Source organism: Zea mays, chromosome 4 (assembly GCF_902167145.1).
Source record: "Zea mays cultivar B73 chromosome 4, Zm-B73-REFERENCE-NAM-5.0, whole genome shotgun sequence".
Taxonomy (NCBI): domain Eukaryota; kingdom Viridiplantae; phylum Streptophyta; class Magnoliopsida; order Poales; family Poaceae; genus Zea; species Zea mays.
The window spans coordinates 18637645-18709733 of record NC_050099.1 but is presented as its reverse complement, the minus strand read 5'-3'; the positions used below and the strand labels follow the sequence as shown (position 1 = coordinate 18709733).

The 72089-nt window shown below is 47.1% G+C and overlaps 2 protein-coding genes across 2 annotated transcripts; one reads left to right on the top strand and one right to left on the bottom strand.

Annotated features, from left to right (window-relative positions):
• Positions 1 to 34295: 34295 nt before the first annotated feature.
• LOC100382214 (Galactolipase DONGLE chloroplastic) lies at positions 34296 to 36060 on the bottom strand. The gene has a single exon (NM_001174971.1). The coding sequence runs from the start codon at positions 35926 to 35928 to the stop codon at positions 34543 to 34545; it is 1386 nt and encodes a 461-aa protein (NP_001168442.1). The 5' UTR covers positions 35929 to 36060; the 3' UTR covers positions 34296 to 34542.
• Positions 36061 to 43351: 7291 nt separating this feature from the next.
• On the top strand, positions 43352 to 43942 carry LOC103655139 (probable ribose-5-phosphate isomerase 2). The gene has a single exon (XM_008681940.1). The coding sequence runs from the start codon at positions 43352 to 43354 to the stop codon at positions 43940 to 43942; it is 591 nt and encodes a 196-aa protein (XP_008680162.1).
• The last annotated feature ends 28147 nt before the right edge of the window (positions 43943 to 72089 follow it).

Sequence of the window (72089 nt, the reverse complement as noted above, 5' to 3'; positions counted from 1 at the left end):
AGGTTTCATCAAAATCCAAACCTTTGACTTGTGAATAATCTTTGGCAACAAGTCGGGCTTTGTTCCTTGTCACCACATCGTGCTCATCTTGCTTGTTGCGGAATACCCATTTGGTACCTACAACATTTTGATTAGGACGTGGAACCAAATGCCATACCTCATTCCTTGTGAAGTTGTTGAGCTCCTCTTGCATTGCCACCACCCAATCCGGATCTCTTAGTGCATCCTCTATCCTGTATGGCTCAGTAGAGGACACAAAAGAGTAATGTTCACAGAAATGAGCAACTCGAGATCTAGTGGTTACCCCCCTGTGAATGTCACCAAGTATGGAGTTGACGGGGTGATCTCTTTGAATTGCTTGGTGGACTCTTGGGTGTGGTGGTCTTTGATCCCGAATCTCTTGTTCATATTCCTTGTCTTCATTATCACCATCTCTTCCTTGATCAATGTCCTCCTCTTGAGGTGGCTCATCATCTTGATCTTCATCCTCTTCTTCTTGAGTCTTGTCCACATCTTGAGTTGGTGGATATGCTTGCATGGAAGATGATGGTTGATCTTGTGCTTGTGTGGGCTCCTCGGATTCTTTTGGACACACATCCCCAATGGACATGTTCCTTAGCGCGACGCATGGAGCCTCTTCATCATCTAGTTCATCAAGATCAACTTGCTCCACTTGGAAGCCATTAGTCTCATCAAACACAATGTCACAAGAAACTTCAACTAATCCAGTGGACTTGTTGAAGACTCTATATGCCCTTGTGTTTGAGTCATAACCTAGTAAAAAGCCTTCTACTACTTTAGGAGCAAATTTAGAACGTCTACCTCTCTTAATAAGAATAAAGCATTTGCTCCCAAAGACTCTAAAATAAGAAACATTGGGCTTTTTACCAGTAAGGAGTTCATATGATGTTTTCTTGAGGATTCAGTGAAGGTATAACCGGTTGATGGAGTAGCAAGCGGTGCTAATCGCTTCTGCCCAAAACCGATCCAAAGTTTTGTATTCATCAAGCATGGTTCTTGCCATGTCCAGTAAAGTTCTATTTTTCCTCTCCACTACACCATTTTGTTGAGGTGTGTAAGGAGAAGAGAACTCATGCTTGATGCCCTCCTCCTCAAGGAATCCTTCAATTTGTGAATTCTTGAGCTCTGTTCCATTGTCGCTTCTAATCTTTTTTATTCTCAATCCGAACTCATTTTGAGCTCGTCTCAAGAATCTCTTTAAGGTCTCTTAAGTTTGAGATTTTTCCTGTAAAAAGAATACCCAGGTGAAGCGAGAATAGTCATCCACAATAACAAGACAGTACTTACTCCCGCCGATGCTTCTGTAAGCGATCAGGTCGAATAGGTCCATGTGGAGTAGCTCGAGTGGTCTGTCAGTCATCATGATGTTCTTGTGTGGATGATGGACTCCAACTTGCTTCCCTGCTTGACATGCGCTACAAATCCTGTCTTTCTCAAAATGAATATTTGTTAGTCCTAAAATGTGTTCTCCCTTTAGAAGTTTGTGAAGATTCTTTATCCCAACATCGGCAAGTTGACGATGCCAGAGCCAGCCCATGTTAGTCTTAGCAATTAAGCAAGTGTCTAGTTCAGCTTTGTTATCATTAAAATCAACTAAATATAGCTAACCATCTAACACTCCCTTAAATGCTATTGAATCATCACTTCTTCTAAACACAGTAACACCTATATCAGTAAAAAGACAGTTGTAGCCCGTTTTACATAATTGAGAAACTGAAAGCAAATTGTAGTCTAATGAATCTACAAGGAAAACATGAGAAATGGAATGTTCAGGGGATATAGCAATTTTACCCAAACCTTTTACCAAATCTTGATTTCCATCCCCGAATGTGATAGCTCTTTGGGGATCTTCATTTTTCTCCCCTATCATGTGGTTTGTGCACCCGCTATCGATTATCCAACTTGATCCACCGGATGCATAAACCTACAAAACAAATTTAGGCCTTGTTCTTAGGTATCCAAACGGTCTTGGGTCCTTTGACATTAGAAACAAGCACCTTGGGTACCCAAACACAAGTCTTGGGACTCTTGTGTTTGCCCTCAACATATTTGGCAACTACGTTTGCTGATTTGTTAGTAAGCACATAAGAAGCATCAAAAGTCTTAAACGAAATGTTATGCTCATTTGATGCATTAAGAATTTTATTTTTAGGCATTTTGATATGAGTGGAATGCCTAGAGCTAGAAGCCTCATTTCTATACATAAAAGCATGATGAGAAACATTATAAGGTTTTCCAGCATGAATTTTCCTAATTTTATGCTCAGGATAGTTTGCTGGATATAAAATGTAGCCCTCTCTATCTGAACCATGAGAGCCTTACCCTTAACAAAATTAGATAATTTCTTGGGGCATTAAGTTTGGTGTTGTTTTGGCTCCCTTGTTGGAAACCAATCCCATCCTTAATGCTAGGACGTCTCCCATTATAGAGCATGCTTCTAACAAATTAAATTTTTTCATTTTCTAGCTCATGCTTGGCAATTTTAGCATTTAATGTAGTTATGTGATCATTTTGTTTTTTAATCATGACAAGGTGATCATTAATAGCTTCAACATCCACATCTCTACATCTAGTGCAAATAGTAGCATGTTCAACAGTAGATGTAGAGGGTTTGCAAACATTCAATTCTTCGATCTTAGCAATTAAATTATCATTCTCAATTGTAAGACTAGAAATTGAATCATTGCACATGCTAAGCTCCTTAGACAAATTTTCACACTTTTCTACTTCTAGAGCATAAGCATTTTTCAGTTTAACAAATGTTTTGTTTTCCTTAACGAGCAAGTCCTCTTGGCATTCCAAGAGATCATCCTTCTCGTTAATGGTTTCTATTATTTCATTCAACTTTTTCTTTTGGTCCATTGTAAGGTTGGCAAAGAGAGAAATTAAATCATCTTCAATGTCACTAGAGCTACCCTCATCATCGGATGTAGTATATTTGGGGGTATCTATAGAATGTACCTTCTTCTTGCCGTCCTTAGCCATGAGACACTTGTGGCTGACGTTGGGGAAGAGGAGGTCTTTGTTGACGGCGATGTTGGCGGCGTCCTCGTCGGAGGAGGAGTCGGTGGAGCTCTCGTCAGAGTCTCATTCCTGCCCCATGTGCGCCTCGTCGCCCTTCTTCTTCTCCATCTTCTTCTTCCCCTTCTTGTCTTCGTCCCTGTCACTATCACTAGAATATGGACATTTAGCTATAAAGTGACCAGACTTACCACACCGGTAGCACACCCTCTTGGAGCGGGGTTTGTAGTCCTTCCCCTTCCTTTGCTTGAGGATTTGTCGAAAGCTCTTAATAATAAGATCCATCTCCTCATTGTCAAGCTTGGAGGCGTCGATTGGTAGTCTACTTGGTGTAGACTCTTCCTTGTTCTCCTCTGTTGCTTTGAATGCAACGGGTTGCACCTCGGGTGTAGAGGTGGCACCTTGCTCCAAGTTGACTATATGGTTGGAGTCTTTGATCATAAGTTCAAAGCTCACAAACTTGCCAATTACTTCCTCGGGAGACATCTGTTTATATAAGGTCTCCACTGATTAATTGCACTTGAGTGGGATTACAAAAAACAAGTGATCTCATGGTCATCCCACTTGGTGCTCCCGAGGTTGCGCACTTGATTCACCATTGTTTTGAGCCGATTGTACATGACTTGCGACTCTTCTCCTTTGTTGAGGACGAATCGACCGAGCTCTCCCTCGATCGTTTCTCGCTTGGTGATTTTGGTCACCTTGTCCCCTTTGTGCGCCGTTTTGAGGACGTCCCAAATTTCTTTGACGTTTTTCAATCCTTGTACCTTATTATACTCCTCTTGACACAAGGAGGCGAGGAGTATAGAAGTTGCTTGGGAGTTGAAATGCCTAATTTGGGCGGCCTCGTCCGAGTCATAGTCCTCGTCGCCCACTTGTGGTGCCTGCGCTCCATACTCAACAATATCCCAAATACTTTCGTGGAGTGAGGTTAGATGGTGCCTCATTTTATCACTCCACATGCAATAATCTTCACCATCAAAATATGGTGGTTTGCCTAGGGTTACCAAAAGTAATGGAGTGTGCTTAGAAATACGAGGATAGTGCAGAGGCATCTTACTATACTTCTTGTGCTCGTGGCGCTTCGAAGTTGTGGACTCGGCGTCGGATGTGGAGGGTGATGAAGAGTCGGTCTCGTAGTAGACCACCTTCTTCATTTTCTTCTTCTTCTTGTCACCCCTCCTATGTGACTTGATGGAGGAAGAGGATTTCTCCTTGTACTTATCGCCGGACTCCCTTGACGGAGTTCTTCCCGAGCCTATGGTCTTGTCGCCGGCGATGATCTCCCTCTTGGCGTGATCTCCAAACATCACTTCGAGTTTGTTAGACTCTTAATGTAGCACTGGCTCTGATACCAATTGAAAGTCACCTAGAGGGGGTGAATAGGCGAAACCTAAAATTTATAAACTTAAGCACACACTAAGGCCAGGGTTAGCGTTAGAAATAAATATGAGTGCAGAAGATTGTTTCTCTTTCTATGAGTTGCTCAATTAATGCGGATGACGTTTGGGAGCAAACTCAAATCAATATTAGCAAGGAAACTTTAGAGAGAGGAACGATGGAAAACAAATCAAATGGAAATCAACACAAGTGAACGCTGTGGTTTGTTTTACTGAGGTTTGCTTCCAAAGAACTTAGTCCCCGTTGAGGAGGCCACAAAGGCCGGGTCTATTCCAACCCTTTCCCTCTTTCAAACGGTCACTTAGACCGGATGAACCTTCTATTTAATCAATCGGGTCACTAAGACCCCGCAAGGACCACCACACACTTAGGTGTCTCTTGCTAGCTTTACAAAGCACTTAGAGAATAAGAATGGGGAGGAGAAAGGCAATCCAAGCAACAAAAGCACAAATGAACACAAAAACTCTCTCTCTCAAGTCACTAAGTGGTTGAGTTGATTTTGAGACTTGGAGAGGATTTGATCTTTGGAATGTGTCTTGGAGTGAATGCTATTGCTTTTGTATTGAGTAGGAACTTCAGAAAACTTGGATGTCATTGAAGGAGGTGGTTGGGGGGTATTTATAGCCTCTAACCACTTCCTAGCTGTTGGCTGTTTTTGCTGGCGATGGGCACACCGGACAGTCCGGTGGCGCACCGGACATGTACTGTTCACTGTAGTTGACCGTTGGAGCCTTTGTCCTGTAGTTGCACCGGACAGTCCAGTGCCACACCGGACATGTCCGGTGCGCTCTGACTTCTCTGCTCTGACTCCCACACGCACTGTTCACTTCACTGTTTGCTTTTGCAGTCGACCGTTGCGCGTAGTGACCGTTGCTCCGATGGCTCACCAGACATATCCGATGCACACCGGACAGTCCGGTGAATTATAGCGGAGCGCGCCCAGAGAATTCCCGAGAGTGGCTGGTTCACTTGGTCGCAGGCCTGGTGCACCGGACACTGTCTAGTGCGCCACTTAGCAGCACACTCTCATGTCCTTTGCTCCAAATTTGTTTGTGTCCCCAACTGAATTTCTTTCTTGGTTTGTGTCGAACCTTATGCACCTGAGATAAATCACATCTAGGCAAACTAGTTTGTCCACGTGGTTTGTGATGGACGTCAACCACCAAAATCGGTTATAGGAAATAGTTAAGCCCATTTCCCTTTCATACACTATACAAATGAAAACATTGTAAAAACATGCAATATAAAATAGAAATCGCTTCTACGGTCACGCGAGGAAAAGAAACGCCGAGATCGAAGCTACGGTTGAGAAATTATCGCGTTTACGTTAAACATGTATTAATTAGATCATTTATTTCGATGTAATTATATTAATTAACATTTATCAAATATAAATTAAAACTACTACTTAGTTTTGCCTAACTTACTATTTTAATGGTGGACAATTAAATAAATAATTAATTAACTGACATTAGTGATTTTTAGCGAACAATTTAATATCACGCGTGGACAGCATGTGATGCGCGCGAACGACGCGCGGCAAGGCGCGTGACACACGAAAACGGCGCGCGTGGCACATGCGAACGACGCGCGAACAACATCGCGATACTTTCAACGGTTATGAGGATGAGATTCAGGAGTAATCTCCCATTCCTTCTCCTCTGCCTCGTCATTCCATCTCCAAGAGGGGCCGAGGCTCAGGAAGTATTGAGGGGGAGGGGCCCTCCATGTAACACCCTAAAAAAATAAACCATTTTTATCCAAATATGGTATGTCCTATGGATGATCGGAGGCCGTAGATGTATTGATCTCATCAAGATGATTCCGATCAATCACTAGTTTGCCTTGTTTGGAGTCCGGATGAGTCTTTTTGAGTGTCGGTTGATCTGAGCCATTGGATATTAGGATTGTGGAAGTTTTCTTCTATTTATACCTCCCTAACCCTAGAAGCCACGTCCTCCCACCCCTAGCAGCCGTCACCCTTTTGTGCCTTGCCCCAAGAGAAGAGAGGAAGAAAAAAGAAGAGAAGAGAGGGGAGATGAGGGCATACCGTCGCCCATCATCGTCGTTCCTCTCCAAGAATTGGTTGGATTTCCTTTCCTCTCTCTCTTTTATCCACTTGATGAATGCTTTCCCTTGTTTTGGATGAGTTTTAGGCCCTGCAATTAGTTTTTTTGGTTACATTGGATGGGAGATTAGATTTTAATCTCGAAATTAGTTTCTGCAAAATGGCAGATTCAATAGTTTCTGTTCATGCCAGTTTTCCGTGGTCTTAGTGGCCTCAAAAAAATAAAAAGTCTATCTATGAGTCGTAGATAATTTGTAGATCTTTCCGTGGCCGCGAAGAACACCTCAATCGGATATCAGATCAGAAAGTTATTGCAGTTTGATTATATCAGTTTTTCAGTCTCATAATTCTGTACAGAATCTGTTCTCTTAAGCTTTAGGCAATTTTATCAACAGAATTAAACTTTAGAATTGTAAAAGAAGTTGTAGACAATTTCATAAGCTTTCCATATTGTTAAAGAGCGCATTCATATGAATTATGAAAGTCCAGTTATGTTTGTTTTACTGTGGCTGTTCCTGTTTGCCTGACAAAAATGAGCGGGTCTGTTCACTGGTGGGTTTCATATAGTAAATAGCCAAATTGGCTGTTCCAACTATGGCGACATTTGTAGGGGGATAAAAGTTCTTACTGCCAGCAGAATTTCATAATTTTTGGTTGAGTAGTTTGGTAGATATTGAATTTTGAAGTTAACTATGCTGCTGTCTGAAACAGATTCAGACATTTATCTTATCAGATGTTTTAGAACTTATAGATGGCAGAATTTAATTATCCATTGAATACCAAAGTTATAGAATATTTTGTGTAGACACTCATAGAGTATTTGTTTAATATCACCACTGTTATAATTTTAAAGATACAAAATTAACAAACAGCGCTGCTGCTGTTTGGCATGTGGTTCAGGGTGGGAGTCTTTCCACCGGGATTTGGTTTCAAGTGTACGAGCGATTTGTTGATTGTTAGCAAATGTTTGTGAAATATTTGTACTAATTTTTATGCCCGCTAGCAAGTGGCTACACTCCGGATCATGCCTAGTACATCTTTCTTCTTCGGTGAAGGCAAGTGAATGTAGCAGTGGTTGCTACCGTTTTGACTTGTTGTTTTTTTATCGCCTACGCTCTAATATTCATAATTATGGAATTCTTTCATAATTGAACTCTATGGTGATGCTTTACTTGCTTGTATTATACTGATGCTCAATCATATATTGATGATGATTATGGTTCGAGTATGACCCATGAGATTAATTTACACCCCTGAAGGCAGATAAAGTATTATTTGAGGTTTGTATTGTATCTGAAGGCAGATGAAGTATTATTTGAGGTTTGTTTTGTATCTGAAGGAAGTGAAGTATATTGATAAATGCGGCATGTCATATGCATTATATTATTCATTTGCATCTGAAGTTTGGTCGTGACCTATGGTCCGACCATACCGGTACAACTTAGCATCGTACGTTGCCCGAGGAGGGGTACGATGCGGCTTCATACCCTTAGAGGTATGAAGGCAGAGGACATATGCATTGCATTTATATGCATTCATTGAAGTGATATTAGCAGATGATGTGGTTTTATACTCTCAGAGGTATGAGGGGAGATGACCTACACATTGCATTCCTATGCATATATTGAAGTGATATCTGCAGGTATTGTTGACGCAGGGAAGGGTTATACAACCTATTGTGGTTGTTCGAGGAAATGAGATGGTATTGGTTATATTGGGACTATTGAGTTCTATATCTACAAGTATTTCTGATCTCAATTGGGATTCCTTTAAAATGTTGTTTAATTCAATTTGTGGTTTAAATATCTCGTCAAAATAATTTGCTTGCTGAGATGTATCATCTCACTCTTGCATTACTCAATGCATGTATTTGATTCATGTTGGGAATGAGGGAAGTAGCAGCACGTCCACCTTCACTATTATAATAACGCTGCCCAGTTGCAGCCATGATTTAATTAGAAACTCGATGTCAAATGATGTTTGTTTTTTTCTAGTCGTGTGCACTGGTTAATTCAGTTCATGTTGTTATGTTTAACTTTCCTTTGCTAGCATATTAATAATGCTTAGTATGTTTTTTGTCATGATATATGTTTATACACTGTTGCCCCTCGTTTATGCAATCTTTCAAAGGAGATGCTGCCGAAATTTTATATATGGATGTCAGATGTGTAGTTCAGTAGCATTCCGGGGTGTTTGTGGACTCTGGGGTGTTACAGTTGGTATCAAAGCATAGGCTTTAGATTCTTGGCAATTTGAAGATAAATTTGATACACTTGCACATATAGGAAGGGTATGGGTTCAAATATCTTTGATATATATTAGTGTCTTTGAAGTGCAGATGACAATAATTTCACCCCTCCCTATTCTTTTACGGTGATTTGGTAAGTTGTTTATGACTTAATGCCTAATATGTTTTATCTCTAAATCCTTATATTGTTTTATTAATGAGATTGATATCGCTGGTCTTTGGTAAGATCGAAGTTGTTATTATGCTTGTGATATACAAGTATGCCTATGTTGTTTTCATCATGTTTTTCGTGGTTGAGTTTTATTGCAATAATATTGTTATATATGCTTGATTGTGGATGTTCCTAAGAGGAGTGTGAATTGCGTGTTTTGGGTTACAAGGTAACCATCAGTTTGAATTTAAGTTGTTGAGTGGTTGGTGGATAGTTCCAACTATTTTTGCAAAGAATGATTGTTTATGTCGAGAAACCAGTTCTGAAAGAAATGAATATTGATACTTTTATATGAATTTTGGGGAAGTCTTTACATAGCCAGAATGGCTTACATGTCTCTCTTCTATTGTGTGTTTTAGTAGCCACAAAGCCTAGAGGTGGTTTAAAGTGGTTGCATGTTAGTCATGCTAGTTGTAGAATAAATCTCTGTTTTTCTTGATCCATTGATTATGTATTAATACGTTGAGGATCAGATGGTTCTCTCCCCGATGCATGCTGGTGGAGCCATTGTTGGACCACCTATCTATTGGTTTGAATGAAGTCATTGCCTAGCCTAGAGTTGGTTGTGTGTGGTTAGTCACCTATTCCTAAATGATGTGGTTTTTACAACAACTTGAGATGTTTGTCAAATGTGTGGAGGATTACGGGGTTATTATTGACCTCGTATATCTGGTACTTTGAGTGCATCATATGATAGAATGAAATGTAAGTTTCTGAACTACAGTAGATGAAGACTTATATTATTTGTAGGTTAACCTTACTACTTTGGTTATTTTTCTTAGTTGAGTTGTTGGATGAAGTATAGCGACATTGGTTAAGCAAGTATTGTGTTGTTGTTGTGCTATCAATGCTCTTTGTGGAGTTTTTGGCATTTCTTCGATGAAATGTGTCGCACAGAATGTTATGGGCTTCTTGTCGGCTTTATTGCTCCATTAGTTCTGTAGACTTTCTCCCTTTTGTGGGGTGCAAAGAATGTTAGATTACATGATTATCTTTTCATGATGGCAAGAACGGGGTTTAGGAAGATTAGGAGTTTTGTTTCAATAGAATTACTTGTTTTGTGGTGCTGTGAAGTGAGGTGTTTGATCTTCATATACGTTCATCTGGTGTGGATGTTTTACCATTGAATTAAAATGAATTGTTGAAGTTGGTAAGGGTTGTGCTTAGTGCATATTACCCCTTCATAAAAGAGTGTGGTCTTAAGACATTGATGCTGATGTATGGCTGCATCCAAATTCGATGTTGTGAAATCATAGTGTTGATCGCATCTATGACTTGCTTTGAGCTTCATTGCAGGTTGTTTCATGCTTGTTGTCAGGTTGTGTAGCTTCCTTAGACCATTAGTCCGAGGTAGAAGTTCTTGTGTTGATTAATACCAATAATGGACTCATGTTTTGAATGGTGGTGCTATTTGGGGTACCTTGGATGTTTTGCTTGGAGTGGTCGAATTCGAGGACGAATTCTTTTTAAGGGGGTAGAATGTAACACCCTAAAAAAATAAACCATTTTTATCCAAATATGGTATGTCCTATGGATGATTGGAGGCCGTAGATGTATTGATCTCATCAAGATGATTCCGATCAATCACTAGTTTGCCTTGTTTGGAGTCCGGATGAGTCTTTTTGAGTGTCGGTTGATCTGAGCCATTGGATATTAGGATTGTGGAAGTTTTCTTCTATTTATACCTCCCTAACCCTAGAAGCCACGTCCTCCCACCCCTAGCAGCCGTCACCCTTTTGTGCCTTGCCCCAAGGGAAGAGAGGAAGAAAAAAGAAGAGAAGAGAGGGGAGATGAGGGCATACCGTCGCCCATCATCGTCGTTCCTCTCCAAGAATTGGTTGGATTTCCTTTCCTCTCTCTCTTTTATCCACTTGATGAATGCTTTCCCTTGTTTTGGATGAGTTTTAGGCCCTGCAATTAGTTGTTTTGGTTAGATTGGATGGGAGATTAGATTTTAATCTCGAAATTAGTTTCTGCAGAATGGCAGATTCAATAGTTTCTGTTCATGCCAGTTTTCTGTGGTCTTAGTGGCCTCAAAAAAATAAAAAGTCTATCTATGAGTCGTAGATAATTTGTAGATCTTTCCGTGGCCGCTAAGAACACCTCAATCGGATATCAGATCAGAAAGTTATTGCAGTTTGATTATAGCAGTTTTTCAGTCTCATAATTCTGTACAGAATCTGTTCTCTTAAGCTTTAGGCAATTTTATCAACAGAATTAAACTTTAGGATTGTAAAAGAAGTTGTAGACAATTTTATAAGCTTTCCAGATTGTTAAAGAGCGCATTCATATGAATTATGAAAGTCCAGTTATGTTTGTTTTACTGTGGCTGTTCCTGTTTGCCTGACAAAAATGAGCGGGTCTGTTCACTGGTGGGTTTCATATAGTAAATAGCCAAATTGGCTGTTCCAACTATGGCGACATTTGTAGAGGGATAAAAGTTCTTACTGCCAGCAGAATTTCATAATTTTTGGTTGAGTAGTTTGGTAGATATTGAATTTTGAAGTTAACTATGCTGCTGTCTGAAACAGATTCAGACATTTATCTTATCAGATGTTTTAGAACTTATAGATGGCAGAATTTAATTATCCATTGAATACCAAAGTTATAGAATATTTTGTGTAGACACTCATAGAGTATTTGTTTAATATCACCACTGTTATAATTTTAAAGATACAAAATTAACAAACAGCGCTGCTGCTGTTTGGCATGTGGTTCAGGGTGGGAGTCTTTCCACCGGGATTTGGTTTCAAGTGTACGAGCGATTTGTTGATTGTTAGCAAATGTTTGTGAAATATTTGTACTAATTTTTATGCCCGCTAGCAGGTGGCTACACTCCGGATCATGCCTAGTACACCTTTCTTCTTCGATGAAGGCAAGTGAATGTAGCAGTGGTTGCTACCGTTTTGACTTGTTGTTTTTTTTATCGCCTACGCTCTAATATTCAGAATTATGGAATTCTTTCATAATTGAACTCTATGGTGATGCTTTACTTGCTTGTATTATACTGATGCTCAATCATATATTGATGATGATTATGGTTCGAGTATGACCCATGAGATTAATTTACACCCCTGAAGGCAGATAAAGTATTATTTGAGGTTTGTATTGTATCTGAAGGCAGATGAAGTATTATTTGAGGTTTGTTTTGTATCTGTAGGAAGTGAAGTATATTGATAAATGCAGCATGCCATATGCATTACATTATTCATTTGCATCTGAAGTTTGGTCGTGACCTATGGTCCGACCGTACCGGTACAACTTAGCATCGTACGTTGCCCGAGGAGGGGTACGATGCGGTTTCATACCCTTAGAGGTATGAAGGCAGAGGACATATGCATTGCATTTATATGCATTCATTGAAGTGATATTAGCAGATGATGTGGTTTTATACTCTCAGAGGTATGAGGGGATATGACCTACACATTGCATTCCTATGCATACATTGAAGTGATATCTGCAGGTATTGTTGACGCAGGGAAGGGTTATACAACCTATTGTGGTTGTTCGAGGAAATGAGATGGTATTGGTTATATTGGGACTATTGAGTTCTATATCTACAAGTATTTCTGATCTCAATTGGGATTCCTTTAAAATGTTGTTTAATTCAATTTGTGGTTTAAATATCTCGTCAAAATAATTTGCTTGCTGAGATGTATCATCTCACTCTTGCATTACTCAATGCAGGTATTTGATTCATGTTGGGAATGAGGGAAGTAGCAGCACGTCCACCTTCACTATTATAATAACGCTGCCCAGTTGCAGCCATGATTTAATTAGAAACTTGATGTCAAATGATGTTTGTTTTTTTCTAGTCGTGTGCACTGGTTAATTCAGTTCATGTTGTTATGTTTAACTTTCCTTTGCTAGCATATTAATAATGCTTAGTATGTTTTTTGTCATGATATATGTTTATACACTGTTGCCCCTCGTTTATGCAATCTTTCAAAGGAGATGCTGCCGAAATTTTATATATGGATGTTAGATGTGTAGTTCAGTAGCATTCCGGGGTGTTTGTGGACTCTGGGGTGTTACACTCCATGCCTCTCAGCCCCCTCGTGGGGGAGGCAATATGTGGCTCCTCTCGCTCTAGCCGTAGTGGCTCTTCGACAGGGAACTTTACCTGTCTCTTGATGATGCTCAAGACGATGATGTTGAGCCGCCTTCGTCCGACGCTCCTTTCGTTGGGGGCTCAGCATGCATCAGACCACAGTGTCTCGGAGCCCTTAAGACACTATGGCTGACTTCTCTTTAAAGGGAGTGGACTTCTTTCATAAAATTATGTTTACTAATCCTACCATCTTCCCAGACACCCTGATGTCCATGAACCAAGGTTCTGGAATCCTTTTCAAGCCGATTTTTATAACTCTGTCATCATCTCCAAGAAGCACCTAGTTGTCCGTCACAGGGTGATTGACTGGGAAGGTTGTGAGAGGATGTGTGATGATGACATGACTACTACTATCAGGATTTGTGAGAGTAAGGGGCTAAAGAACATCATGAATTTAGAATACCCCTAGAACAACGAGATAGTGGCTCAATTCTATGCCACTCTCTGGATAAAGAAGGTTGATGAAGAGTCTGATGCGTATGACTACCCAGTCATGTACTTCTACATCTAGGGAGTGTGGCACAAGGTTAGCTACTATCGTTTCGCTCACATCCTGGGTTTCTCGAATGAAGATATTAGATGCAGTAATCTTAAAGTCCATGAAATTAGACTGCCTCGACGGGAAGAACAAGAAATTGTTCACATTTCCAAAGAAAGGGAGTTTTGGGTGACCTACAACATGCACAGGTGCTATCGGTACCTTAATTCACTTTCTAGGATGACCGTTCTTCCCAAGGGCGGAAATCAAATGAACTTCCTTCGGGAGAGTCGAGTTCTCCTTCTTCTCCTTACTCTCAACAGCCCGTCCGCCTTAATGTGTTTGACATAATCTGGGAGGAAATTCATCGGGCATCTTGATCTCCTCTGAAGGGGTGTCTCCATGCACCCTATATATTATGAAGATGATCGAAGTCGTTACCTAGATTCACTTCGACAAGCCCGTCAAGCACTCCCGCTACGTGCCATATTGGGTTGACTCAAATAACCTAGCTGCACATTCCAAGCGGACTCCAATAGGGTCAAGAGGCCCTGCTTCTTCTGATGAGCCAGCTCCTCAGCCTCCGCTTCATGAGACCTCATCTCCTGCTGCCGCTGCCTCACGTTCGATGGACCGTAGCGGTAGAGGTAGAGGTCAGGGCTGGTGAAGGGGACAGGCTCAGGGCCTATTTGTGTGCCTAGCTAAGGGGATCGTCGGGGTCTTCGCAATGTGTAGCAGTCGTGCTATCGAGGAGGCTATGCACAGGCACAAGACTCAGGCGCTGCACGATGACATGCGAGGCTTCGCGACCTCCATGGACTATCCCATGCCATCCATGCCTACCCCGAGACTCTTATTGAATGACACCAACAAGAGTATGGTGTGCCATTCGTTACTCCCGAGGACGAAGCTGAGGAGTTTGACGACTCCTTCTTCCAGTCTGCTCCTGCTGCCGCCCCTAGACCTATTCTCGGTGACCCCAGGCCTTCTGGCTCTTGTCACCCTCCTCCTCCTCCTCCTTCGTTCCAAGGTTCTTCATCTTCGTCAGGTTTTCCTCCGTTTGACGAGCCTCCACGGGACTCGACATATGAGGAAGAGTTGATGCATACTTTCTTTTAGGGCTATCATTCCTATCCTCCTCCTTCAGGTCACTATGGTGGTATTGACCCTGGGGATTATTGAGTCTTGTGCCTCTCTCTATTTTTGGTACTTACTGCTAAAAGGGAGAGAAGATATGAGGTTGTAAGGGTAGTTAGTTTGTAGCAAGAAGCAGGGTCTGGTAGTTTTTTATTGCTTGGCCACTTTGTGGCTTGTATCTTTCATTTATGTAATATTGATGTAATAAACATTTGGTACGTTCTCAATATTTTAACTCTATGGTATATGATGGTCATCCAACCATCATCATTTGTTTTTACTCTCATCTGATCATATGATACTTGTGTTGCTGCTTGATATATGATGAGATTTGTCAAGAAGTAGTCATATGCATCACATTTTTTTAATACATGACACTCTTACACCCCTTGGATAATTGTATTTAGTATGGACTTGGTCACAGTCTCCAAATGTGTTGCTAGCTTGACATATTAAGTCAACATGCTAATTCAAAATTTTATGCACACATTTAGGGGGATCCATCTATATACAATTATCTAAAAGAATTTTACTATTTCAAATATTTATCTGTTTGACCTTATATGTTTTGGCATTAATCACAAAAAAGGGGGAGATTGAAAGTGCAAACAACCCTAACTGAGGGTTTTGGTGATTTAATGACAAAACAAATAAGGGTACTAACAAGTTTGCTCCTAGTGTATGCTCAAAACTATAAAAATTAAAGGAGTTACAACTTTTGTTGAGAATTCAAAAGGGAAGTTTCAAGGAAAAAGCAAAAACATCAGTGGTGCCTTGGAAAGACTCCTTGCGACGAACGTATAAAATTTTATGTATATCTTGAGTCGCAAGATCTAATTCTTCCTTAGTAGTTTTTGCATAGGTAATGGTGTTTGCTATAGCTCAAGCCTCCAAATTAAAAAGCTATTTCAAAAACCAAAATCCCTTGGACACTCTGCGTATGATTGTTATTAGGATTGAGAAACGAAGAGTGTTCCTATTGAAAAGCAGTTGAGCTTTCTTAGCTGAGTTGAACTTCTTCGGATGAGTTGAGCCTTTTCAACTGAGTTGAACTTCTTTAGCTGAGTTGAGCTTTTTTCAGCTGAGTTGAACTTCTTCAGCTGAGTTGAACTTCAACTTCAACTATGAACCTCTCTGACCATACACCAGTTGAACTTGCCTCCGGGCCAGTTGAACTGGGGTTTTCTCTCCTAAACTTTCTGGTCAAAACCAGTTGAACTGGTCCCCAGGGGTAGTTCAACTGGTCTCTGGGACATCTGCCCAGACTGACCAGCAGTCTGGCTGTCAGCTAACACCAGGGCGGTTGAACCGCCCCTAGGGCCGGTTCAACCGGTGTCAGACCTGTTTGACCAGACTGTCTAGCAGTCTGCCAGTCAGACTGGATGATAGTCAGACAGGGGCGGTTGAACCCCCCCCGAAAAATCTAGCCCAACGGCTCTTTTTTAGGAGAGTCTATATATAGCCCCCCACATCTCTCTCCTCATAATTGTTGGTCACCCACACATTCATTGCACACCTAACTTGAGACAAAGGCACACTTCTTCCTCTCACACCCAAACTAGCTCTCGGTTCAAATCGATTGAAGGAGCCCCCTTTGATGTGAGGTTTGTGCTTGTGCTCTCGGATTTGGTTTTCCTCTCCTCTCTCACTCTCATCTCTTGAGCTTGTTGCAAACACCTCTTATGCGATATTGTTGTTCTTGAAACCCTAGGGTTTCAAGACGGATTGAGGTTGCTTGGGAGTCTCAAAATTTGTGGACGACCCTAAGAAGTTTGTATTCCCCGCTCTTGTGAGCAAGTTTGAAAAAAGAATCCCTTGACCTTGGTGGTCAGGTTGTGGAGGATTATGGTTGAAAAAGACCAGGCCCTTTGTGGGCTCCTCAACTGGGAGTAGGACACCTTTGTGGTGTGGCCGAACCTCGAGATAAATCTTGTGTCTTGTGTTTTTGCTCGATATGTGATTGTGATTTTATTTGGCAAGATAGACATATAGGTTTATTCGCCGTGTGGATCTTGTGGTGAATTAAATCCTGTATTTTCACCATCCACACTTAGCTTATCTCTCACGTTTTCCACTATAAGAAATCCATCTTCTATTTCCCGTGTAGTTCATAGTATAGATTTATTCTAGTAGTTGGACTAGTTTAGAGTAGTTCAACTTATCTTTATAGCAGTTGAACTGGCCTGCACTAGTTGAACTGTAGATTTAACATTATCTTGAAGTTCGTGGTGATAATTTTTAGCTATAGCCTATTCACCCCCTCTAGGCTACTTTCAGCCAGAATGGAATTGGGCAGGGACGGTGTGTTTTTATGTCTTTGTACTATGGTCTGTCCGGGTTTTTTGCCTGGACAGTAAGTAGTCCAGGGGCGGACAATCCGACCATGGTTGGTGGATAGTTCGCCCGTGTTGTTCAATATAGTCAGTGCTCTTGCATCTCATGTTGACAAGTCCCGGACCATCTAGCCTCGGCTGGCAGACCGTCCGGGCTTGACTTATTCTAACAGCTCTGATACATTTCAAACGGGCATTATAGCCATTACTGGTAAGGCAGACCATCCGGCCATGGGGCGCGGACCATCCACGTGTGCATAGAACTTGTGCTAGTTGCACATAACGGCTAGCTTTGTGTTGGGGGTATAAATAGAAGTGGAGCTCATGTGTGAGGTCCCTCTTGGCCATTCGTAGAACACATTGAGCTCATTTGTGATCCTCTAATTCACACTCTCACACTTGTTGCTTGAGATCACATTCTAGTGAGTGATTGAGAGCTTCTAGTGCATTTGCATCCATTGTGATCTTTTGAGGCACTAGGTGGTACACCGGGAAAGCGTCATTGTCTTGTTACTCTTGGAGGTTGCCGCCTCCTAGACGGCTCGGGAGTTGTCTCCGTCGAGCTCTCCATGAAGATTGTGGAGGAGTCGCAGTGTTGATTATGAGGGGTTCGCGCCCACCTTGCCGGAGCGGCAAAGGCGACGCTAGTGGAATCGAGGTATTGAGTGAGTTCTTGTCCACTTGGATCAAAGATCAAGTCATGTCTTGATAGAGGAGCAAGTGAGAGCTTGAATTCCACCTCAATGTGGATTAGGGGTGATCGGCAAATCACCGATACCGCGGGATAAATTTCGGTGTCATTCCCTCACTCTTTACTCATTACTTGCAAGTAGTTAGTAATTTGTGTATTGTCTATCATTTGTAGTATTGACATAAATTTCTCATCATATTTTGTTAGCCTATTAAAGCTAGTAAATTTATATCTCTTGTTGTTTTGATTAAATTTCTCTAGTGTCTTTGATTTTAGTTAAAACCGTCTATTCACCCCCTCTAGCCGGTGTCCTAGATCCTACAAGTGGCATCAGAGGTTTGGACTCCATTGTTTGTGGATTTAACCATCGCGGAGTTGGACAAAATGGCTAGTAACAACAATGTGCACATTGGGAAGCCACAACATTTTGATGGGAACAATTATGACTATTGGAAAATAAGAATGTCAATGCATCTTAAAGCTATGGGAGGAAAGATTTGGCCTATTGTTAGAGATGGGTTTGTTGTATTGAAGCAAGATGAACCATCACCTAGTGACAATGAGAATGTTCTAACCAATGATCAAGCCATGAATGTGTTCTATGATGCTCTAGACATAAATGAGTTCAACCATATCAAAAATCTCACAATCGCTCATGAGACTTGGACCAAGCTAATGGAAATTCATGAAGGAACTAAATTGTGAAGAGTGCAAACTGGTATGTATGCAAGGGAAAATTTGAGCAATTTCTCATGAAGGAAGATGAAAGTGTGTCCGACATGTTTTACTGGTTAAATGAGATAGTAAATGAGCTCAAGGGACTTGGTTTTAATGTACCGAATGTGGATTTCACTCACAAGTTTCCCATATCTCTTCCAGAGAAATATGACACTATTGTGGCCATGTTAGTAAGGAGTCATTTGACCACTACTTCCCCAACTGAAGTATTGGGAGAGATTCTTACTCAAAACATATTCAAAAGGTCTCAAGCCGAAGCTATGTGTAACACCCTGAATTTGGGGGTATAAAATTTCTTTCTTATGATCATCCAAATTCAGGTGTTACTCTTCTCTATCTCTCTCTAGTTTTCTCTCTCTCTAGTTTTCTCTCTCTCCTTTTCTTTTAATTAGAGTTAGTTGTATTAGTGAAGGATTATTTAATTTATTTTGCCCAAAACATATGAGTCATGGAATGTTGCATCATATTGAGCCTAAATATTCTTTGAATTGTTAGACATATTTGATTTGGTTTGAATTTGAAACTTGATTTGAATTTGAATTGAAAACCCTAGAGAAAATAAATAGAAAAGGAAATAGAAATTCTAGGAAAAAGGAAAAGGCCATTTCGGCCCAAACCAACCCATTTAGCCTAGCCTGCGCGCGCGCCCGCGCGCCCCCTGTGCCTGACAGGCAGGCCCCGCCTGTCGGCGCAAGCCTGAGCGCTCACTCCCCCTCTCTATCGCTGCATCATGGGCCAGAGCTGTCGGCGCCGTCCTCTCGCATGCGCGCCCGCTTCTCTCTCTGTCCCGTCGTCCCCACCTGTCAGCCGTCCTCAACCTTCCACCCATGATCTCCACGTCGTGGATGCGCCCACGACCGCGCGTTCTCCGGCCATGTCCGTGCGCCCGCGCCCCTTTTGAGCCCCGCGTCCTGCTCGCCCACCCCTCCTCTCTCATTTGCGCCCTCTGCCCAACTCTCTCGCCCTCTCTCTCGCTCTGCCCATGCGAACAGGGAGCTCCGCCACCGCCTGCCGACGACCAGTGCCTGTTCCGTGGCCGCCGTTGCGCTCGTGCCCCGTCCAGCGCCACGGTGAGCTTCGCCTTACTGTCAGCTGCTCGGGACACCCTTCGATGTGCCCTTTCCTTCCCTGTTGCGTCCGATCCATGCTCACCGGAGCAGTTTTTGCGCAGCCAGAGCCCCGCTGCCGTCGACCCGAGGCTCCACCGCACATTTGCCGTCCTCCACGCGCTCCAGAGTTCGCACTTAAGGTGAACAACCCACTCGTGCCCCTAATTTGGTCATCCCCGCTCCGTTGCTCGCGCGATTGCTCGCCGGAGTAATCCAGTGCCGCCGTTAGCCCGCCTTGCCATGATCTGCGCCCTCCGGTGCCCTTGCGCCGGTCTGAAGGCCATGGCTGAACCCGCCAGACTGCCCTGATCGCGCCTAGGCTAAACCCCGAGCCTCTGGTGCCCCGCCGTGGCCAGCTTGCTCGTCTCCGGTGAACTCTCGCCGTGGAACCGAGCGGCGCCACCGCGTTTAGGTCCGGCCCCAGTCATTAGATCTCGGGCGTCCGTCCGAGATCGGACGGTTTAGGTTTCATCCGTGCGGATCTGGTCGCAACCCTTCGATCTAGATCCGACCGCTCTCCCCTCTCCCCCTCACCCGCGCCCCTGCCCCTGGGCCTGGCTAGTCAGCCCGTCCTGGCTCGCTGGTGCCCTGCCCCGCTTGTTAGCCGCGTCCACGCCCCCCCACGCGCCCGCGCGATCTAATCTGGGACGTTGATCTCTGATCCGATGGCAGAGGTTACCCCGTACCCCTTCACGTGTGAGTTTTGCTTAAGAGCCCCCCTGGTTTTAGGAAATCAACCCGTCGTCCTCTGTTTTAGCGCATAGGTCCCTAGTTTCTTTAGAATAGCCCCCTGGACTTTTATTTAATCACATATTTAGCCTTAATTTCGTATTTGAAACTTCAAAACTTGTTTATTTCATATCTTTTTCATATGAACTCCAAATTTAGTGGTTCAAATTGTAAAATGTTCACAGGATTATTCCCTGTTCAAATAAAATATGACCAACTGTAATCTGTATACTTTAATTTGTACACTTATAATATAAAATTAAAATATATGTCGATTTATTTATTTAATGAAATAAAGAAAAGGAGAATCCTAGGAGTAAAGTACATTTAATCTTGTGAGATTAGTGTTATGCATTTCATGGATTCATTTTTTGGTTTAACCTTTATGCCTTAATGAGATAAATAGAATTAGGGGTGTAATTATGGATAATATTTAAAGGGTAATCAAATTCCTAAATGAGAGTAGTTCATCTTATAATTTTAGCTTTTCTTTGTTTAATCACTACATAACCTTTTTGAGCTATGTTTCCAACACTTAGAGAGTAATTAATCCCCAACTAGGATTAGTCCATTTTATAACTTGACCTCATTCCCCTGTACTTAATACTATACCTTTTTGAGTTGTGTGCCAATCTTTGTACATGTTTGATGTGATGTTCATTTTTACCTTCCAAATATGTATTGAATGCATGCTCACTTTACTTAGACAACGAGCAGCTCATGGTTTCTGAGTGTGTTGCCGAAGATCCCTCTGAGCAACAACCTGGTGAAGGCAAGTGTCCTCAGACCTATCATGTCCTACTTTACTTTATGATTCACTGTCCCGCATTACATTTTTGAAAACTTAAGGAGTGACTAGTCTGTATTTACCTTACCCTTGTTTACCTTTTTGGGTTAATCAAGGTTAGCTTATGCTACTGCTTCAACTTAATCAATGAACATGATTTGATCTTTTATGATACGATGATGTTATCCCGATGAGGTTCTTGTGATTACTTTAGGGGCTCAGGCTATTTCCTGAGTGCCTCTCCGTAAGGACCTATTTGGGGAGTGACAACCCGGGATAATAGTGCAACCATGAGGGTGGAATGGGACGCCCTTAGCTGATTAATTAGAGGAACAAGAGGAGTAGTTGGCTTCGCCGTAGGGCCGTCAATGGGGTCCGGGCACAATACTTGCTCTGCCGAGGCTGGTTGCAGAGGTTCTTTGATTTGGTTTTGTTAGTCACCCTTCCTTTGGGAGATGTACTGTGTTTATTGTGGCGGAACCGTCCGAATTATTCCAGCTTAAGTGCCTAAGTCACGCCTCAGGGGCCGTAACACACTTAAATCGGAATAACCCGTCAGTCCCTTAGATCTAGTCTGATGGAGCCACTTAACCAGGATCAAATTCCACAATCTCACTCGAAGGTGAGTCACAGAAGAAATACAATAAAACATGAAACCTCAAATTAAGTGCTGAGTTATTACATAAATCGGAGTTTTTTAGTAGCAAATAAGAGTTCACAAAATAAAATGCAGCGGATAATCGATGTCGTCGGTATCGAGGAAATGGGCAAGGCCTAACCCACTACTCCTCGTGCTCCTCTCCTGCCGGAGCAACATCCCACTCGACCGTCCAACCCGGTGGCAGGGTGGTAGGCCAAGTCACACCACCAACCATTTCCTGAATGGTACCTGCAAAAATTATGCCACAAGCAAGGCTGAGTATACTAATACTCAGCTAGACTTACCCGGTGTGAGGAGTCTACTCCTCTACCTCTAGACTATGCAGCTGTTTGGCTGAGGGGTTTGGTTTGCCAAAAGCACTAGCTGTTTCTAAAATCAATTTTTAGCTTTTCAAATTCTATCATCATTAACTTAGCTACATGTGCTCCTTCTAAGCATACATAGTAACAAGCATTTAGTTCAATCAACAAATTATCTCATGTAACCTCATTTCACTTCTTACTCGATGCAGTACAAGGGGTCAAGCAGTCTCATTAGCTGCGAGAAGCAGACGATTCGAATCGAGTTTTAACCTTGCAAGGTAAACCTAAACACACGGCATGTCAGGGTACTCCGACCCTGCACATGACAACCGTCCCCATCGATTCCCCGTTCGCGTCCAGGCCTCACCGCCTTGGCATACAATGCTCCACTGACCCCGGCTGCCACCGTGCAGTGACCGCACTTGTACCCACCATAGCTAGCATGGGAGACCCAATCTCCGGTCGCATGAGGGATAAAGTCCGCGCCCGGCTTCACTCAAGTACTAGGTTTACCGGTTACCATTTTTCCCGGCATGTGCTTAGTACATTCAAAAGCTTGACTCAGGTATCCACACATTAATCCTTAATTCCTTTTCCCGTCTCATGGTCAAGGCATCCTCCCTGGATCCAAGTCCATAGACCAACATAGATCCCGTTATCAAGATGAATACAGTCAATTCCTGACCTCGCGCGAGTGCTAGAAAAATCACTCGACTTCTACCGAGATCCTGATTAGCAAGCAGCTACTCGACCTAGCATACTAGTATTCATCTCAAAAAGGAATCCTAAGTTCATGTAACTAGAGGTTTCAAGCAACTCCTACACTTAAGTGCACATTACAGTCCTACAAGCATTAAGTGTAGTAAAGTAGCATATAATAATACGGTTATGCATATAAACCGGGGCTTGCCTTCAATTGCTGGGGCTGCGGGGAGATCCTCAACAGCAACCTCGGAAGCTTGCTCCTGGTCCTCCTCTTGGACAGATCCTTGCTCGGGGATGAGCACGTACTCTCCGTCGGCAAGATAACAATCTAATGAATGCAATGCGTAAGATATATGCATGATATGATATGTGCTTTTAGAAATTACAACTTTTAACGGTGTATGATCTTCTTGAGTTAGACAAGGTTAACTTCACTTATGTAGACCCTTGGGTGGTATACTTGGTAAATTGGGTCAAACTTTAGCTAAGGTAAGTGGTAGGTTTATTTTTGGGGTTCCACTGAATTCTTTTTAAGCCTTAGTGAGAATTGATAAGTACTCAAGTTGGACTTATTGGGGTGAGGTTTATTTCTTCTTTCTTTTTCTTTTATTCTCTTTAATGTTTTGGAGTGGGTGTGAACTACAAGTTGCTTTAATAAAATTCCAAAAATTCTGCAAAAATTACAGTGGCTTGGTACTGATGTATAATTCTTTGCCTCAGAATTTGGGGGTCAGAAAGTGAATATTTTTCTCTGGACAAAATTACCAAAATTTAGGGCAGAAGGGGTGCTTTGAACTACAACTATTATTTAACAGTAGGTAATTCTCTAAAACTTATTTTTTCTGGCTTTTAGGTGCTATAACAAGACTTGGCACAAAATTTTAGCTATTAATACCTATTAGTTATTTTACTAGGGTTTTCTCAAGTTTCTAGCCAAAAAGGTGCTTTCTACTACCACTATATTTGAAAAATATCAAACAACAGAGTTCTGATTTTTCTTAGCTTTTATTTTGCGCAATAGTAATCATTCTAAAGTTTGACATCTTTTTGCTTAAGGGAAGGGGTGGTATGCATCAAGTGGATTAGTTGGCTTTTCTTATAAGATATTAGCAATAAGTATTATTTTGCATCATTTCTATGGGTTTGCATTTTTCTCTGGTGGCTTATCTCATTATAGACTTAGCAAAATTTTGGTTGCCCATTATTGCATCATTAGGGGTTATTCATGATTTATTTGGAATATGCCTCATTATCATCCTATATTTATTTTCCTTACTTAAAATGTTGGGCTGAGGTGTTCATTATTTTTGCAGTGGGGTTCTGATGGTTATAAGTCCACTGAATTTTTATTATCAATTTTGGGTCTAGCTTTGTAATTCTAATAATTGATTTTCAGTTCAAGTAATGCTAAATAAAACATTTTATTTTAAGACTGATCTAGACTAAAGGTCTCTTTATTTTTCCTAGGTCCTTTGTTACTTAAGTAAACTAGGAAAAATAATTTCACTTACTGCTCATTAATTTCTAATGCCTTTTTGATTTTTCCTAAGTTTTGGGCAAAATAGCTTTAAATGAATATCTACACTATATTCTTCAATACTGTGGTTCCTACTATTTTTAAACAGTGCTTAAGTGAGGTTTGAACATCTACAAATTTTCTTAGGTTCAGCACAGAAGCAAAACTAATTCTCCTTAATTAAACAAGGTTTGGTCAGTTTCTGTTTTTAATTTTAAACTCTAAAATTTAGAACAAAAAGCATAGAGTTTATTATTTTTAAATGAGAGTTCATAATATTTAGGATCTAGCAAAATTAGTTTGACAAATTTTGATTAAGAAATCATCAAGTTATAGATTTTCTAAGTTCTCTGGTTATTTAAAAAGATTAACAGAATTGATTAAATGGAAAACTACTTTGCAGTGGGGTCCCTAGCGGGTGTTTTAAGTTTTTCCTCACGGATCAGTCCCTAGGCTACTATTCAAATGAGTCACTGACATTGCAGAAAACCCCGCGGGTTCTCCTAATCCTAACCCGAGGTCCTTCTCCTAACTTAAACAGTAACCGCGGCGGAAGAAAGGGCGGAGGGGCTTACCGGCGGCGAGATTGCTCCGGTGAGGTGGTCGAGGACGTAGGGGAGGTCTCGGGGATCACAGCGATGTGCGGGTCGCCGTCGGGGATGGTCGGAGTCGGCCGGTCCACGTGCGCAGGCGGAGATGCTCGTCGGCGGCGAGGAGTTCGGCCTGCTCATGGCGCGATAGTTCAATTGAACGGGTCAGAGAGCTTCACCAGGGAACAAGGAAGGTGTGTGCGCGAGGAATTGAAGAATGGCTCACCGGAGAGCTTGGTCCACGCACGCAGGCGGGCGACCGAAGTCCGGTGAAGTCGATCTCGGGCTTCCGGTGAAGTCCTGCCGGGTCCGAGGGCTTGGAAAGCTTCACGGGCCACTGGCGGGGCTAGCCGAAGCACTGGCTCGACTTGGGGATGGCTGGAGTGGGCTGGCCACGGTGGCCGAAGCTCTGGTGGCAGTGGCGGGCGGAAAAGAGCTCGTCGGAGCTAAGGAGGGGTGGCTGGCCGGTGATGGTGAGCGCGAGGTGAAGTGAGGCGCGCCCGGGAGGCTTTATAGGCGCGGGCGGGCACGACCGAGGGCAAGGGCGCGCGGCGGACTTGACCGAACGCCAGGGCGAGCGCGCGCGTGGGTTGGGCGAGCGCCGGCGTGCCGACCAAGGTCGAACACGTGTGCCCGTGCGTTCTGCCCAAGTTCTGGCGCGTGGTCGCCCATCCGAGCCTGCTCTCGCCTTGGTTAGTGCACAAAACCTCTTCTCCTCCCTACAAGCTACCGATCTTGTGTGGGGGGCATAGGATTTTGCCTACTGGTTGGAGAGATATGGAGCCCGGAAATCCGGTCTGTCTCCCTGCTCAAACCCGAGGCAAATCCAGGGTTTTGTCGTGTCTAGGGCTCGCGTCCCAATGGCATCTTCTGGCACACGACAGAGGGTTTAGTTATGCACATTTTTGTTAATGGGGTCATTAGGATTTGAGTTAGGGATCAAGGTGAACACGCTTGATCTTTGGCTCAAGGTCTGAAATTCAGAATTCTGAAATTCAGAATTCCCCATTGAGTCCCCACATGAGAAGCTTGATTTGGGGTTTTATTTGAGTTATTTTGGCCAAGCTTTCTCAACCTTTCTTGTTGCTTAATGAATATACTTCAATGTTTATAATTGGCTCAAGCCATGATTTTAAATTTTTCATACCCCTTTCCCCATTTTCTTGAATTTTGCTCATAGGGCTCACTTAGGGTTTTTATTAGGGTTGCAACATTATTACCTTTTTGAAAGACCCATTTGTTTTGATCATGATACTTTTAAGGGTAGGCTTGGTGGATTCTTTATTCTTAAGCCAATTTGATGCTCATGCTTAATTTGGTTCACATACAATGATGGTCCTTGGTTTGGCATTTTGAGAGAAAAACCCTAGGTGATACTAGGGTGTCACAGCCTTCCCCCCTTAAAGGAATCTCGTCCCGAGATTCAGGCCAGAGTCCTCCCAGGGTGAAGCGAAGGGTGAGACTTATAGGAAATGGGTGATTATTGTTATTATTAGAGCAAAACTGCTCTTCGAATGTCATTCTCTTTGCAACTTCAGAAGGAAGCCCTTTTTAAGTTTTATTTCATGATTACTTCATTCTGAATTAAGATCATATTTTTGAAAATTAGATTCGAAGGGCAGGAGGAGGGGTTGGGTGTGATTACGTACCTGCTTCCTTAGGTAGGCAATCGGGGAAGTTGGATCTCAAGAATTCCTCGGTTTTCGTGAAGATGCAGAAGGATTGGTATGGTTCAAGGATAGGTTGTGTGTTCTCGATATCACATCGATCCGGGAACTGATTCTCAAGGAAGCTCATGAGACAACATATTATATACACCCTGGTAGCGAGAAAATGTACCAAGACTTGAAGAAGAGATTCTGGCGGTACGGTATGAAAAGAGAGATAGCAGAGTATGTGGCCAGATGCGACATTTGTCAGAGGATCAAGGCAGAACATCAAAGACCCACAGGTTTGTTGCAGCCGTTGCAGATTCCGGAGTGGAAATGAGATGAGATTGTGATGGACTTTATAGTTGGTCTGCCCCGCACTCGAGCTGGTTATGACTTCATCTGGGTAGTAGTGGACCATTTAACAAAGGCGGCCCCATTTCATACCAGTCAAGACCACCTATAACAGTGCGGTGTTGGCAGAATTATACATGTCTCGAATTGTGTGCTTGCATGGTATTCCAAAGAAGATAATATCGGATAGAGGCACCCAATTTACCTCTCATTTTTGGCAGCTACATGAAGCTTTGGGTACACACTTGAAATTCAGTTTACCTTATCACCCGCAGACAGATGGTCAGACTGAGAGAACCAACTAGATTCTTGAGGATATGTTGAGAGCTTGTGCTTTGCAAGACAAATTAGGTTGGGACAAGAGGCTACCGTATGCAAAATTCTCCTACAACAACAGTTATCAAGCCAACCTGAAGATGTCACCATTCAAAGCAATTTATGGGAGGAATTGCAGAACTCCATTGCATTGGGACCAACCCGGCGAAAGACAGGTATTCGGCCCGGAGATTTTGCTTGAAGCTGAAGAGAATATCAGGATGGTCCGGGAAAATCTGAAGGCAGCACAGTCTAGACAGCGAAGCTATGCTGACACCAGAAGAAGGGAACTCAGTTTTGAAGTGGGAGACTATGTCTACTTGAAAGTGTCACCCATTAGAGGAACCAAAAGGTTTGGAGTCAAAGGCAAGCTAGCCCCTCGCTATATCGGACCATATCAGATTCAAGCAAGACGTGGAGAAGTGACTTATCAACTCAGCGTGCCAGAGAACTTGTCCGCAGTGCATGATGTGTTTCACGTGTCTCAGTTGAAGAAATGATTGCGAATACCAGAAGAGCAGTTGACAACGGAAGACCTTGAAGTTCAAGAGGATCTGACATACATTGAGAAGCCAACGCAGATTCCAGAGACAACAGATCGAGTCACTTGGAGGAACACCATCAGAATGTGCAAAGTCAAATGGGGCCATCACTTAGAAGAAGAAGCAACCTAGGAAAGAGAAGATGATCTGAGAGCCAAGTACCCTGAACTCTTTGCTAGCCAGCCCTGAATCTCGAGGGCGAGATTCTTTTAAGGGGGATAGGTCTATAACACCCTGAATTTGGGAGTATAATATTTCTTTCTTATGATCATCCAAATTCAGGTGTTACTCTTCTCTATCTCTCTTTAGTTTTCTCTCTCTCTTTTTCTTTTTAATTGGAGTTAGTTGTATTAGTGAAGGATTATTTAATTTATTTTGCCCAAAACATATGAGTCATGGAATGTTGTATCATATTGAGCCTAAATATTCTTTGAATTGTTGCACATATTTGATTTGGTTAGAATTTGAAACTTGATTTGAATTTGAATTGAAAACCCTAGAGAAAATAAATAGAAAAGGCAATAGAAATTCCAAGAAAAAGGAAAAGGCCATTTTGGCCCAAACCAGCCCATTTAGCCCAGCCCCCGCGCGCCCCCTGTGCCTGACAGGCGGGCACCGCCTGTCGGCGCAAGCCTGAGCGCTCACTCCCCCTCTCTCTCACTGCCCCGTGGGCCAAAGCTGTCGGCGCCGTCCTCTCGCACGCGCGCCCGCTTCTCTCTCTGTCCCGCCGTCCCCACCTGTCAGCCGTCCTCAACCTTCTGCCCACGATCTTCCCGCCGTGGACGCACCCACGACCGCGCGTTCTCCGGCCACATCCGTGCGCTCGCGCTCCTTTTGAGCCCCACGCCCTGCTCGCCCACGGCCCACCCCTCCTCTCTCATTTGCGCCCTCTGCCCAACTCTCTCGCTCTGCCCACGCAAACAGGGAGCTCCGCCACTGCCCGCCGACGACCACTGCCTGTTCCGTGGCCGCCGTTGCGCCCGTGCCCCGTCCAGCGCCACGGTGAGCTTTGCCTTACTGTCAGCTGCTTGGGACACCCTTCGGTGTACCCTTTCCTTCCCTGCTACGTCCGATCCACGCTCACCGGAGTAGTTTTTGCGCAGCCAGAGCCCCGCCGCCGTCGACCCGAGGCTCCACCGCACCTTCGCAGTCCTCCACGCGCTCGGAGTTCGCACTCAAGGTGAGCAACCCACCCGTGCCCCTAATTTGGTCATCCCCGCTCCGTTGCTTGCGCGATTGCTCGCCGGAGCAATCCAGCGTCGCCGTTAGCCCGCCTTGCCAAGGTCTGCGCCCTCTGGTGCCCTTGCGCCGGCGTGAGGGCCATGGCTGAACCCGCCAGACTGCCCTAATCGCGCACAGGCTAAACCTCGAGCCTCCGGTCCCCTGTCGTGTCCAGCCTGCTCGTCTCCGGCGAACTCTCGCCGCGGAACTGAGCGGCGCCACCGCGTTTAGGTCCGGCCCCCAGCCGTTAGGTCTCGGGTGTCCGTCCGAGATCGGGCGGTTTAGGTTTCATCCGTGTGGATCTGATCGCAGCCCTCCGATATGGATCCGGTCACTCTCCCCTCTCCCCTCACCTGCGCCCCTGCCCCTGGGCCCGGCTGGTTAGCCCGCCCTGGCTCGCTGGCGCCCTGGCCCCGCTTGTCAGCCGCGTCCGCGCGCCCGCACCCGCGTGATCTAATTTGGGTCGTTGATCTCTGATCTGATGGCTGAGGTTACCCCGTACCCCTTCGCGTGTGAGTTTTGCTTAAGAGCCCCCCTGGTTTTAGGAAATCAACCCGTCGTCCTCTGTTTTAGCGCATAGGTCCCTGGTTTCTTTAGAATAGCCCCCTGGACTTTTATTTAATCATAGATTTAGCCTTACTTTCATATTTCAAACTTCAAAACTTGTTTATTTCATATCTTTTTCATATGTACTCCAAATTTAGTGGTTCAAATTGCAAAATGTTCATAGGATTATTCTCTGTTCAAATAAAATATGACCAACTATAATATGTATACTTTAATTTTTACACTTAGAATATAGAATTAAAATATATGTTGATTTATTTATTTAATGAAATAAATAAAAGGAGAATACTAGGAGTAAAGTACATTTAATCTTGTGAGATTAGTGTTATGCATTTCATGGATTCATTTTTTGGTTTAACCTTTAGGCCTTAATGAGATAAATAGAATTAGGGTTGTAATTATGGATAATATTTAAAGGGTAATCAAATTCCTAAATGAGAGTAGTTCATCTTATAATTTTAGTTTTTCTTTGTTTAATCACTACTTAACCTTTTTGAGCTATGTTTCCAACACTTAGAGAGTAATTAATCCCCAACTAGGATTAGTCCATTTTATAACTTGACCTCATTCCCCTGTACTTAATACTATACCTTTTTGAGTTGTGTGGCAATGTTTGTACATGTTTGATGTGATGTTCATTTTTACCTTCCAAATGTATTGAATGCATGCTTGCTTTACTTAGACAACGAGCAGCTCGTGGTTCCTGAGTGTGTTGCCGAAGATCCCTCTGAGCAACAACTTGGTGAAGGCAAGTGTCCTCAGACCTATCATGTCCTACTTTAATTTATAATTCACTGTCCCGCATTACATTATTGAAAACTTAAGAAGTGACTAGTCTGTATTTACCTTATCCTTGTTTACCTTTTTGGGTTAATCAAGGTTAGCTTATGCTACTGCTTCAACTTAATCAATGAACATGATGTGATCTGTTATGATACGATGATGTTACCTCGATGAGGTTCTTGTGATTACTTTAGGGGGCTCAGGCTGTTTCCTGAGTGCCTCTCCGTAAGGACCTGTTTGGGGAGTGACAACCCGAGATAACAGTGCAACCATGAGGGTGGAATGGGACACCCTTAGCTGATTAATTAGAGGAACCAGATGAATAGTTGGCTTCGCCGTAGGGCCATCAATGGGGTCCAGGCAAAGTACTTGCTCTGCCGAGGCTGGTTGCAGAGGTTCTTTGGTTTGGTTTTGTTAGTCACCCTTACTTTGGGGAGATGTACTGTGTTTATCAAACTGGAGAAACCTAACGGGCGACTATGGCCTCTGGGAAATCTTTGTAAAGGCTACGTGGTGAGACCCTGCTAGGTCACCTTAGTAGTGATCAATGGGGAGGCTAGAACCCCGAGCAGAACGGGAATCACGGCTTGTGGGTAAAGTGTGCAACCTCTGCAGAGTGTTAGAAACTGGTATATTAGCCGTGCTCACGGTTAAGAGCAGCGTTGGGATCCTCTTTGATTAGAAGAACTTTGATTACTTTTATGATGATGATTAGCAATGATGGTTATAAATCTGATTTCTGGTATTTCCTCTTGGAGGGAGTACTTCTGGGTAATAACTAGGTCTATTACTAAAATTTTGCTCTATTTATATAATAAAACTTGACCAAATAAAAGCAACTGCTTAACCTTAACTCCACATACAGCTAGTCCACTTTAGCCAAACAGGACATTTGCTGAGTACGTTGATGTGTACTCACCCTTGCTTTACAAACCACCCCCACCCCAGGTTGTCCCCACTATACTCAGTGCTCAGGAGGTGAAGCTGGTAACATGGAGGACTTTGAGGAGTTCCAGGACTACGATGAGTTCTAGTTTACTTTAGTGGCAAACCCCTAGTCAGCTGCCTGTGTAGGCTTATCGTTACTCCGCACTTTGATATTATTGTTGAACCCTATGACTATGTATTAGACTATATGGATGTCTCAGACATCTTGATGTAATTAAGTACCTTTCCGTTATTTAATTCGAGCATTGTGTGATGATGTCCAATTATGTAAACACTGTGTACATGAGTTCTGATCCTGGCACGTACATGGTTCGTATTCGGTTTACCTTCCAAAACCGGGTGTGACACTATGAGTTTGGCTAAGAAAGTGAAAGGTGAATCAATAGCTCTCAAAGCTAAAGCTTCCAAGGCAATTGAAAAGAAAGAAAGTGAAGATGAAGAAAATGGAAGTGAAAGTGATGAGAGTTGGCTCTCTTTGTGATGAAATTCAACAAATTCATGAGGAAGAAGAAGGGTCAACCTAGAAGGGGCCAAACATCAAGAAGAAATGCTTTTAATGATAGAAAATGTTTTGAGTGCGGGAAACCCGGTCACATTGCCATGAATTGTCCAAGCAAGAAGAACAAGGGCAAGGATGGAGATGATAAAAAAGAAGAAGAAGTTCTATCACAAGAAGGATGGCAAAACCTATCTAGTTGAATGGGATTCGGATGCTAGCTCGGATGATGATGATAATTCCTCATCCAAACTAAATGTCAGAATCGCTATTAAGGAGGCTCCTTCACTTCTCTCATCTCCTCATTGTCTCATGGCAAAAGGTGATGCTAAGGTAAAAATCATAACCAATTTAAATGTTCTAGATGATGATATTGATGATGATGGATATTCATATGATGATCTTGTTAGAATGTTTGGTGAGGCCGATGACTACATGCACAAAGAAAAAGAAAAATTTAGGACCTTGAAGAAATTATACAAAAACCTTCAAGTGTCTTTTGAGTAGCTCAAGACCTCCCACAACAATCTAAAAGAGAGTTGTGAGAAGCTTGTGGAGGCTCAAAACTCATCTCTTGTGCATGAAGTTGTGGTGGTCACCGAGGATGTTGGAATCACTTGTGACTTTCTTGATAGTTCTACAAGTGAACCACAACCTACTAGTTTTATTTGTGATAAATGCAAAATCTCTCTTGTGAATGATAATTTTGGTTTTGATGAATCACAAATAATTGGTTAGAATGAAGCCTTGGCAGGGAAAGTAAATGCTCTAACTCATGACTTAGAAAAGGCCTATGGTGGAAAGGCTAAGTTGGATTTTATATTGGGAAGACAACGGTGCTCACTAATCATGAGGGTCATGGGTATGTTCCTAAGAAAGGAAAGAATGCCTTTGTGAAGCAAAAGACCATGTTTGTGAAAGAATGTGACAAAGTGTGTCACAAGTGTCACAAGAAGGGACATGTCAAGAAGAATTGTCTCAAATCCAATAATGTATCCTCATCTTGTTTTGATCATTGCTATGTTCTTTCACATAATGCAAAAGGTGTTCATGCTAAGTTTGTTGGCACTTCAATTGTTGGTACCAAAAAGAAAGCCATTTGGGTGCCAAAGACCTTGGTCACTAACATCCAAGGACCCAAACAAATTTGGGTACCTAAAAGAGATTGATTTCCTTTTGTAGGTAAATTACAAGGCGGAGGAAATCATTGGGTGTTGGATAGTGGTTGTACTCAACATATGACCGGGGATATGAGGATGTTCACCCAAATGAGTTAGGAAGGTTGTTCAAATTATGATAGCATCACTTTTGGAGATAACCGCAATGGAAAGGTTTAAGGTTTGGGTAAAATTGCTATTTTAAATGACCATTCCATATCAAATGTACTTTTAGTTGAATCTCTAAACTTCAATTTTCTATCTGTAGCTCAACTATGTGTAGACCCAAGAGTTCTAGTATTATGATGAGTTTCTGTGATCAACAAGTCGACTACAGAGAGTCTACTGGTGGATTGACATATGATATCGTGGTTATATAACAAATGCTTGGTTACAATATTAATAAATCATGTGTTTTGGTATAATCTGCTGCATGAAGTAGCTATATATGTGATTCTCGATCCGATTGCATTTACAGTGGACATTCGGTTTTGTCGAAAAAACCAGGTGTGAGATCATATGTGATGTTTTGGCATCATTGATGCAAATGTATTGATCACTCGTAAATATATGATGACTGTAAATTTAGTTTGTAGGTATACAAGTGGCGTCTAACAGAAAAAAATACCTCAATAGAAACTCATGAACATATGCAAGGACATGTGCAGGTTTATCAGGAGAGAAATAATTCACTTTAAAGGAAAATACAATTATAATACCTCTATATTAGCTCAACGAATGTAACGAGATTTTGTAGATTTTTCTTGGCTAGAATTAAATAAAAAATGGTTATTAGATAAGAACTTATGAGTTGAAAACTTTGCTGTATATACTTCGTTTGATGCTTATGGTAGAACGAAGTAAATATTGTTTTTGTCATGCATGGAAACATAATTGCTTGTGATGTATGTTTGGTTTATTCGAATTTTAAATGGAATTGCCTCCTCTGGCGGAAAATATGTGGCAATAATTTTTTTAAAGATAACTATTTAGCGGTTATGCAACTAAATTACCTCTAGAAACCAATTTCCAGAGGCAAACTGCGAACACATTCTTCATCTCGATTGAAGTGAAGCGATCAAATTCAGTTTTTAGCCGCAAAATTTGATTGACTCTCTCACCCCCTCTGATGATCTCACCGGTCCTTTACAAACCTTTAAATAATATGCCAGTGTAAAAGAACTTATATCAGTGGTTGGCTTAAACCAACCACCTCTAAAAATGCTTTTACACTGGCGCTAGTGCAAATATATTTTACCCCTGGTGGCTGGCTTAAACAAGTCCCAAGTGTATAAATAGGTTAACACTGCCACAGTTTAAGAAGGCACCTGTGAAGTTCGTGAATTTCATGATCTTATGCGAGTGAAAATAGGCGTAGTAGGACCAACAGTACAAAGCTTCGTTATACTAGAATGCTGTTTAAACAATTTGTGATGGCTAGAAATTAGCAATTCCGAGTATATGTATTAACTATGATCAGTATTTCTTTTGATTGTTTTTGTTACCTTTCATGTACAATTCCGAGTTTCCCCCCTTAATTTCCACTCTTCTCTACCTCGTTTTACCGACAAGATGAATGAATTTACAAGGGCATCTATGTTTCATATCCCCCACAAAAAATGGGAATGAAATTGGACCCCTGTATCAATCAATCTACAACCCAATGGCTTGCACTAACTCACCAACTTGGATTGCGGCCATTTGCCATCTCCAAGTATCAAAACTGTGTTGAAGCACAAACTTCATTGCCTTGCTCAAAACATGCTCCCCGTCGTTTTTCACCACTGCAACCTTGTTAGGGCACTTGAGCAACCCTATATAGGCCTCTAGGTCATGCACACAAGCAGGATCTCTCGCCTTGAAGAAATCCAGGGCAAGCTCGACACCGACATGCGTGTAACAGGCACAGCTCCATGGAAGCTCCAACCTGCCGGCCCCGAAGAAGTTCTCGTTCAAGAAGATGCCGGGCAACTTGGTGATAGGGTCATTGACATTTACCACCCTTAGCACCTTCACCCCGAGCTCATCACACCGATTCTTGAACCCAGTGTTGCCAACCCTCGGGCCAGCAAAGGAGTAGACGGTGATCGGCACGGTGTCGCCGCAACCGTCGCAGTTGAGACCGAGCTCGGCAAGGTCGTAGCCCAAGAGGAGGGCGAGGGAGCTGCCCATGCTGTGGCCGGCCAGCGTGATGCTCATCTCCTCGTGTTTGTATTTGCTGATGAGGCGAGTGACCTCGGAAAGCAGCTGGTTTCGGCAGCTGCCGTAGGTGAAGCGGCAGGTGGCGTCGTCGGAGGTGTAGACGGAGAGGAAGCCCGACTCGACCTTCACGTCGGGGCGCGGGTCCGCCGGATCGAACCTGGCCTGCTCGAGGGAGCTCATCATGTTGGCCACCCACTCGGAACCGGTGACCGTGCCGCGGAAGGAGACGACGACGTCGCGGCGCCCGAGCCGGCGCGCCGTCTCGTCGGACGCGACCGCCACGTACCCGATCCACCGGCTCGGGCACGGCCCGGCCGCGCCGGGGAGCGCGATGTCCGGCGCGGCGTAGATGTACCTGGTGACGTCGTACCCGGCGCCGGCCATGCCGACGGCCTCGAGCATCCTGGCCTTGCCGTACTTGCAGTTGAGGTAGCGCTTGGAGCACGCGTCGAGGTCGAACGCCTTGTACGTGGCGGCTACGAGCTCGCCGTACCGGACGATCTCGGCGCGGAGGAGCGGGTGCAGCGGCTCCACCAGGCCGGCCCAGTCGCGGGCGCCCTGAATCTCCCGCCACATGCTCGCCAGCGTCGCCGTCGTCTCCTCGTTCTGCTTCTTCGCCACTCTCTCGGTCATGACGACGACCGGCGGCGCTGCCGGCGTCGTCGTGTGTCTGATGTTCAGCGCGATGGTCGGAGCCGACAGCCGTGTGGTCTGCGGAGCGAATGTGGAGGGCGGCGTGGCCACCGCCGCCGCCGCGGTGGAGGCATTGCCCCGCTGCTGCTGGGGTTTCGCGCATAGGCCAGAAGAAGGCTGAGGTACCGGGAGGTGTACCGCCATTGCTAGCTGCTGCTGATCGATCGATAGGGTGCAGCTTCTCTGGTTCTGCAGCAGCTGCACACGGTTGATTTGTTGTGAGCTCTGGGAGAGAGATCCAAATAAGGAGAGACGACGACGTCAGAGAGCGAGGTCGGAGTTTGGCAGTTAGAGCTGGAGGTGAAGGAGGCTCCCGAGCCTTTATATGGGAGAGGAGGGGACCGACAACGGGTGTGTGTGTGTGTATCCGTTTTCTCGCGAGACGTGTTGGCTAATTGGAAAGCGAGAGAACAAAGCACATCTTGCACGTTTGCGCCCGGGGATTTGACCGGAGGTGGAGCAGCGTGGAACTGGTGCCCTCTCCTTTCCTTTTTCACTCTATTTTTTCCTTCAGATTTGCATTTAGGTCCATGAACTCTGACCATTTAAAGCTCAAGCTTTAATGTGTTTTGTTTTCTCAAACAATTGACTTGGAGCAGTACTATTGTTCGTAAGGAATAAAATTGTAGCGAAATGCACATTTTCTAGATTTTGCCAACGCGTACAAACTTGCTTCATTTTTATTCAATTCACGAACGCTCCTCCTTATTCCCGTTTTCCAAATTATAAGATATATACACTATACATACATGTATTGTTGACATTTGATTTTAATCCCCTGAAAGTATTACAAATCAAGGCAACATAGTGAAATTGAGCTTCATTTTCACCATGTTGTTCTATCATCTCCAGAGAGAAGCTTGATACGCAAGGAAAAGATGAAGGGATAGATAAACAAATGAAGTATTTAAAACAGAAACATAAATGATGTTGAACCAAGGTACACTCAACAATCATACAATTTAAATATATAGAGAACAATGTTATGTAAGGTTTCCTCTTTCTTTATTAATCAAAGGTCTACATAAGTACCTTATAATAAGGAGAAAGAGAGAAAGATACAACTTCGTATGAAGAGCAGTGGGCCTGATTCCAATTGAGGAAAGGAAAAAATCATGTAACTAATGCATGCCACTGTTCATCTATTTATAGTCGCAGAGTACAACTTTAGCGAATTTACAACTCTGTCCTATAACATATACATTTAAACTATCATACATACCGATGACAATGTTGTCCTTTCCTTCTCACGTCCTGAACTTTTGGGCTTCGAAAGTTTCTTGTGATTTTATTTAGCTTCATGGAGTATGCGTACATAGTGTTTGCCCGAAGCTTCTTCTCCTTAGAGTTCATGTGCGTCGGTAGATTTGGCCGAAGCTTACCTTCGACATTAGCCCCACAACATATAGAACAAGGTAGACAACAATTATTGAGTTCGTGGTTTGAGGACCTTCGATAGAAGAAGGCCTCCAACATCTATTAAAACTATGTATTTAGAAAAGCCAAAATATCTTATAGTACAAAAGAGAGAGTACAAATTGTATGTTGCCAAAACAAGAAAAACCATAATATATTTTTTATTGTGTGTTTACTTTTGGTTTAAGGACGTGTTTGGCAAGGCTCTGCTCCACTCTAGAGCAGCTCTATTTCAAAACTCTGGGTGGAGCAGCTCTGCTCTAGAGAGTTTTGATTGGTTTCTCGTAACCAGTGGCGGATAAATAACTCCAGACTCCATGTTTAGGTTGTTTTTTTAGAAATTTCAGAGCAGCAGCAAAACAGGTACTCAAAAAATTTGTACCGTGGCTCTGAAAACTCTATAGAATTTGCAACTCTTAAGCTATGGTGTTTGGCAGGCTCTAGCCAGATCCTGCTTGGAGTTTTGTTCCAAAGCCATGCCAAACACGCCTAAATGTAAATCACTGCCTTCGACAATATTAAAAAAAATTAAAGAATTAAATTTTGTACATTTTTCTTGAATTGTAACCTCTAGAAACTTTATAGAAACTTTAGCAGTTACATATGAGTACACGTTTGGAATAAATTTAATGTAAAAAAAGACATACATGTTTCATATTTTATATATATGTAAGCCATGGGAATTAAGTTTGTAATTAACACACGGATAACACACCATTGTAAGAATAAAGTGTGGATGACATATCTTCTCACTCTCTAGCTCATCAGAATACAATATCATCTCCATAGAATAAAGCGTTCAGTGTGTCATTCACCACCACTTTTGCATTGGCTGCTTTCGAATGCAGCTCTATCCAATCTACGTGAAACCGTGTACCAAGGGACAAGGGTGTTTGTTAAGAACCATGGACGGTGAGCTCCAACTGCTCACGCCTATCCAAGTATCCATTCAGCAAGATCACTTTCAGAAAGAACAAAAGTGTGATCAGAATGTTGTGTAAACTGCCTCCAACTTTGGAATCCGAGGACAAAAAAAGAAAGAAGAAGTGGAAGCCGTCCTGGTTCAGAAACTACTGGTACGTAAATTGCAGATACGCCAGGGACCCATGTGAGAATACCTGCGCGTGGTCGGTAGGGGCCTTTCCGTTGCTCCACGTTGCGGTTGCTCTAGGCCGGCGCGGTAGTAGCCCAGGCCCAGGCCCGCCCAACGGTGCCGTGAGTGAGTGAGGCAGGCGCCGGGGCCCACAACGCGACGACGAAAGGAGCGACGTCATCTGAAGCACCAATAATAATTATACCCCCGCTCGTGCTGCAGGCCGCGCAGCTGTTACTCGGTACGCGGCACCACACGGCCACAACGCGAGGACAGCGCGCGCGCGCGCGCGGCCGTGCCGTACGCGACCGCCGAAATCGTGGTCGCCGGAGTGCACTGGCGCGGGCGTGTTCCTATTTTATTTTCCGGAACCTTTTCTTGCCGTCACTATGAGTGTGTTTGACCGGCCGCGCCGAATAACATAAATTGTTAGTATTATATATATACACCATTATACACTGTTATTGAATATTATCCCTGAAGATGAATACGATGCAATATTGATCGATGTTTTTTTGTTGTTTTTTAAAGAAGTTGTAAACAGGGCTGGAAACGAGCCGAGTTCGGCTCGGCTCGGTGCAGCTTGGTGGCTGACCGAGCTTGGCTTGGCTCGCGAGCCACACCTGATATATATAATTGCATTATATAGTAAATTATTAGTATATGAATATAAAATATATAGATATCATTCATCATTATGAGTAATCTAAATTATTAATTGTCATATATCTATTATTAAATGCTAAGGAACAAACTGATTATCTATAAAATTAGCCAATATCCATCATTATTCTATATATTAAGTAATTTGGTGAAGCTTGCGAGCCGGAACGAGCCGGCTCGGGTCGCCTCGCTACCACAACGAGCCCAAAAGACTGGCTCGGGTCGCGAGCCGCTCTGAGCTCGAGCCGGCTCGCGAGCCTCAAGCTTATTTTCCAGCCCTAGTTGTAAAGATCCGAAGGCAGGTTCTTTTGTCTCTAAGGGCTGATTTGGTGACCGGGGATCCCGAGGGGAAGAAATCATCTTGCTATTCAAAATTGAATTGCAAGGGAATTCCTCTCCCATGGATCCCCTAGGGATCCCTAATCACCAAATCAGCTCTAAAGGGTAGATAAGTTGTGTTGGAATTAGGCCCACTAGTGTGTGGCCCAATTCAATAAGGAAGACAAGTTCTTTTCTCTCTAAAACAATGCTTTGCACGGTTATATGCATGATATGCTGGTCATAGTTTTACGGTGACATAAAAAACCGGTAGCGATAAGTTATAACCACCAGAAAGCACCATTTACTTCAAAAAAAATGTTATCGTTATTTGTTATTAGGGCCGACTGTCGTGCAAGCATACCTTAGGTGCAACCGTGCAAGTAAACCTTCTGGTCCGTTAGATCATAATCTAATTGTATGTCGAATTTAACACGTATACCATTTCACCACCAACCTGTGTAACATTATAGAAAACCCTAACAAACTATGGTTGACCATGATCTAAAGAACTAAAATACTTGTTTGCATGCTTATGTCTAAGGTCTGCTTGTATAACAGTCGTTGTCTTGTTATTGGTAACAATCGATAACTGACAGTGAAAATAGTGATACTATTCATTTTGTTGCAGTTGAGTTTAGACTATGGGCCTCATATTTTTTTTTTCTATCTAGGCTCACTCTCTTTTCATCAAGCTTCTCTAGCTCCGGATGGCCTCTGTGAAATCAACAGGATCCTCTGCCGTAAAATCTACGGACTTAGGCTGTCTCCAGCAGGAGACTGTAAAGGATCCTGTACTCTAAATGTAGAGGATGGTCAGGTCCTTTATCCCTCCAGCAAGAAACTCTAAAGCGTCCTCTAAAATTTAGAGGATGGCATGCGTCCCCTATATGTAGAGAGTGCTCTATACACTGTACACCTTTTTGTGTCTGTACGCTCACATGGTGACGAGTAGTAAAAAATAATATAGAATGTCAAATCTAGTACACTGTTGATATAGAGGATGGAATTTAGAGGATATTGCTGGAGATGAAGAAGATATAGAGTACAAAATCTTTTAGAGAGTGTTGTAAAGGACAAAGAATATTTTTTTAGGGGATCAAATTTAGGGGACGTTGCTGGAGACAATTTTAGCCACCATCAACCGGCTAATACGTGGGTCCGCCCCCGGTCTAGCCTCGCCTGGCAGCGGCGGGGCGTCACAGGATAGGAGCCGCTCGCCTGCGAAGTGGCTCCCCGTCCCCGGCCCAGGGCGGCAGCGCAAGCCCAAGCGCAAGGACAAACGTTGTGTCATTGCTCATGTCACTATACGATAATTATTCTGAAAGTTTTGGCACCATGTGATAGGCAGCTAATGTATTCAAATTGATTATAGGTCCTTCATTACATGACTCAACAAACCAGAATACTCTTTTGGTCGCTGGCTCCACAATATGCATTTAGGGGGGCGTTTGGCAAAACTCACAGCTTCACTCCCAACAAGAATCACTCATGCGCAGTCAAATAGCAAAAAAAAAAAAACTGCTCCACTAGGGCTGGGCATTCGGTCTATTAGGAAATTCGGTTCGGTCTATTCGGGTTCGTGAAATTTTGGGTTCTGAAAAATGAGAACGAAATTTTCAAAATAATTTTAGGAACAGAATCCAAATAGACTCATAATTTCGGTTCGGTCTATTCGGTCCACCGAATAGACTCGAACAGTAGAGAGGCTAGTATCTTTTGTTAAAATATATACACTGATTAATTAATTGGAAGTACTATTATTACAACAAGTGACTATAAAAAACAGCATACATAGATATATATACTATTAAGATGATATCATTATTTTTGGTTAATAAGTTCATAAATCATATAATAATATCATCACATATTCAGAGCTTTTTTATATTTCGGGTTATTCGGTCTATTCGGGTTTTAAAGGTTAGGAACCGAACCCGAACCCATACCCGAAATATAACATATTTAGGAACCGAACCCGAACCCGAAAACCCGAATAGACCAACAATTCAGTCTATTCGGGTTCGGTTCGGGTTCGGGTTCGATTTTCGGTTTTAAAATGCCCACCCCTATGCTCCACGGTGGGAGGAGAGTGAATCACTCTCTATTTTGTACTAGAAGGTGAGAGCAAAAAACTCGTTTCTCCCCACGCCCAACCTACTCCCTACTCTCCAACCCTTCAAGAATCATTTTACAGATTGTCAAACGATTTTCGTCAAATAGATTTATTTTTACTAAAGAATCACTCAGAATCACTCTATTAGATAATCAACTCTCGGAACTAGAGAATCATGAAGCAAAGCTCTACCAAACGAGCCCTAAATATTTTTGCTATTTTTTGTATTTTTTGCGATTCTTAATTTGCCGAGTGCGTTTTGACACTCGCCAAAGTCTTTGTTGCATAGAGAAGCGTGCACGTGGTAGGGGTGTTCTTTATACACATGATAGAAAGGAGATGTGCTGTAGCTAGCACGTTGCATCTAAGATGGATGACCATGATTCAATATGTGCACGCATACTAAAGGTCCATATGTATCTATATGCTCTCATCCTACTACTTTATGTAGGATCATTTCAATAGCATTTATTGACATCGATTAGGATTACACATCGGCAATAATGTGCCTAAAGTGACAAACAACATAGATTATAGGACGTAGATGGCTAAAGTGGGGTGAATAGCATATAAAAAATTTCTACAAAACCACAATACATACTAAAGAAAAAAAAGATTAGTATCACCCAAGAAAGCACCTATACAATTTGATTAGCTAGTATAAATAATCACAACACACAAGCTACCAACTACAATACGCATCTCAAGCTAGCTAAATGTCAGCACACTGCCATGTGGTGACATGTGGGCCCTTGAAAGGTGGCATGTGGGGATATTTTCTGCTATAAAATGGAGAAGTTGCGCAAACAATAGGCATCAAGGAATTATTCTGAAGACATCCATTTCATACTGTGTTTCTACCTCTTTAGTCTCTTCCTCCTATCTTCTAGAGTTCTACTTCTCCATATTAATCGTTAGCTCGCTGCAACTTTCCTTTCCCATGGTCCTGTACTAAGATCATAATTGAATCCAATTATATAGTGTTTGGTTGAGAGGTGCTGTTAACAAGTGGTATCAGAGCATTTGATTCTCGGCTTCAAGTTGCCAACACCATGACTCTCGACATCAAGCTCATCCTCAACGAGTTCAATCGGATGTTCGACGCGGCCGAGGCTTAACTCGACTGGTGCTTCGCTAGGCTATTGTTGCCGCAAGGTGAGGAGGTGGACGAGCCGTTCCACGACGTGGCGAGCCCTCCGTCGCATCCTCCCGTCGTCTACGAGCCGTACCACGATGAGGCCATGGCAGGAGCCGATGCCAGTGCACTTGCTGGCCGTCGCGGCGAGCGGCCCACACGCAGACGCAATTCCTCCTTCGACGATAGATCCGAGTAATCCTACCTCACGCCCACCCGTGAGGCCACCAATAGGGCCACTGTGCCCGATGACAGGTTGATGCCGTCCGTCGACCACCGTCGGCGCCAAACACTGGATGAAGAAGGAGGTGTCGAGCAGGAATCGGGCGGTGTCGTTGTTGATGAGGTGGAGGCCATGGCGGCGCACGAACTTCCTAGAGACGGGACCAGAGGTTGCAACAAAGCAGCCATGGCGCCTATGTCGATCCATTTCGTCCCTAGTGATGATGGGTTTAGATGAAGCATGCATGGGGTTTGCAGCTACTAACGGTGGCGAGCTCGTCGCTGGCGGACATGATGGTGGAGCACCCTGCTCCGTGACTGTCAGAGTTTCTGCTGGACGCGTGTGAGTTCATGTTCGACCGTGCATTCGTTCTGCGGATGGAGCTCCTCCCCTTGGGTATCCTCAAGGGGCGGGTGGTCGCCGACTTCCTTTTCCCCTACATCCGCTGCTTCGTGGCACGGTTCCGGTAGGACGAGCGCCAGGCGATCTGCAAGCGCGCCATGCAGCACCAGCTATCTCAAGCATAGAGGAGGATGTACCCTTCGACATGCCCACCAAGTGTTTGATGTGGTCATTAACTGTGGTGCCTACTACGCCCACAACATGACCTCTTCACTAAAGACCAACAGAAAGAGGGGTGGATTCATCGCCTCCATCGTCAAGGGTCACGGCGGCTCGCTATTCCGCGAGAAGCTGATCGAGGGCGTTGGTACCCACTTCATCATCATCGTCGACGCGTCCAAGCTCGTGTCGCGTCTCGGCTGCATGGGCATCAACCCTGTCGAGGTCATTCCCTTTGGCGTGCTCCACATGCTGGGCCTCATTCATGGCCACTTCGACGGCTTGCCTAGATTGCACGCCAGGCTGAGGTCTGTTCCCACCGCCGCTGCCAAGGAGGAAGAAGACTCAGAACAATCCTCTGTCACTAATAATGGCAGCTACATCGTCGAGATGTTCTTCGAGGACGACATCCACGGCGACCTACGCGACATCAGTGACCGTCTGCTTCAGATCACCAGCATCGTAGAACAAGGCATGTTCCTGAGCTACTTTTCCCACGTCGAAGAAGGTGGATATGCGAGGGAGAAGGTGCAGCTGACCGAGGGTGTGAGCCGGCACCTCTATGTCACTCGCACACATTTCTTGGGAATGCATTCTAGTGAGTTGGAGAGAGGTCTAGTGCATTGCATCTAGTTGTTGATCCTTGAGACACTAGAAAGTTCATCAAGCAATCGTCATTGGCTTGTTACTTTTGAAGGTTGTCACCTCCTAGATGACTTGGTGAAGGATCCCCATTGAGCTCTCCAAGAAGATTGTGAAGAATCCACAATGGAAGATTGTGAGAGGGCTTGTGCTTTCCTCATCGGAGCGGTGAAAAGCAATTCTAGTGGAATCGAGTACAAGTGATTCTTTGACCTTCTGGCTCAAGAGAACAAGTGGAGTCTCAATAAAGGAGCGGTTGAGTGCATTGGATCCATCTCAACATGGATTAGGGGTGACAGGCAAGTCACCAAAACCACGGTAAAAAAATATGGTATCTTATGTGTTGATTACATTGTTTCTTAGCTATTAGTTGTGTTTGATTTGTGTAATCTTTCATTACTAGTGTCGGTACCCTGAATCAGGGGTACCCTCTACTACAGTATAAAGACGTTGTACACGTACGACGTCTCCTGGCCACACGGAGAACGGCACCTGACCCCACCACATGGGCAGGTCTTGGGGCACCATGTGACAAGGAGAGATAATACACCCCAAGATGCATCATTGGGTCCGGACCTCCCCAGAGGAACACCGAACCCTTGTACGCACAGCAAAGTCCCGGGACGGGGAGAACCCCGGCATGAGTAAGGGTCCGGTGCTGGCACGTGTCCAGGCCTTGCCCTGCGCTCCCCGCTCAGGCGGAGACCCGCTGCTGCCACGTGGCTTGTGGCCCGTGACATAAGCCAACGGGCGGGGCCTGACGTGAGGCCTCTAAAGCCGCACGGTCTCTGCATTTATTGCGGAGAGGACGCGCCGCCTGCCGCCATGCTGACAGACGATGTGCCCTCTCTGCATTTAATGCGTCCTGTCCACTCCGCTGGCAGACGGCGCGCCTGTCCAGTCTGTTGTCAAACAGTGTGCCCGTGCCATACGGTGCACTGTGCTCACCATCCCTTATGCAAGAAGCTTCCCCTGCACGCCGAGGATACGCAGATCTCGGATGTCAGGGTGCGATAAGATTGCTCCAGCAACGAACATTTGTAGCTCCAAGTGCTATATCCATTATGTCCCTGGGCCCACATGTCGGGGCTCAGTACCTTTATGCATAACCTCCTTCAGACTCTCAAGCTTCCACAGCAATCCAATACACAGTGGAGTAGGGTATTACGCTCCGGCGACCCGAACCACACTCTAAAACTCTCGCGTGTTCATGTGTTTCATGTCCGCTTAGCAGGATAGGCAAAACGCTTAAGCCCCTTCCTCATCTTAGGATTTAGGGCGGGTGCACTCCGCCACCCCGCCGGAGAATTCTCTCTCCGACATTTGGCGCGCCAGGTAGGGGCTAGGCTTTAGGTTTTTGCTTGCATCCTCGCTCAGCATGATGGTGCAAATCATTGAGCACCACGCAGAGACATCCACGGACTTCCTGGTGGAGGAAGAAGTTGTTTCTTCCACGCCACAGGTCTCCGACCGCCCAGTGCCGGGCATTGCTGCTGTGCACGCTGCACGGCAGCATACAACAGCGTAGACATCCCGGACTCTGTCAAGAACGGCCCCAGGAGCATTGTCAGCAGCAAGGGAGTTGCTGCGTCACCCTCCAAGCTCCACGGCCTCACCAGGGGCCATTAAGTAGTGGCGGGACGACGTCGACCGACTGCTCGGCATGGCGCATTCTACCTCGACCAGGTCGAGGTCACGGTCATCCCGGCGCCAACATGAGGCGTTGGCGTCTATGCGCTCACCCTCAGTAAGGGGCACACAGACCAATGACCTCCAGGCCGAACTCAACTGCTGGCGCGTGGGAGAGGATGCCCGGATCTCTTTGGAAAGGGCGCGCGAGCGCCGCTGAAACATCGAGGGCCCCAACCTCGATCAAGACTTCGCTTCGGTAGCACCGCAGACACCAATGGGCACTCGGTCCCCAACGGCTGTCCCCTTGGCCGGCGTGGGCTGCGCCACTCTCGCAGATCATCTCCGCGCGGCCTCATGGCCATCCAAGTTCCGGCCACACCTGCCAGAAAAGTACGACAGAACGTCAAATCCGTCGGAGTTCCTGCAGGTGTATGTCACCGCTATCACAGCGGCCGGTGGGAACACCGCTGTGATGGCAACATATTTTCATGTTGCCTTGTCTGGTCCTGCCCGGACTTGGCTCATGAACCTCGTCCCAGGGTCAGTCTACTCCTGGGAAGAGCTCTGCGCAAGGTTTGTTGCGAACTTCGCCAGTGCTTACCAGCAGCACGGTGTGGAGGCCCACCTCCATGCAGTAAGGCAGGAGCCCGGGGAGACCCTCTAGACGGTCATCTCCCGCTTCACTAAGGTGCGAGGTACTATACCTCGCATTTCCGATGCTTCCATCATCACGACCTTCCGTCAGGGAGTACGTGATGAGAAAATGTTGGAGAAGTTGGCCACGCATGATGTGGAGACTGTCGGTGTTTTGGGTCCGACCGCACACCCGGGGTTGCCCCTCAAGGTGTTTTTAGGAGTAGGACGGTGTCGACAACTGTAGCAAAATGGTTCGTGCCGATTGCACGAGGGACAGTGAACAAGGTTTACAGGTTCGGGCCGCTTAGAGATGCGTAACACCCTACGTCCTGGTGAGTATGCTTGGAGGACAAGGTTACAAAAGAGCTCTCTGGATTGAGAATGCAGAGAGTTGATGTGGGCGGCTAAGTAATAGTGTCGATCGTTCTGAAGGGGTGCCCCTAGGCCTTATATACTCGACCGTGGGGCAATACATGTGGATATGATAACAACGAGTAGCTAAAAGATAGTGAACTGCTTGAGTTTATCTCCATGTAGTTCTGCCGACTTATCCTCGCATGGCTCCGTTGCATGGGGGCTCCAGCGCGGGAAAGTCGGATCTCTGTTGCGGTCACTCGCTCGACATTGTGGGTCGTCCGGGTTTGCACCAATCCGGCCTCATGTCGATCTGCTCTGCTGGTTGTCTCTCCCCAGGCCCACGAAAGAATGACCTTACGATTTATTGGGCCCTTGGGCCTTTCGTGAGGTCTTTTACTCTTTTAGTGGACCCGGGGGATATCTATCCCCCACAAGCCCCCGATCTTTGGGTTAATTTAGAGGTAATCAGCCCAAAGATCCCAGGTCCAGCTTGCAGGTGATTTGAAGAAAATGACTTCCTGTTGTCTTCTCCTGCTTTGATCACTCGTAGACCGAAGCCTAGTTTCGTGCTTGTGCCTTAGAAGTCGGCATCTCAATTTGTAGGATTCTGAACTTCATTGGGTGCACCGGAGGTGCACCCAATGGGTGTAGCCCCCGAGCTTCGAGTAGATTTTTAGAAAATAATCTGCTCGAAGGTCTTCCCCAGAAATTATTTCCATTAGTGCTCCTGCGTTTTGGTTGAGGGTTGGCCTTTTAATCTTGTCCCACGCCTTAGAAGTCGGCACTATCTTGGCTTGGAATGATAATCCATGGGGTGCACCGGAGGTGCACCCAATGGGTGTAGCCCCCGACCTTCAAATGGATTTTTGAGGATAATCCGTTCGAAGGTCTTCCTTTTGTGTCTCTTTGCTGAAAATTATCCTTTCTGTTTGTAGAAATTGGCATGAAGCTATTTGCATTATGCTTTGGAGGTCAGCATTATGTCATCAATATTTTGCTTCAGAGGTTAGCATATATTTTGTCTTTAGCAGCCGAGTTCGCAATCCATCCATATCTTGCTAGGTAGTGCAATTTATTTGCTCTGCGACTGATTGGACGTTTGATGGACGTTCTCTGTCTAGTCTTCACGTCGCTTCTGTCGGCCATATTTTGTACTTCACTGGCTATATTTGGCTTTCCTCTGATCCTTACTGATATCTCATTTTTGTCTTGAGGTATTCACTTCGTGCCCTGCACAGATGTGACCGTTTTGAAAAATATACTGATAATTCCTGGGCGTCCCCCCCAATGGGTGTGGGCAAGGGACGGCTTGGTACGCTGAGTGTTTTAGCTAGCTGCTTCTGAGTAGTAATGTGATGTGACGGCGAGTGTAATCATATCCTCCGCGCTGTTGACTGGAGTCCCAATGGGTGTTGTGTTGCGTGAAACGGCGTCAGCCGCCTGACGTGTCTTCAGACGGGTTGAAGTGCTTATTGAATGCTTTGCGACTGTTCAGTGACCGCGGTTGGAGGTGAGCGGTTGCCTTCTCCTTCTATAAATAACGCTGTTGTCTCTCTGGCTTTTTCACATCTTTCGTTGTTCTCTGTTGCTTCCCTTTCTTCTCTCCCGTCCGCTTCCACCATGGGCAAGAACAACAAGCGCAAGCGTGAGCCAACTCCTCCATCGGAGGAGTTTGGTGACTCGGAGTACTCAGAGGAGGAGTTCTCCTCTGAGTCTGAGGGGTCTCCGGCTCCCATCCCCCTGCGTGAGTCGTCTGACGACTCAGACGACTCCCAGGGGCTCGCGGCGGAGGTCTGGACGTACATCCGGGCCGTCGAGCGTTCCGGGCTCGAGGGCTCGGATGAGTCGGAGTACTCCTCGGATGAGGAGGACTCGGACGGCGGCGGCGAGGACGACGACGACGACGACGACGACGACGGTGGCGACGGTGACGGTGACGGCAGCGGCAGGGGCGGCGGCGGCGGCAGCAAGGACGGTGACGGCGGCAGCAGCAGGGGCAGCAACCGGGGCGGCAGCAGCAGGGGCAGCACCAGGGGCGGCAGCGGCGGCGGCAGCAACAGGGCCAGTGGCTAGATGCCACTGGTCTTTTAGATATTAGTATAGTATAGTTAGAATAATGTAGTAATATTTAGTAGTGTAGAGTAGTATAGTGTAGTGTATTAGTAGTAGTAGGGAAGTATCAACTCATAAAGAGTTGATTTGTAAGTTTGTTATCTTCCCTTCTAATGAAAGAATGATGTTGGCTTCTCCTTAATGACTGTCCTGCTTATTTGTGAGGCTAATTCCTTTGAGAGAGTAAGTGAATAACTCGGGCATCAAACTGATGCTTTTAGGAATAGCCACCGAGTAACTTTGTAGATGGTGCCGGCGCTTTTAGAGTAACTGCTGAGTGATTGAACACAATATCGGAGTTTTAGAGATAACTGCCGAGCGACTGAATACAATATTAGCTTTTTAGAGGCAACGCCGAGTGACTGGAGGGCGACGTCGGCGTTTTAGAGGCAACGCCGAGCAACTGAACACTATATCAGCGTTTTAGAGGCAACACAGAGTGATTGAATACGATATCAGCGTTTTAGAGGTAACGCCAAGTGACTGGAGGGTGACATCGGCGTTTTAGAGGTAATGCCGAGCGACTGAACACGAAATCGGCGTTTTGGAGGCAGCGCCGACTGACTGGAGGGCGACGTCAGCATTTTAGAGGTAATGTCGAGCGACTGAACACGAAATCAGCGTTTTGGAGGCAACGCCGAGTGATAGCAGGCCGCGCGAGCCACTTTGAGGATGATGGCCGAGTGATGAGGTGGCGCACCGGTGTTCTGGAGATAACTGCCGGGTTTCCACGTGGCACGCTGGGGTTTTGGAAATAACCGCCGGGTGATGACTGGGCACTTTTTGAAACGGTATCTGGCTCGAGAATATCCCATAAGTGCTGCACTTTTAGCCGCCTTTGCTTTCCGTGCCCTAGTTCTTGCTTTCTCGCTTCCGAATCCTCTCTGCTATTCGCCTCCCACTCCGCTCGCTGATAGAATCGAGATGGCGCCCAAGAGGAAGACCTCGAGTTCATCTGCTGTGGTGATTCCTCCAATCGACCCCAACAGCCAGTTGCCTTTCGCAGGTAACCACATGTCTGTCATTTCTGAGCCTGAACTTCTCCACCTCGTATCCATCGGGGTTCTTCCTCCGCGGGAACTCTGTTCTTGGCGGATTTGCCATGGGTTTACTGTTCCGACCGAGGATACCCATGAGTCCGTTGTTTACGCCCCTTTCCTTCTCCGCGGCCTTGGCCTTCCCATTTCTCCCTTTTTCCGCGGTCTCCTTGATTTCTACCATATTAACTTGACCCATTTGAACCCCAATTCAATTCTGCAAATCTCCATTTTCGTTCATTTATGCGAGGCCTTTCTTGGCGTGCTGCCGCATTTCGGTCTGTGGAAATACTTGTATCATTGTCGCCCTGGGATGGCCGGGGGACAACATCAGTTGGTTGGGGGTGCCAGCTTGGAGATGCGCCGCGGGAGGAAAACTGAATATCTCGAGATCCCTCTCAAGGACAGTATTAAGGGATGGCGCCTGGAGTGGTTCATAGTTGAGAATTATGGGAATTCTCTCCCCTCCCGGTCGAGAAGACAGCCGGACGTTCGCACCCCAAGCTGGACCGAGTCTCCCACAGATCAGGAGGTAGCTGAGGCAGGTGTGTTGCTAGCTGAAGTTGGACTGCTGAAAGAGAGGGGTCTGACTGCCGAAGCCGTGGTTACTGATTTTGTTTTCAAGAATATTCAGCCATTGAAAGACAGGCCTATCCAGCTTATCTGTATCGAGGGCTAGCCGACTCAACTCGGGTTACTAACAGAAGAATTCCCTCTGCAGACTTGGTGAGCCGACTAGAGATGATCCTTAGGGGCAAAGTGTCAAATGTTGGTGCTCCAGTGGCATACTCGGCCTGGAACCTGCCTCCTCCCAAAGCCTTCACCCTTTTTGTGTCGAATCCACCTATTACTGATGGCAGTTTGGGCCTTAGAGTGCGACCCTCTGCTGATGAAGTTAGTGTCTTGGTTGCTTCGCTTGGGGAGATTCCTGATGATGAACGGCAGGTCCATTTTGAGGTGCCCTTGAACCCTAGTGATGCGGAGATAAGTGCTATGCTTGATTTGCTGGCTGAGGATTCTTCCGACGCTGCTCCTGCTGGGGCGTTGGTAGTGGCGCCCCTCCCAGAGGCTGATACAACTTTGGATACTCAGAAGCCTGTCAGTACTCGCCCGAGGCGCCCTTGCCGAGCCAATCAGCCTGATCCTTCTGCTGATGAGCAGAAGAAGAAAAGAAGACGCCTCCGGCGAGTATCCAGTTTTGATCAGGACGCTGGTACCTCGGTTCCTGCTACTGAAGAAGTGCCTGCGACTGGATTTACTGATGCTGACCCCAATGGGTGTACCCAATCCGCTGGTGATCCCAATGTGGGTGCCCCATCTGTTGCTGATCCCACTGTGGATGACGAGGAGGAAGAAAATGAGATTCCTTTGACTCGGAAAAACAGTCGGCAGTTCATCGCCAGCGGTGAAAGTAGTGGAGTTCCCTCTCCTGCTTTGTCTGCCCTCATTGGTCTGCAAGAACTGTCCCTAGCCAACTTTGATCAGACTCTCGAGGATATGGTCCCAGAGGACTTGTTATCGGAGCCAGTGGATGATGGTGTAATGGAGGTTTGCGCTGACGTGCCTGATGCTGGGTTGAGGTCATCCCGCGCCTCGTCGACCTTAGAGCGCGATCTCGAGGGTCGGGAGACTGACTTGGATCGTCCTGATCCCATGGAAATAGCTGAGGGCCCGTCAACCTTAGAGGTGGCTACTGCAGAGAACTTGGACCTCAAGGATGGTGCTGACACATGCCCAGCCCCCGAGGATGTCGCTGGGGATGACTTGACTCGGGTGGGGAGTGCAAGCCACTGCCCAGCCCCCGAGGGTGCTGCCGGGGATGATCCGGCTCAAGTGGGCAGTGCAAACTATGACCCAGCCCCCGAGGGTGCCCGAGCGGGGTCTCCCTCCTGTACTTCCATGGACGTTCATGCGGGATCTCCTCCACACTCTGGCTGTATGGTGGTAGCCCAAACCTTGGACCAGGGAGTCGCTTTAGAGGGCAGCGTCCCCGCTGACCGAGTGTTGGGCTCTGTTGAAGGTACTGAGCTGATCCCTGCTGGTTCGTTGCAAGCTGCTTCGGGTGGTGGCCTTACGCCTACTTATCAACTGATCTCTCCTGATTTGGGGATTCCTTCGTTCTTTTCCAACCTCCAGGTACTGTGATGTATTTTAGCTTGATTTTTACATTGCATGAACTGCTGTCATTACACTCATCTGTTCTCCTCATCAGGCTTTGGTGGATGGGATGGCTAGCCAGCTGAGATTGCAGGGTGCTTCCGTCCCAGAAGTAGCTTCGTCTCTTGCATGTTGGAATCCAGTCTCACTTCAACATCGCATCTCTGAATTGAAGGCGACCAACGCTGGTTAGTGCTTTTTTGCTTCTCTTTGCCTTCACTGCGGACTGCTTTACATTCTGACCCCTTTTTGTTTGATTATTTCCTGCTAGGAATGACTCGGCAGATTTCAACTCTTGAGGAAAAACATTCCCGAGATCAGGCTGAATTGGTCCGGCGGTGCGCTGACTTTGAGGAGAAGTACTCTCAGAGCCAAACAGAACTGGGTCAGGTCTCCGCTGCCTTGGATGACGCCAATGCACTGAGTTCTTCTCTTCATGCTCAGCTCAATTCTGAAAAGGTGATCTACAAAACTGTGCTTTGCCTTGCTGTGTTCCTATTACTTGCTTGGTTTTTGAGGGAGTTGACTTTTGCTCGTAGGAAGAAAAACGTATCCTTGCTGCTTCTCGTGACAATCTTGACAGATTGTATCGTGATTCTAGCAACTCGCTGATCATCTTGGAGAGGAGTCACCGCTTTACAATGGAGGAATTGGACAATCAACGTTGTAAGCTGCAGGAATCCGCGGATGAAGTGATCCGCCTCAAGCAGTTGATATCAGCAAAGGATGCCACCATCAAAGAACTCCGAGCTTCCAAGAAATCCATTGTCCAGGAGTTAGAGACTGCTCGACTGGCTGCTAAGGTTGCCGAAGAGACTTCTGTTACTCTCAGAGCCCAGCGCGACAGAGCCATGGACAAGGCTATTCGGGCGGGACAAATCTTGATGAGGAGACCCGGCGTGGTTGTTCCTGAAGACATAAGGGCTGATGTGAATGCTGCCCCTGATTCCTCGAGTCGCCCTTCTTCGTCGGTCGCTCCTGAGAAAGATATTGCGAAATAGAGAAACATTTTGCGTGCTTTGAGCGCGCGGTTAGCATGATCGAATATTTGTTAGAGGACATCAGTTCAGCATTCGAATGATATAATTACTCTCTTATTGTTTAAGAATTCATCAGTTCGTAAATTTGCAGTAGTGAAATGACGCGCGATGATTATGAAATTTGTTTGCGGGATATAGAAGTCATCCCTGTATGAGTAATCATAATTACGTCAGATCGCCTTAAGTCACTTTCTGACTTAAGTCGATTGTTTTTGTAGTGGTCACCCTGAATTGCATAGGCATGAACATGTTGCACCGGCTTAAGTCGCCACTGACTTTAGCCGATTGCTCCGTTAGTAGGGCATAGTGGTCACCCCGAGTTAAGTAAGCGTGAGCATGTTGCACCACCTTAAGTCGTTTCCGACTTAAGCCGATTGCTCCGTTAGTAGGGCATAGTGATCACCCGAGTTAAGTAAGCGTGAGCATGTTGCACCGCCTTAAGTCGTTGCCGACTTAAGTCGATTGCTCCGTTAGTAGGGCATAGTGGTCACCCCGAGTTAAGTAAGCGTGAGCATGTTGCACCGCCTTAAGTCGTTGCCGACTTAAGTCGATTGCTCCGTTAGTAGGGCATAGTGGTCACCCCGAGTTAAGTAAGCGTGAGCATGTTGCACCACCTTAAGTCGTTTCCGACTTAAGCCGATTGCTCCGTTAGTAGGGCATAGTGATCACCCCGAGTTAAGTAAGCGTGAGCATGTTGCACCGCCTTAAGTCGTTGCCGACTTAAGTCGATTGCTCTGTTAGTAGGGCATAGTGGTCACCCCGAGTTAAGTAAGCGTGAGCATGTTGCACCGCCTTAAGTCGTTGCCGACTTAAGTCGATTGCTCCCTTAGTAGGGCATAGTGGTCACCCCGAGTTAAGTAGGCATGAGCATGTTGCACCGCCTTAAGTCGTTGCCGACTTAAGTCGATTGCTCCGTTAGTAGGGCATAGTGGTCACCCCGAGTTAAGTAGGCGTGAGCATGTTGCACCGCCTTAAGTCGTTGCCGACTTAAGTCGATTGCTCCGTTAGTAGGGCATAGTGGTCACCCCGAGTTAAGTAAGAATGCAAGTCAATCGTAAACAAACTGAGTATCTTTGAAACCTCTTTTTTATTGATGACATATTTCCACTTTATAGAGTACGTCGTCGTCCCGGCAGTTTTTGAAATACAGCTAGGGATAAAACTTTCTGAGGTGTTCTATGTTCCAGGAGTTCCCGACTTCTGTGCCATCCATCTGAGTGAGACGATACGATCCGGGCCGAGTGACTTCTGCTACCATGAAGGGTCCTTCCCATAAGGGCGATAACTTGTGCCGTCCCTCCCCCGTTAGAATTCGGCGGAGGACGAGATCTCCTATTGAGAAGGATCGTTGTCGTACAACCTTGTCGTGATAGCGCCTTAGAGTCTGCTGGTACCGTGCTGATTGGATTACTGCATTTAGCCGTTCTTCTTCAAGTACATCAATGTCCTCCAGCCTGGTGGCCTCGGCTTCTGCTATGTTTTCGAAGATCAACCTTGGCGCCCCAGACTTGAGATCGGCGGGTAGCACTGCCTCCGACCCATAGACCATGAAGAAAGGAGTGTTTCCATGCAGGGCTCGGCTAGGTTGGGTTCTTAAGCTCCAAACGACATAGGGCAATTCCCTTATCCACTTTCCTGCGAACTTTTCATTCTTGTCGAAGACCTTTTTCCTGAGTGCCTCCAGTATTATCCCGTTGGCTCGCTCAACCTGCCCGTTGGCTCTTGGATGTGCTACAGATGCATACTTGATCTGAATGCTCTTTTGCTCGCAGAAGTCGAATAATTCTGAACTTGTGAAGTTGGATCCTAAGTCAGTTATTATGCTGTTTGGTATCCCGAATCTGAATATTATGTCTTGTATGAATTCCACGGCCTTAGCAGAGGTTAAAGAAGCAATGGGCTTGAACTCTATCCATTTAGTGAATTTGTCGATCGCTACCAATACATGAGTGTATCCCCCTTGAGCTTTCTTGAAAGGTCCAATCATATCCAGCCCCCAGCATGCGAAAGGCCAAGTTACTGGTATGGTCTGCAGTTGCTGTGCTGGCAGGTGTTGTTGCTTTGACAAGTATTGGCAAGCTTCGCACCTCTGAACTAACTCGGCTGCATCGTTCTTTGCTGTTGGCCAATAGAATCCTGACCTGAAGACCTTCCTGACTAGTGTTCTGGAGGCTGCATGTATTCCACATTGCCCAGCATGGACCTCCTCCAGAAGTTGCTTCCCAGTGGACGGGAGGATGCACTTCATGAGGACGCCTGATGCACCCCTTCTATACAATGTCTCCCCAATGAGTGTGTAGTGAGCCGACTGTCTGGCAATGCGCTCGACCGAGTTCTTGTCATCTGGTTCTTCTTCATTCTTTATATACTTGATGATTGGCCTTCTCCAGTCATCAGAGTCTGACTCGGGTTGATCTATAATGTTGCACTCTTCTGCTTGATCCATTGAGATACTCGGCTGTAGTATTTCTTGCACAAAGACTCCGGGTGGGACCTGAGTTCGACTGGATCCTAGTTTGGACAGTACATCGGCTGCTGTGTTCCGATCCTCTTTCTACGTGATGAAATTCCAGACCCTCGAATTTATCTTCCAGCTTTCGGACGGCAGCACAATATTTTCCCATTGAATCGCTTGAACAATCCCACTCTTTGTTTATCTGGCTGATGACTACCAGAGAGTCTCCGTATACCATCAATCTCTTGATGCCCAATGAGATGGCGATGTTCAATCCATGGATCAGAGCTTCATACTCGGCTGCATTGTTGGAGGCCGGAAATAGCAACTGGAGGGCGTATTTGAGGTGCTCGCCTCCAGGTGTGGTGAAGAGAATCCCTGCTCCTGCTCCCTGCAGCCTTAGCGAGCCATCAAAATACATTCGCCATACTTCTGCGGTCTCTGGGTTATCTGGTACTTGCTGTTCAGTCCACTCTGATACGAAATCAACCAGTGCTTGAGTTTTGATGGCAGTGCGAGGTCGGAACTCGATGTCATGAGATCCCAATTCACAAGCCCATTTGGCTATCCGGCCAATGGCTTCCTTGTTGTGAAGAATATCCCCTATTGGAAAACCGGTGACTACTATGACTTTGTGGTCATCAAAGTAGTGACGTAGCTTGCGGGCAGTTAGAAGTACTGCGTATAATAGCTTCTGAACTTGAGGATACTTTTTCTTTGAGGGGCCTAGAACTTCACTGATGAAGTAAACATGATGTTGCACTGGGTAGGCATGTCCTTCTTCTACTCGCTCGACTACCAACGCGGTGCTTACCACGTGAGTCGTGCAAGAGATATACAGTAGCAGATCTTCCGCTGGTTGAGTTGACGTAGCTCGTCGGGGTGGCTTCAGTACTGGTGGTGTTGTCAAGAATTTCTTCAGCGCATCTAGAGCTTCTTGTGCTTCTGAAGTCCACTGAAACTTATCCACCTTCTTGAGTAGCTTGTAAAACGGCAAACCTTTTTCTCCCAGCCTGGATATAAATCTGCTCAGAGCTGTCATACATCCAGTAAGTCGCTGAACCTTCTTTTGTGATCGAGGCGCTTCCATCTTCATGATAGCTTCAATCTTATCCGGATTAGCCTCAATTCCTCGGTGGCTGACGATAAACCCGAGTAGCTTTCCTGCTGGTACCCCGAAAACACATTTTTCGGGATTAAGCTTCCATCTATACCGTCTCATACTGTTGAAAACCAGCTGTAAGTCTTCGATGAAGTTTTCCGAATTCTCCGTTTTGATTACCACATCATCTACGTAGGCCTCCACACGCTTGCCCCAGTGATCGGCTAAGCACATTTGGATGGCTCTCTGATAAGTCGCTCCAGCGTTTTTGAGGCCGAACGACATGGAGGTATAACAGAAAGCACCAAACGGAGTGATGAACGCCGTTTTTTCCTCGTCTTCCTTCGCCAAACTAATCTGGTGGTATCCGGAATAGCAATCCAAGAAAGACAGCACAGAACATCCAGCGGTGGAGTCCACCACCTGATCTATCCTCGGGAGCCCGAAGGGATCCTTCAGACAGTGTTTGTTGAGATCGGTATAGTCGACGCACATGCGCCAATCCACTTTATTCTTTTTGAGTACAAGAACAGGGTTGGCTAACCACTCGGGGTGTAACACTTCTCTAATAAATCCAGCTGCAACCAAGCGAGCTAACTCGGCGCGAATGGCCTCTCTCTTGTCGGGCGTGAAATGACGTAGCTTTTGCCGAATCGGCCTCGCCTGGGGATAGACCTTAAGTTTGTGCTCGGCCAGTTCTCTTGGGACTCCCGGCATATTCGCAGGTTGTCATGCGAATACATCTCGGTTATCTTGCAGAAACTGGACGAGCGTGCTTTCCTATTTGTCGTCCAAGCTGGAGCTGATGATGGCAGTCTTGCGTTCATCAGCGAACCCCAGGTTGATCCTCTTGGTTTCTTCAGTCGGCCGCATAGAGGTCGCGGCCTGAGCTTCGTTTGCCGGTGCTGCAAGGTCCTCTTCAGGCTTAGAGTTCGCCAGTGTCGAAGAAACCGCCGACGGTTTGGTGGTGAGGGCTGCTTGGATGGCCACTCGGAAACACTCTGCGGCGCCTTGGAAGTCGGCGCGCACAGTTATGATTCCTTGCGGTCCTGGCATCTTCAGTATCATATACGTGTAATGAGGGATGGCCATGAATTTGGCCAGTCCCGGCCTCCCGATGATGGCGTTGTACCCGCAGTCGAAGTTCGCCACTTCGAACCTCAGAAACTCGGTTCTGTAGTTCTCCGGAGTTCCGAAGGTGACTGGCATGTAGATGTGGCCCAGCGGGTATTCCCCTTCCGTCGGCACGATGCCGAAAAAAGGAGTGTCCGACTCGTGGAGCTCTTTGAGGTGAACTCCCAAGCCTTGGAGTGTCCGGGGGAAGGTGACGTTGATGCTGCTCCCCCCGTCCACTAGCACCTTCTTTACCCAGCTCTCTCGGATCACCGGATCGATGAGGAGCGGGTATTTGCCTGGATGGTCGAAGTTGAGCCATTGATCCTCCCGAGAGAAAGTGATCGGGTGCTCCGACCACCGGTATGGGGCGGGAGGACCGGTGGTCGCCACCAGTATCTGGCGGTCGTTGAGCTTTTGTTGTCTTTTGTTCTCCTGTGACCCATATCCGCCGAAGATGACGTTGACCTCCCTGTCGACGCGTGGGAAAGCTCCTCCTCCTCCCTCCTCCTGCTGATGGGGTTGTCGTGGTTCATCTGGTCCTCCCCTCGGTGGAGGAGGAGGTAGAGGTTGGAAGGGTCGGCCGTGTCCGACGGAATGCTTGAAGTCCCGGCAGTTACGAAGAGTGTGGCGCATGTCCTTGTGGTACGGGCACTGGGCGTCGAGGATGTCGTCCAGCGTGCGTTCGCCTCCACGGGGTCCTCCTCGGGCGCGAGAGGCAGGTGGTCCGGCGGCGTGTACTTCTTCGCGAGGCCTCTTCTCCCATCGTTTGTCGGGTTGCTGGTTCGCGTCGCGCCGTGGTGCTGCCGATGCGGGCTTTGCTCCTCCGATGAGGTCCTGGGCCCGCTCGTCAGCGGTGATGTAGAGGTCGGCTTCCCGGAACAGCTCCTTGGAGGTAGTCGGCGCCTTCTGTAGTATGGCTCGGACGAAAGCCGAGTCATTGGATCCTCTGTAGAAGTCCCCGATCACGGCCGCCTCCGTGACCTCGGGGATACGATTTCTCATGGTCTGGAACCTTTTGAGGTACGACCGGAGAGTCTCGTCCCCCCGGCGCTTGATGGATTTGAGGTCCCACGGTTGCGCCGGTTTGTCGGAGAGGGACTGGAAGTTGGCGGTGAAGCGTCGACTGAAGTCGCCCCAGTCGTCGATGCAGTGTCGGGGTAGATGTCGCAGCCATTGCAGCGCGTCTTGCCCAAGGACAATGGGTAAATACGCGGTCATCACGTCTTCGGACGCCCCGGCAGCTCGAGCAGCGGTGGTGTAGACGGCTAGCCAACCTCCCGGATCCTGCTTAGGTTCATATTTGTCGACATTGGATACCTTGAAGTTGGGAGGCCATTGGATGGCCCTAAGGCGCGGAGTAAGAGCAGACACTCTGCACGTGTCCTCCTGTCGTCGGGGATGATGTCTGTCCCGGGGAGGGGAGTAGTGGTTGTGGTTCCTCGACCGTCCCTGGGTGGTACCGCCAGTTGAGGCCGTTGCCGACTCAGTTTTGGTGGCCTGGCTCTGAGCCGGGATGCCATGATCCCTGTCGTACTCCTCCCGGCGGCGGATCTCGTTCTCATGCCGCCGTTCGCGCGAAGCCTTGATGGAGCTTCGCGTGTCTCGACGACTGTTGATGGCGTGTCGTAGATCGTTCGGCGGGTGGGCAAGCGGTAGAAGATGGTTGGCCGCCTATGTGAACAGTCATCGGTAGCCCTCAGCGTCGGGAGTCCGAGGGAGTCCATCAGCTATCCGAGCTAGTACCCCTCCGACTTCGCTCGACGTGTTCATAGCTCGGGCGAAGTCGGGATTCAGGTTGCGCCCGAAGAATGGATTCTCCTGGCGTTGCCTTGCATCTTGCTCGGCTTGTTCCTGAGCCCGGCGGCGATCACGTCGTCGGGAGTTCCTTCGTTCTCTGAAGACGCGTTCTTCCGGAGTTTCTCCTATCTCCGAGACCTCGTCTCGTGAGACAGGCTGCTCCGGATCCCGTTCTCCGGCCGCGTGATGTCGTCGAATGTTCCTGCGCCGGTTCCTCCGTCGGCGGGATTCTCGTTGAGGTGGTTCTTCTCCGGGTGCAGTCGGCTCGTCGTCGGAGACGGTAGGCGACTCCACTCTCCCGATGAAGAGGACGTCGGGGTAGAATGGTGCTGCTGTCGTGGCGACCTTCTTTCCGTTCTCCTTTGAGGGCGGAGGAACAGAAAGAACAACTTGCTTCTCCTTGGTCTCCTTCTTCCTCGCGATCTGTGTCCATTCTTTTGTTGGAGAAGTAGACAGTGGAGTTCTCTGGGTCAGCGAGCCCTCGGCCCCCGACTTTCCGGAGACGATCTTTTTCTGGAGAGCTGGAGGTTGCGCTTCTCCGGCATTTTCGGAGTTCGTTGGAGGAGACTTCTTTTCCGGCGGATCCGCAATGCGGTGTAGAGTTCCCTCTTCATCCGCTACGGATGAGATTGTTCCGAAGCAGAATACGGATCCGGGACGCAGGGTGATCTTGTTGTAGAAGGTGACGGCCATTGAGCTAGCTTGGATCGTCGACACACCCCCTACCTGGCGCGCCAGCTGTCGGTGTTTTGGGTCCGACCGCACACCCGAGGTTGCCCCTCAAGGTGTTTTTAGGAGTAGGACGGTGTCGACCACTGTAGCAAAATGGTTCGTGCCGATTGCACGAGGGACAGTGAACAAGGTTTACAGGTTCGGGCCGCTTAGAGATGCGTAACACCCTACGTCCTGGTGAGTATGCTTGGAGGACAAGGTTACAAAAGAGCTCTCTGGATTGAGAATGCAGAGAGTTGATGTGGGCGGCTAAGTAATAGTGTCGATCGTTCTGAAGGGGTGCCCCCTAGGCCTTATATACTCGACCGTGGGGCAATACATGTGGATATGATAACAACGAGTAGCTAAAAGATAGTGAACTGCTTGAGTTTATCTCCATGTAGTTCTGCCGACTTATCCTCGCATGGCTCCGTTGCATGGGGGCTCCAGCGCGGGAAAGTCGAATCTCTGTTGCGGTCACTCGCTTGACGTTGTGGGTCGTCCGGGTTTGCACCAATCCGGCCTCATGTCGATCTGCTCTGCTGGTTGTCTCTCCCCAGGCCCACGAAAGAATGACCTTACGATTTATTGGGCCCTTGGGCCTTTCGTGAGGTCTTTTACTCTTTTAGTGGACCCGGGGGATATCTATCCCCCACAGAGACTGTCCCCACACTCTTCGCTCTGGCCGACAAATGCGCCAGAGCCGCCGAGGGCCGCGCATGGCACTCGGCCCCACAAACCGGGGCTGCCCAGTCGAGTGGCTCAGGTGCCATCCCCCGGGACGGTAAGAAGAAAAAGAAGAAGGACCACGATTACCAGAAGCCGCGGTCCACCGCTCTGGTCATTGTAGCCGCGACCAGGGGCCGGGACGATCGCAACAAGCACCCACGGCCGCAGAAGGGTAACAGCGGCCCATGCCCTGTGCACCCCAACGGTCGCCATAGCGCCGCGGAGTGTCGCAAGATCATTGATCTCATGAAACGTGTCAACGAACGGAGCCAGCAGTCCTCCAAGGACAGCTCCCCACCCCGTCGATGACCTGGCAAAGAAAAGGTCGATGACGGCGAGGTGGCCGCAGCTGAACGGGACCTCAGGTACCAGTCACCCGAGGGGGACCTGAAGGATGTCTTCACCGGAGGCTCCTACTTCAGTGGAGACAACTAGACGGACCCCCAGAGGGACCCCATGCTCCCCGGTCTACGGGGCTAAAGCCTGCCTTCCCCCGGAAACCCTTCTGGACTCCCCACGGGCCCAGACTTCCGACAGGATCATGTAGAAATGGCCACAGCTGAAGACGAGGGCTCCCACGTCAAACGCGAATGGGAACCCAGGGTCGGGACTTAGCCCTACGGCAAGTACCAAACCAAGAAGGGCTCCACAACTCTCCCCCAGCTGGGAAGGACCCTTCAAGGTAACGGGAATGCACCGACCCGAGGGCAACCATCTAGCTACGACTGAAGGAGTGTCTCACCCCGATGCCAGAACATCTCTGTAAGTTCTATCCATATAGCAAGTCTGAGGGGTCGATTTTGTTTCCCTTTTTGTAACTAGGTAGCGCATACGTGTACGCCAACCCGGTGGGGTCCATCCCCATAAACCCGGCCTGTTGGTTTGCACCCATGCATGATGAGTTATAAAGAAAAACTACCCCCTCAGTTGTGCCCCTATGATAGTTCCATCTTGCTGCTCCATGGTCTTACCTTGCAGTTTTTCAGATGATACTTTTTATCTAACCCACCCGTACGGTTCCCATCTGTCATGTCATGACGACATCCGAATTGAGCAGCCAGACTTGCAGTTTAGGGCCTCCTTTACAAAAGTTGGGGGTCCGACAGTCCGGGAGCCGGCTCTAGAGAATGGGACCCCGTTCCATGGGGTGGTCCGGAGCCTGTGTGGCCGCTTAGCTTGGTTCCGTACCCGAAAGCCTGCACACTCCACCACTCCGTGACGGGTACCTAGTATTTGGAGCTATAAGTCATGTGGGTCCGACAACCTCGGTTCCGGAACTAGAGAATGGACATTAGTCTCCTGGGGTGGTCCGGAGCCCGTGTAGCCGCTCAGCTTGGTCCAGTACCGTGGGCCTGCACGCTCCACCACTCTGCGACAAGTGTCCTAGTATCTAGAGCCACGACCCAAGGGGGTCCGAACACGCAACTTGGCCACCCGGACTGAAACCTGCGAGTCCTGAGCATGTATCAAAGGATGGCTAATATCGGACACGGGACCCTATGGGTGTACTACTAATACTCCCTAGCTGAAGCTGTGTACAGATCCAGATCCCGGCGAGGTTGCCTCCCGAGAGTTGTTGACAACCTTTTCAGATACGCTGGTATCCAACCTCAACACATCAAGCCTACATCCCAAGCGGGGGGCCAGGTACCAGAGAGGAGTCAACAACATAACATCGCAACACACAGCAAGAACAGGCGATACACAGATAAGTGCTAATACTGGTTAAAAAGTACTCAAAAATACCTTACGAAAAGCAAAAGTATTACATCTGCTTTCAAGCAGAGTCCTAGTTCCATCTCTACTCTGCAGGTATAAAACTACCCGATGCTAGCAGATTCGCGCTGGAAGGCTGCGGCCACCGACATTGCGGAATCCCCCAAGACGGCGTAACAATGGTGATGGCCGCCTCAATGCACGCGCCATTGCGAAGAGGTCCTCGCCCCCGTCCTCCTACGGGGGGCGACAACGAGGCCATTAAAGCCAAAGAGTTGGAGGCTCGGCGGCAGGTGGCACTGACGGTCTCGCCAGCGGAGGCAACCACCTCTGCAGTGGGCAGCCTTACCAGCAGCGGCGACCACCTCAGCACCGACGACAGCGGCCACCTCCGCACCAGTGGCTTACCGGCAACGGCGGCCGCCTCAGCGCGCGCGAAGAGGTCCTCGCTCCCATCCTCCCACGGAAGTGAGGACAAGACCATCCAAGAACGCGACCGCCACCCCCACGGCGTACGACGTCTTGTACAACCCCCTGGGCGATGTCGGAGCAGTGCGACCGGCGGCTTGGGAGACGTCGTGGATGTGGCGGACCTGCGCACGGCGCGACCGTTGCCTATGCGGTGGACGGACAGCCACGACCCGACCAAGCGGCAGGAGGCAGCGCCAGAGGCGGTGCCAAAGCCATCTAGGCCAAGGAGCCAGACACACGGCAGCTGGCGGTGCCTGCAGCCGTCCGGCCCCGCGTAGCCGAAGTTCGCCTCCTCCGCAAGGCTGGTGAACGCCCTTCTCACCCGAATGGTGAAGGAAGAAGCGGGTCGCCAGCCCATGCGGAAGGCAGGACCCTAACTCGGCTCGCCTTCCACTCTAGTGAGGATGATGAACATCCTTGAAGCTGAGGGCGGAGGGGAGGCCGCAGCCTGGCTCGCTTCTCTCCACCACAAGGCTGGTGGTCATCCTTCTAGATGACCACTGGCGGGAGATTGCAGCCGAGCTGCATGATGAAAATCCTTGAAGCTGAGCGATGGCAGAAGAGCGCCAACCTCCATGAGGTCGTGCTCCTCCAACAAGATCGACAGCACCACTGCACAGAAAACGAAGAGCGCGAGCTCTCCGACGGTGAGACCGCTGGAGAGGGTGGCCCTGACGCGGATTCTTCTAGTGAACACCGGCGCGCCCCATCCAGAGGCCTGGAAGGCGGAAAGGTGCGATAAATGCAAGAAAAGCGAGGCATGGCTACAGCCCGGGAGATGGACCCCTTTTTAAAGGTGGATTTCCCCACTCACGCCCCGAAGCGTCACAGGCAAAGTCTCCTCTGGTGCGCACCGGGGTTCCCACCCTATGACATGGGGGCCAGGCCCCACATGTCATATAGGCTGACTCGAAGCGCGAAGAAGGAAAACCGCCGCGCAAGGAGCATGCAACCACCTCGTGGTTATGCGCCCCTTCATTTTCGCCGTAGCCAGCGGTCAGGAAGATGAACCGCCGCACGAGGAGCGTGCAACCGCCCCACGGTTGTACACCCCCTTCATCTTCGCCGAAACCAGCGGTCGAGAAGGCAAACCACCGCGCAGGAAGCGTACAACCGCCCCGTGGTTGTGCGCCCCCTTAGCTTCGCTGCAACCGGCGGTCCAACATGGGGGCCCAGGCCCACATGTCATGCAACCGGTGTGCCGGTTACTGGGTGCAAAAAAATCGCATCGGCGCTCGCGCCAATACCACGTCTCCTCGGGGCCGTCGCGGAAGACTGAAAAAGATAAGTTTTCAGAACCAGGGCAACGACTCGAGGCACCCCCGTGCATGGCCCAACAGTGACATTAAGTACGAAGGTCACGAACCAGTCAACCGTGGGAACAGGCGTGGCAGTCGACGTGACCATAGGCGGGCCAGCAGTAATTGCATTAACAGGTGCGCAGGAGCAGCAGGCCAATCGCCAATCAAACTCTGCCCCCACCTACAGGCTTGCATCCTCCCCTGAGGCGGGCCTGGGGGCCACTGTCAGTTCCCTGGATAAGGGGTACCCTCTACTACAGTATAAAGACACTGTACACGTACGACGTCTCCTGGCCACACGGAGAACGGCACCCGACCCCACCACATGGGCAGGTCTGGGGGCACCATGTGGCAAGGAGAGATAATACACCCCAAGATGCATCATTGGGTCCGGACCTCCCCAAAGGAACACTGGACCCATGTACGCACAGCAAAGACCCGGGACGGGGAGAACCCCGACATGAGTAAGGGTCCGATGCTCGCATGTGTCTAGGCCTTGTCCTGCGCTCCCCGCTCAGGCGGAGACCCGCTGCTGCCGCGTGGCTTGTGGCCCGTGACATAAGCCAACGGGTGGGGCCTGACGTGCGGCCTCTAAAGCCACGCGGTCTCTGCATTTATTGCGGAGAGGACGCGCCGCCTGCCACCATGCTGATAGATGATGTGCCCTCTCTGCATTTAATGCGTCCTATCCACTCCGCTTGCAGACGGCGTCAGGGGTCATCTTGCAGACGGCGCGCCTGTCCAGTCTGTTGTCAAACAGTGCGCCCGTGCCATACGGCGCACTGTGGTCACCATCCCTTATGCAAGAAGCTTCCCCTGCACGCCGAGGATACACAGATCTCAGATGTCAGGGTGCGATAAGATTGCTCTAACGACGAACATTTGTAGCTCCAGGTGCTATATCCATTATGTCCCTAGGCCCACATGTCGGGGCTCAGTACCTTTGTGCATGCCCCCTTCAGCTATAAAAGGGGAGGCATGCAACGTTACAAGACAGGCTCACTTAGACCCAAGCTCATTCAGACTCTCAAGCTTCCACAGCAATCCAACACACAATGGAGTAGGGTATTACGCTCCAGCGGCCCGAACCACTCTAAAACTCTCGCGTGTTCATGTGTTTCATGTCCGCTTAGCAGGATAGGCAAAACGCTTAAGCCCCTTCCTCATCTTAGGATTTAGGGCGGGTGCACTCCGCCACCCGGCCGAAGAATTCCCTCTCCGACAACTAGCAATCTTAAACATAGCTAGAGGATTTGATTCTCTTGTTGTACTAATTAAATGTCCCTAGTGTCCTTGATTTTAGTTAAAACCATCTTATCACCGTCTTATCACCCCCTCTACCCGGTGTCCTTAATACTACAATAGGTGTTGGAGAGCTTGCTTGTTGGCTTTTTCCTGTCTACCCTGGTTTTTGCCTTGTATTGTTAAGACTTCTGTCCTTCCTTGTGGCATAACCAACAAACTATGATTTCACCATCATCTGTCTTCAATCCCATAGTGGTTTTATCCGGATGATATTTGTTTTGTGTGGCTTTGCCTGTCTTGTTGTACAATGCCTGACAAAGGCGAGCCACTTCTTTCCTTAGTTCCTCATTTTTCCTTGCAAACTCATCTAAGCATGTTTCTAAAATAACACTCTCAACTAAGACTTGTTTACAAGGGTTAGGATTAATAACAGTTAATCTAAGAGAGAAGTAAAGGCATCTTTCTTAATAATTTTAGGCATTACAATTTTAGGTGCCTCTAGAGTGCTACTGATACTTTCTAGCTTATTATGTGTATGCAAAAAATTTCAATTTTACATAGTAGGTTATCATAGCATTTTAAGAGCTAGCTAACCTAGTCTTAAGTTTTTCATTCTTTTTAATCAAGCTCTCGTTGGTAGTCGAGGGAGGTGCACTAGATTTTAATTGGTCAATTTTAGTTGTTGGCTGAACATTCAAATTTGCAAAGTATTCAAAATTTTAGCATATTTTTGTAATCATTTTGAGAGCTAACCAATTTAGATTTTATTTTTTTTGTTTAGTGCATACTTTCTCAAAAAATTAACGACATGTGCAAGTTTAGAAAGTTTTCATTATCACTATCACTGTCATCATCACTAGAGGATACATAATGTGAGTTACCTCTTGCCATAAGCCATTTGTGAGATGATGATGATGATGATGAGTACTTGCGGTCGCTTGTTGAAGCTTCATCTTCACTTGATGAGTCATTATCACTATGAAGCTCATGTAATTTTAGCTAAATCTCATTAGCACTTTTAAGAGTAAATATTTCATTGAAAACATCAGTGCTATGAGAATTAAACAAGCATTTTTTAGCTCAAGCATTTAGTTGAATTTCAATTCCATCACTTGCGGTGAGCTCATCTAGATCACGAGGGGTTTCATTCCATCGAGAGTGACTGTCCAACCACCTAGATTAACTGCTTCTAGGTAGCAAGCCATTGTAGCACTATAGTGTGGGAAGTTAGTATCGTCAAAGTGAGGTTCCCTAAAGGTATCCATTCGTCCCACTCTTAATAGCATCAGCTCAATGGCGGTTAAGACAAAAAGATTCCCAAAGAGCCACTAGCTCCAATACCAATTGAAAAGAACATGGGCGCATAAGAGAGGCGAATAAGGATTTCTATTTTTTCTGATCTAAGCTAAGCCTCTAATTTTACCACTTAAACAAACCTATGTGGATAATCAAACAAGCCAGTGCAACTAAGGTTTTGTCTGTGTTGTTATCTCTATCGCAAAACAAAGTATGCAACCTAGATTTTAGTTTGACAAACTAGCCTATAATCTAAGCTAGGAAAGGTAAAGAACACAACCAAAAGAAGCAATATAAATGTGGAAACTTAATTGAGATAGAGATACAAACTTCCGTTGATGCGCTAGTATTTTTACCGAGGTACCAAGAACTACACAAGTTTCTTACTAATCCTCGTTGGTGCCTCTATGCAAAGGGAAGCCCAAACAAGGGCCAAGCACCCGGATAGGTAACTCCATTGATAGCCGCATGCTTTCTCCTCGCACAAGTGGTGCTGCACTTTCGAGCTCTCTCATATGCTTGCCACCGTCTTCACTATCGAGCTTCTGACGAAAATGCCACGGGACTTGTTACCTTTGGTGCACGATGACGGCCACACCACAAACGTGGTTGGTGTGGCTCGCAAGACTCTCGCCCCACTAGGTACAATTATAATGGAGCACACAAGCGTCGAGAGGTATGAGGGTGTCTAAGCTCACTCTAATTAACTAGGCATAACCTAGAGCAAGTGCAATTAAGCAGTCTAACAAACCTAAGCACTTCGCAAAAAACCTACACTAATCACGAGTGATTCTTTTAGAACTTGGGTGTTTTGGGCTAAAGGATTTGTGTGTCAATACATGCACTATGTTTCTTGCCTCTCCACACTTGATAATGGCTAGTTGGGTGGGTATATACAGAGCCCCAAGCCCAAAAGAGTTGTTTGAAGGAAGCATACTTTTGTGTCACATCGGATAGGCCTGGTGCGCCACTTATGTATACCAGACTAGGTCTAGTGACTTTCATGTCAGCCAACCATTAGAGTTTGCCAAATTCCTGACAACACACTAGACCCATCCGGTGAGCCATCTGTGTACACCAGACCATCAGGTCCAGTGTCGTTGGGGCTAGTCGTTGCCGACCGTTGGAACACTGTGCGTCCAGTGCACCAGACCTGGTCTAGTGTGCCACATGCTCTTGGGTGCATCTTGCACCCTCTCTATGTGTCGAGTCTGGTTACTCGTTCAATGCTCATTGGACCTGGTCCGGTGCCTGTAGGTCTTCAGTCCAATCTTCTCTTCATCTAGCACATAGGTCCGGTGCGCCACCGGACTGGACCAGTGCACCACTGTGCAGCCTAAATTTCTTGTTTCTTTGAGTTCCTTTTTTGGTCTTTTCTTGTCTTATGTCTTGGACTCTTTGCATGATGTTGGCAAGTTTTCAATAAGTCTTCTAATGTCTTCTTTGAGGTGCTGCTATCCTCAATTGTCTCAGTCCAAGTTCACTCTGCATCCTTTGAACTATGGACATAAACACATTAGTCCAAAAGGTTATGTTGATCATTAGACAACAAAATCACTAAACAAATGGGTCGAGGTCTACTTTCCTTACATGGGTGTTGCACTATATTAAAGGTATAGTGAGCTATAAGATTTACCGTTTTGAGCACTTAGTTATGCTTGAGGGATATAGTGATTCAAACTAGACATCTGATGTTGTTGACCTCTATGTCACAAGTGGGTATGTGCTTACTCTTGGAGATGTTGTAGTGTCTTGGACGTCTTGCAAAAAACTATTTTGATGAGGTCAACAATGGAAGCATAACTTACTGCTTTGGAGATGGCTATTACAGAGATAGAATGACTATGTGTGCTCTCGTTGGACTTGCTAGTTGTCAAAAATCCAATACCAGCTATCCTTATGAACAATGATAATTAAAAGTGACTGTCAAGGTGAACAATAACAAAGATATTGTGACGTCAACAAGCCTTCTTAAAAGGCGTTTGAAGTCTATTAGGAAATTGAGAAACTCTAGAGTAATAGATGTGGCTTATGTTTAAGAATATAAAAATGTTAGTCCCCTTTATAAAAGGGCTACCATAGAATGTGATAGAAAAATATATCAAGGGAGAATGTTCGTTAACATCTCTGAGCTCTCCCTTCTCCACTCATCGATGACTTTGTACCATCACCAAGCAACACCATCTCCTAGTTTTAGTCTCAAAATCCCCTACTTTCTCAACATTTCTGACACATGGGAATCTTGTAAACTGGAACATGAAAGGCCAGTCTTAATTGACGGTTTTCATACCCTAAATTAAGATGTCAAGTATACAAAAGGTTGATGCGATATTAAAAGCAAAGGGAGATATAAGAAAATAACTTTTATATTAAAAAAACACGTGTATACGGGAACCAAGATAAGAAGTGTCGGCGTTTCGACCCCGGGGGGTCCCTGGACCGACGAGTAAATTGTCGCTGTGTGTCCCAGCCCAGATGGGTCGGCGCGAGATGGAACACAAGGGGGAAAAGTCGCGGCTCGTGTTATCCTGCGCCCAGGGCGGATGCGCTTGCAGTAGGGTGTTACAAGCGTTCACGAGGGAGAGAGAGAGAGAGGGCATGTCTGTCAGCCCGTCCTCCTGCGTGGCCACCCTCTCGTACGAGGGCCCTGGACCTTCCTTTTATAGATGTAAGGAGAAGGCCCAGGTGTACAATGGGGGGGTGTAGCAATGTGCTAACGTGTCTAGCAGAGAGGAGCCAGAGCCCTATGTACATGCCGACGTGGCTGTCGGAGAGGTGTTGCTGCCCTGTTCATGCGATGTCGTGGCCGTCGGAGGAGCACTTAAACCCTATAGAAGTACAGCTGTCAGGGCTGTAGGATCCTTGCTGACGTCTCCTTGCTTCCATAGGGGGCTGAGAACCGCCGTCGTCATGGAGCACGCGGGGTGCCATCATTACTTGTTTACCGGGGCGAGCCAGATGGGACGCCGGTCTTGTTCCCCGTAGCCTGAGCTAGCTAGGGGTAGGGTAATGATGTACCCCCTGCTGCTGGTCGGTCCGAGCCCGAGGTCGGGTGAGGCGGTGACTCCTCCGAGGTCGAGGCTGAGTCCGAGCCTTGGGGTCGGGCGAGGCGGAGACCGTCTTCCGAGGTCGAGGTGGAGTCCGAGCCCTGGGGTCGGGTGAGGTGGAGACCGTCTTTTGAGGTCGAGGTGGAGTCCGAGCCCTGGGGTCGGGCGAGGCGGAGCTTTCTATGGCGCCTGGGGATGGATTCGGCTGCTGTCAGCCTCACCCTGGCGAGTGGCACAGCAGTCGGAGCAGGGCAGGCGGCGCTGTTTCCCTGTTAGGTCAGTCAGTGGAGGGGCGAAATGACTGTGATCACTTCGGCCCTGTCGACTGAGGAACGCGTGTCAGGATAAGGTGCCAGGCGATCCTTGCATTGAATGCTCCTGCGATACGGTCGGTTGGCGAGGTGATCTGGCCAAGGTTGCTTCTCCGCGAAGCCTGCCCGAGCTGGGCCTCGGGCGAGTCAAAGGTGCGCCCGTTTCCTGAGGAGGCCCTCGGGCGAGGCGTGAATCCGCCTGGGTCTACTGTTCCTGCCCGAGGCTGGGCTCGGGCGAGGCGAGATCGTGTCCATGGAGTGGACGGAGCTTTGACCTGTATTGCGCCCATCAGGCCTTTGCAGCTTGTGCTGATGGTGGTTACCAGCCGAGTTTAGGAGTCTTGGGGGTACCCCTAATTATGGTCCCCGACAGTAGCCCCCGAGCCTCAAAGGGAGTGTTGGTACTCGCTTGGAGGCTTTATCGCACTTTCCTGCAAGGGGACCGACCTTTCTCGGTTGCATTTTGTTCCGGTGGGTGCGCGCGAGCGCACCCGCCGGGTGTAGCCCCCGAGGCCTCGGAGGAGTGGTTTGACTCCTCCGAGGTCTTAGTGCCTTTCGTGACGCCTCGGCCGGTCTGGTTGTTCCCCCATGCGAACTGGTCGTAGCCCGGGCGCATAGTCAGGTTCCGAGTTCTCGGGCTGGTATGTTGACGCTGTCAACGGTTTGGCCGGAGCCGGTTTTGTGAGAGCAGCCCCCGAGCCTCTGCACAAGGCGATAGGACGGTCAAGGACTGACTCGGCTTTTTTCATACGCCCCTTCGTCGCCTTTCCGCAAGGAGGAGGGGGAAAGCGCCATGTTGCCCTCGGAGGGCGCCGAACATGGTGTTTCCAGTGAGTTGCTAACGGGTGATCCGAGTGGACGCCCGTGCCCCGTTCGAGAAGGGTCGGCTAGTGGCCCAGAGGCGCGCTCCAAAAGTACCTGCAGGTGATTTGCCGGACCCGGTCCCGTTTGATAGGGTCCGAGGGCTCGATGCCTCCCTCTGATGGGATTCCGTTACAGAATCGCTCCTGCTGGTCTCAGAAATGTCCTAGGGTACCTCGGGAGCGTAGCCCGAGCCTCGGCCATGTATCAGACGTACCCAGAGTCATCCCTCTCTCTGTGTGTTCTGAGGCAGCTGTCGAACCCTTCGGGGGGCCAGCCTTCGAACCCCTGATCAGTAGTGGGCGCGGAGCCCGAGTGGCATGAGGCGGCTGTCGAACCCTTCCGAGGGGCCAGCCTTCGAACCTCTGACCAGTAGTGGGCGCGGAGCCCGAGTGCTCTGAGGCGGCTGTCGAACCCTTCCGAGGGGCCAGCCTTTGAACCTCTAATCAGTAGTGGGTGCGGAGCCCGAGTGCTCTGGGGTGGCTGTGAACCCTTCCGAGGGGCCAGCCTTCGAACCCCTGATCAGTAGGAGGGCTCGGGGCCCGCTTCCTTCGCAGAGAAGGATCCCTTTCGGAGTATCCCCTTTCCCGGTCCCTGTAGCAAGAGAGAGAAAGGGGAAGAGGAAAAGGATACGAAATTGAACGACATGGCGCACCTTTTTTGACGCGGTCATCATGGCGGAGGTGAAGCATCACCCGCTTCACCTGCCAAAGGTGTCGCCTGCCCTGCCGCGGAGTTAATGCGACGGGACGAGTGGTTCGCGGGGCAGCCGTTGTGCGAGCCGTTCGAGGAACGGAACACGGGCGTGTCGTCTTCACACCGTGGAAGAGGGCTCTCCTGCTGCTTCAAGAGGGGACGTGAGCCTACAGACGATTTGACTGCTGCTTCCGCTCGCCCGCTGCCGCCATTACTGCCGGCCCACTTTTGGCCATATCGATCGTCATGCCTTTTCCCGCGGCTGACTGATCCGTGACCGATGCGCCTGGTTGGCACTACTGGGTAGTGCGCA

What these genes read in the sequence shown, in the direction of transcription:
- LOC103655139 (XM_008681940.1), top strand. Translation starts at nt 43,352, where the DNA reads ATGACCTCTTCACTAAAGACCAACAGAAAGAGGGGTGGATTCATCGCC.
- LOC100382214 (NM_001174971.1), bottom strand. Translation starts at nt 35,928, where the DNA reads ATGGCGGTACACCTCCCGGTACCTCAGCCTTCTTCTGGCCTATGCGCG.